Below are 72089 nucleotides of genomic sequence, written 5' to 3'. Positions count from 1 at the left end.
AGTGGGGTGGTTGCTGCTATTGACCTCATAGGCATCTTGAGGAGAACCAACATCTAAGGTTTGAACATTTGAAGTGTGGGTCTCAAGGTTTGGTTCAGAGGTTTCAACCTGAGGGTGTGGTGATCTAACCGAAGAGTGGTTAGACACTGAGTTTTCTGGTTCTGGTTGAATGGGTTCTTGTTGAATTTGTTCTGGTTGGATTTGTTGAGCTAAAGGGTCTGCTTCATTCAGAGGGACAACAAGTATAGGATGATCTGGGTCAACTAGACGATCTGGTCTAGGTCCAGGGTATTTCCTTGGGCTAGGTACAGTGTGGTAGTACTCAGGAATGGCAGACTCTTTTTCCTTTGCAATTGCAACGAATTTGCGAACAGATTCAGAGTTGTTTGAGGGTGAGGAGTCAGCAACAATGATAGGAAAAGATACAGAGGTATAGGGAGTTGAGGAATCTGTATTAGTTGTTCTGCGAACAGGACGTTTTGAAGCTCTGGGGACAGAGTGATCAGAATGTCTGGGTTCAGGTTCTGATTGTTCAAGAATAATGGGTTCAGAGGTATGTGGATTGTATTGAATGGTTATGGGTGAGGTAGGTTCAGAGGGTCTTGAGGTCTGAAGCATATTCCAAAGAGGAGCTTCTTGTTGAGAAGGTTGGAAAAATGAAGATCTAGGTGAAGTGGGTGGAGAAGTGGTTTGGTCAGATGGTTGAGACTCTGGAATAGGAGTGAGTTGGGAGGCAGTGCGGTTAAGGAGTGCAGAGATGGGGAGTGCATCAAGTGAATTTAAATCATCATCAGTATCAATAACAGCAGACTTACTTGATGATCGCACTGTAGACCGAGTAACTCTGGGAGAAGTCTCCATTCTGATTACTGCAGCAGCTGGTTCCACACGGGTTGGCTTCTCCACAATCCTGACTTGCTTCTTTTTCTTCTTGGAGGAGGAGCATCACCATCATCACCATCAAATGGAACATCTGGCTTGGTGGGTTCCTCATGCTTTCTTAGACTTGTCAGCCTTCTTCTTCTTCTTCTGATGATCATCAGACTCTTCAGAGGATTCCTCCAAGACAATTTTTCTCTGAGTCTTCTTCTTGGGAGGAGAGTCAAACTCTGGAGCTGGTGGCAGGTTTCTGAAGAACTCGTCCACATCTATCTCATACCCTTGTTGCTTCAAATCATCAATGTAACACAAGATTGCAGTCGGATCATTTGCTTGAGACCACAGAGGGTAATCAGTCAGAGGCACCCTTCTTTGTTTCACTTCATCAGAAGTATCTTCATGAGCAGGATCCACCTTGGTCTTGATTAATCCCATCTTCTTCAAGGATGTGGATGTGAAGGCATCACTAGCAATGGTTGACAGATCCTATATGCATCCTGCTGTGATCAAATCTTCTATCAACTTGCTCTCAATGAAGAGGTCTGATAGCAGTCTTCCAAAAGGAATGTACTTGATGGCGGACTTGATAGAAGCAGTGGTTCTGGATTTCCTGATACACTCTTTGAGGTAAGAGAACAGGAAGAAGGGAAGACAGATCTTCTGATGATCCTGAATGAAGAATAGCATCGCCTTTTGACTGAAGTTGATGTAGTCTGGAGAGCTTCCCTTAGGTCTCTGATTGATGCAGTGAAGCAGAATCTTGTGCCAGATCCTTAGCTTTGGATGAAGATCCACCACCTTGTAGTCACTCTTGCCAGGTTTATAGTTGGTGTAGAGAGCCTGGTTGGTTTGGTCCTTTGTTCTGGGTTTCACCTTTGATTCCGTCAGATGGAATCTATAGTCTGTGCCAGTGTGTGCACCCAGAAGATCAACAATTGACTTCTCTGTGATGATTATCCTTCTACCAGCAATGTAAGAAACCACTTGAGTGTCATCGCAGTCGGCATGTTTTCAGAATTCCTTGACCAATTTGACATAAACTTGACCTCGAAGCCTGTTGAAGTATTGTTCCCAGCCTTGAACACGAACTTCAGGACGAAGATCATACCCATTTACAGCTATGTTGTCCAGGTCGAATCTCCATTCAGCAAGAACCTGGAGTTCTTCAGGAGCAAAGACACAATGAACGACACAACCCCGTTCTGCAATAGGGATCATCTGCCCTTGAGCTTGAGCTTGAGCTTCTGGTTGATTTCTTTGATTTGCAGGACCAGATTGACCGGTAGGTTGGCCTACTACCATGACTGGAAAACGTCTTTCATCCGCAGTTTCACCTCTGTTAGATCTCACCATCTTTGAGCGGTTGAAGGCTTGGGTAGAAGAGAGGGGATGAATAGAGAAAGAAAGAGAGAGATCGTGGGGATAAGGATTTTTGCAATCGAAGAGAGAGAGAGAGTAAAATTAGAAGTGATGGAGAACGTGTGTGTATAGTGGGTTTTTGAAAATAACCGTTGTTGATTAAAAAGCAAAGTAAAATCAACGGTTAGAAATTAAAGACATCATAGCAACAGTTAATACACATATCACACGCAAGAGAGAAGCACATCAACACTCATTACGACAGATTGTCAGCACGGGCACACGGAACGATGTATCATAGCTATTGACACGCATTTACTGTCTCAGCTTCAGAGTGAGCACCAATGGGTACTTAAACTCTGATAGAGTTACCTTCTGAACTAGACATCTTCTGATAAAGAACCATCATAGTCAGAGGTTCTGATCCATCTTCATGCTGGACAAAAATCCATATTCAGATTTTTCAGAATGAAATTAAATCTATCCTCTGCTAAGGGCTTTGTAAAGATATCTGCCCATTGATGGTCAGTATCAACAAACTTCAGAAGAAGTACGCCCTTTTGAACATAATCTCTAATAAAATGATACTTTACCTCAATGTGCTTTGCCCTTGAATGTAAGATAGAATTCTTACTCAGTGAGATTGCAGCAGTATTGTCACAATAAATTGGAATGTTACTCTCAAGGATTTGATAATCCTCCAGCTGATGTTTCATCCAGAGCATCTGAGTGCTGCATATTGCTGCTGAGATGTATTCTGCCTCTACGGTAGATAGTGCAATGGTTGATTGCCTTTTGCTTGCCCATGAGACTAAGTTACTTCCCAGAAATTGACAATTTCCAGAAGTGCTTTTTCTCTCTGTTCTATCTCCAGCATAATCAGCATCGCAATAACCTGAAAGCTTATACTCTGATGTTTTCTTATACATCAAGCCAAGGTTAGTGGTACCTTTCAGATATCTCAGGATCCTCTTAACCGCAGTTAAGTGGGTTTCCCTTGGATCTGATTGGAAACGAGCACATAAGTGAACACTAAACAAAATATCTGGCCTAGATGCAGTTAAGTATAGAAGTGATCATATCATACCACGATAGAGCTTCTGACAAACTTTACCACTTGCATCTTCTTTCTCCAGGATGCATGTAGGATGCATTAGAGTTTTGACAACTGTAGATTCCAGCATGTTGAACTTCTTCAGAAGTTCTTTAGTGTACTTGCTCTGATGGATATATGTTCCTTCTGGTGTTTGATCAACTTGTATTCCCAGAAAGTACTTGAGTTCTCCCATCATACTCATCTCAAATTCAGCCTGCATAATCTCAGAAAATTCTTTGCATAGAGATTGATTAGCAGAACCAAATATAATATCATCAACATAAATTTGCACAATTAAGATATCATCTTGTAAATTTTGCAAAAGAGAGTTGTATCTACTTTACCCCTTACAAACTCATTTTCCAGAAGGAATGAGCTGAGTCTCTCATACCATGCTCTAGGAGCTTGCTTCAGACCATAGAGAGATTTCTTCAATTTGAAAACATGGTCTGGGTTCTTCTCATCTTCAAAACCTGGGGGTTGATGAACATAAACTTCCTCTGAGATGTAACCGTTTAGGAAGGCACTCTTGACATCCATCTGATGAAGAATTATGTTGTGATTCACTGAGAAGGAGATCAGCAGTCTGATTGCTTCTAGTCTTGCTACTGGAGCAAATGTTTCAGTATAATCTATTCCTTCCTGCTGACTGTAGCCTTGAGCAACTAGCCTTGCCTTGTTTCTGACTACATCACCTTTCTCATTCAACTTGTTTCTGAACACCCATTTGGTTCCAATCACATGAACACTTTGAGGTTTCTTCACTAAGCTCCAAACATCATTCTTTGAAAACTGATTCAGTTCTTCTTCCATAGCCAGGATCCAGTCCTTGTCTTGAAGAGCTTCATCAATTGACTTGGGTTCAATTAAGGACACCAATCCTTTCAGACTTAGCAGGGTCTCTTCAGAGGGTCTGAAGGTTGATCTAGTTCTGACTGGTTCATCTTTGTTGCCCAGAATCAGTTCCTTAGGATGAGCCGCAGTGATTCTACTCTTCTTCTGAGATTGTGAATCAGAGGGACCAGCTTCTTCTGGTTCATCTTCCTCTGCCTCAGCTTCCTCTGGAGCTTTGCCTTTGTCAGAAACATTTATGCTTAAATCTGCAAATTTCTCAACTAGCTTTGACTGATCAGAGTCAAGCTTATCATCAAATCTAACATGAATAGATTCTTCAATTGTTTTAGCATCAGTATTATAGAATCTGAAACCTTTAGAACGATCAGAATAACCAAGTAATAGACATTTAGAAGACTTAGCATCAAATTTATGCAATCTATCATTAGTATTAAGAACATAACAAACACAACCAAAAGGATGAAAATAAGAAATGTTGGGTTTTATATTCTTCCACAATTCATAGGGAGTATTATTCAGAATTGGTCTCACAGAGATTCTGTTCTGAATGTAACATGCTATGTTTACTGCCTCTGCCCAAAAGTGCTTAGCCATGCCAGTTTCTTGGAGCATGGTTCTAGCCATCTCCTGAAGAGTTCTGTTCTTCATCTCAACAACACCATTTTGTTGTGGAGTTCTAGGACAAGAGAAATCATGTGCAATTCCATAGGAATCAAACAGACTCTCAAACTTGTCATTCTCAAACTCTCCACCATGGTCACTTCTGACACACACAATCCTACAAGCCTTCTCGTTTTGCACTTGGGCTATGAAGGTAGAGAACACAGAATGAGACTCATCCTTGAGGGTTAGAAATTTTACCCATGTCCAGCGGCTATAGTCGTCAACAATGACCATCCCATATCTCTTGCCACCTATAGATTCAGTTTTCACTGGTCCAAACAGGTCGATATGCAGAAGTTCCAACGGCCTTGAGGTTGAGACAACATTCTTTGCCTTGAAAGGGACTTTTGTGAATTTGCCTTTCTGACATGCTTCACAAAGAGCGTCTGAAGAGAACTTCCCCTGACAAGGTTGAGCTTACTCAGCTGAGAAATCTTTCTCATGCTGGCATGCCCTAACCGTCTATGCCATACTCATTGCTCCTTATTAACAGAAAGAAGGCACTTCACATTCTGAGATTCCAACTCAGATAATCTGATCTTATAAATGTTGTTCTTCCTCTTGCTGTTAAACAGAACAGAGCCATCGATCTGACTTACAGCCCAGCAAGACTTTTGATTGAAAATAACATCATAACCCTTCTCAGCTAATTGACTTATAGACAATAAGTTATGTGTTAAGCCGTCTACCAATAACACATTATCAATGCATGGACTACTATCTACACAAATAGTACCAGTACCAACAATTTTACCCTTTTCGTTGCCACCAAAGCCAACTTCGCCTCCAGGCTTAAGTTTTAGCTCTTGGAACATACGCCTTTCTCCCGTCATGTGACGCGAGCATCCACTGTCCAGATACCATGATTGGTGTTTCAGTGGAGCCATCAAGGATATCTGCAACATAGATAATCTTGTCCTTAGGTACCCACTTTCTGGGTCCTCTCTTGTTAGTTACCCCAGAGGTTCTGATCACCTTGGGTTTCTCAACATGATAGTGTAAATGAATTTTTGCATGATACTTAGACATGGAGAAGGTTCCCTTTTTGAGAGGGGGGTTAGCAACTTTAACAGGTAATGGTTCAGGCAATATAGTACCAGAGGGTACAAAACATTCATACAAAGATTTAGCCTTAGGCATAGAAGGCTCATTTCTATTAGGTTTAGAATAGCCAATGCCATGCATTCCATTTCTGCTTACGCCATAGATCATTGAAGCCATTAAACTTCTGTCTATGCTTTTAGCTAGGAATCTTTGAAAAGATTTTTCATACTTAGATTCATGTTTACTATCAGAGGCATCACAAGCAATTACTTCTTCTAACTTAGCAATTTGGTTCTTAAGCACAGAGTTAGAATTCACCAAAGCATGATTATCATTTTTCAAATCAGAAATAATTTTCTCATGTTCAGAAGGAGTCTTAGAAGCAGCAGAGAAATCCTTTTTCAACTTTTTATGCTTAGTCAATAAAGAGTTATACCTATCCATAATATCAGACAAAGAATGTTTCAGTTCAGAGGTTGAGAAAGAAGCGAATACCTCATTTTCATCGTCTGAGTTAGGATCTTCTTCTGATGCTGAGTCAGAGTCAGTTGCTTCTTTTGACTCTGCTCCTTTGTCCTTGACAATAGCCATAAGACCTTGAACTTCACCATCAGAGTCACCATCCTCTGACTCTGATTCGTCAAAAGTCACCATCAGACTTTTCTTTGTCTTGAAGTGCTTCTTTGGCTTCTTGTCCTTTTTCAGCTTTGGACAGTCACTTTTGTAGTGCCCTGATTCCTTGCACTCGAAACATGTGACTTCTCAGATTCTTCATCAGAATCTTCTGATGCTTCTTCAGATTCTACTGCTTCAACTTGGAGAGCCTTTGACTTCTCAGATTTAGCCTTCTCAGATTTGGATTTCAAGGCTATTGATTTCTTCCTCAGATCTTGCATCTCTGAGCGCTTCAGCTCATGACATTTCAGTATGCTGATGAGTTCTTCCAAACTCATATGCTCAACATCTCTTGTAAGCTCTATTGAAGTCACTAAAGGCATCCAGCTTTCAGGAAGACTTCTGATGACCCTTATGACATGATCTTTTGTAGTGTAGCTTTTGTTGAGAGGTCTTATTCCAGCTACAAGCAACTGAAATCTGGAAAACATGTCCTCAATGGACTCGTTGGGTTCCATGATGAAGGATTCATACTTCTGGATCAAAGACAGCGCCTTTGATTCTTTCACTTTCTTGTTTCCTTCATGAGACATCTTCAAGGATTCAAAGATGCCCTTTGCAAACTCACGATCTGTAATCTTCTGGTACTCTTCATAGGAAATAGCACTAAGAAGAATAGCTCTAGCTTTGTGGTGCTGTGAGTAGAGCTTCTTTTGCTCAGCAGTCATCTCTGATCTGGAAATCTTCTTGCCATCTGCATCAACTGGACGCTCATAGCCATCCACAATGATATCCCAGAGATCTGCATCGAAACCCAGAAAGAAACTTTCTATTCTGTCCTTCCAATATTCGAACCTTTGACCATCGAACATGGGAGGCTTTGCATTGTAACCATCTTTTTGAGTTTCACTGGTGGTAGCCATTTGTTTTTCACACCGGCCCGGATCACTGAACACTATTAGGTGTGGTAATCAGAACTTGCGCTCTGATACCAATTGAAGGTATGAAAAACGGTAGAAAGGGGGGGTTTGAATAACGTTTTCAAAATAAAACTTCCACCTTAAGATTTTATCAAATCTTTCGTGAACAAATAAAGTGCTTGAGATAAGAGATAGGAAAGCACACAAGGATTTTATCCTGGTTCACTTGATGAATCACTCAAGCTAATCCAGTCCACCCGTTAAGGTGATTTCTTCCTTCTTAGAATGAAGGCAATCCACTAATCAGGTATATGTTACAACTGCACTTGAAACCTACAAGTGACTAACAATACACTGACTTAGCTCACACTAAGATTCACTCTCTTAGTCTTCTCTAGGATCCGATCAACCTTGATCTCCTAAAGGTAAACTAAACAACTGTTTAAGAAAGATTGTTTACTAAGAATATGCTTCTGAAAAGCTTGTAGTAAACACAATAAATTCAAGATGAAAGAATGCTTAGAAAGTTTGAATATAGCTTGCGCGTATGAGATTCTTCCAACCGCATCTTTCAATCTTCAGCCTCTATATATACTCCAAGGATTAGGGTTTGAACGCTGCATGGGAATGCTACCGTTGGAGGGCAGTTCTGGAAATTCCAGCTTCTGTTGTGGCTGAGAATGTTAGGTAGGTCGTCAGGATAGTACATTTGCTTTTGTACTTGGATAGTGACTTGACCTTTAACCTAGTAGACTTCTGATCAGAGGAAAGCTTTGTGTTGGAACTTGTGAAGCTCGTTGATCAGAGTCAGAGGGAAGCATGGATCTTCTGACCGTTGTATCTTCTGATTCTGAACTCAGAGCGAAGTACTTGGTCTTCAGAGCCATCTTGCTTCTGGACTTCAGAGTCTCCACTTTTCAGCTTCTGGATCTTCAGAGTCTTCTACACCATCAGAACATCTGAACCTTCAGAGTGTCTGGGTTGTCAGAACGTATGGATCTTCATAACTTCAAGTGAGCTGAGTCCTTATCAGAGCTTGATATACTTCAGATCTTCTGAAGCTTTTCTACTGTTCAGACTGAACATAGAGATTGCGAAAGCGTTGCTTGGGACACTCCATAAGCACAGTGCTTCTGATTTGTGTGAGATTGGATATAAGTCAGAGCCTGTAAAAGCACACTCAGAAAAACACGTTAGAGTATCAAAATTGTTCATACTAAAATGTTAACTTGTAATCATCAAAACACAGAGTTGTACTACTCGATCAAAACTTGATCTTACATTAACAACCCTACCAAATTGAGTAAACAACCCACGAATCTGGTAATAGTCGGTGCAGTCTGGAATTCCATCGACAAATAGAGTGAAGATGGAGGGAAGATTCGAGTTCTTCCAGTCTGCGATGTAACATCCCGACTTGACGACTGGCCTCACGGTAACAACACGAGTCTTTTCAGTGCGCTTTGTCCTCACTCGCGCACTTCCCGGGAAAACTTCCCAGGAGGTCACCCATCACGATATTGCTCCAAGGCAAGTACACTTAACCATGGAGTTCTTATCAGTTGGGCTCCCGAAAAGAAGTTGCAACTTGTTGTTATGAGTAGTACCAATCAAATCTTTTATGCCCTCCTCAACTGTATAGTCCATCCCTATACAGTCTTGGAATACCTCTTGTTCGGGTGTGAGATCGGTTCATTCATGTGCCCCTCCGCCTAGAAGCCTGATCCTTGTCCGTGCCTCACTGCACCGGCGATCACTCCCCGCCCTCGTCGGCCCCGGGCGTCACAAGCCCACCAACTTCCGCTTGGTTCGTCCCCGAACCACACCGTACTGGGAGAGGTCGGCTCTGATAACTTCCTGGGAAGCGTGCGAGTGAGGACAAAGGGCGCTGAAAAGACTCGATTTGTTACCGTGAGGCCAGTCGTCAGATCAGGATGTTACATGCGACCCCTCCTCTGCTAGTCGCTGGGTCCTTGAGCGGTCCGATCGTCTTTCTCCAGTTCGAATCACCGTCGGGATTCCCTGTAATGCCACCGTCTTGAGAGCCTTCCTCCTTCCTCCATTCTGGGTCGCGATTTCTATTTGCCTTGAACGGAGGTTCTGTCGACCTCCTCCGGTACGAATCGCCTTTGGGATGAGAGCCTTTCGATTTCAAGGGCGTCGAACCATCTTCGTCCGTCACCGCTCCCCCGCCTTCGCCGTCGCCGTCCTCGGAAGTAGCAGCAGGGAGAGAAGCGCGACCACCAGCAGCAGGGCATGAAACCCTAGCAGAGAACATTGTGGGTTTTTAAAACAATCCTATTTAAGTTTTTTTTTCTAATCCTAGTTACATTCTAATTTTGTTTTTTTCTAATTTTTTATGCTTTGAATCAATATACCAAAACCATTTTAATCTTCCATATGTATATACGAAAACATAAATACAAAATTTTGAGTGAATTTCCAAATCAATTCTTTAAAACAATTTGACATCAAATTTTTATGGCATATTTGATATCATTTTGAACATAAGCGTTCAATTTTTTATTTTATTTTTCAATATAAAAAATAATCATCATAATTAAAAAAAGATTTTGAAAGCATACATCTTAAAGGTAGAAAATTCACGATTGACTTTTATTAATTATTCTAATGTCATTTAAAACCATTAAATAAAATTAATACAATATTTGTTTTCGAAAAAATTTACAATTGACTTTTATTAATTATTAATTACTATTAAATGCAATATTATTTTTTTCGATAGATGAATGAATATTATTAAAAATAACCTGAGTATAAAACCAACTCAAGGCAAGAAACAAATACAATCTGAGGTTCGCAAAGACATAAACATCGGATACAAACTGAGCTGACATTATTACATTGTTTACTTTTGAAAATATGAAATTATTTAATATTTAAATTACAAAAAAATCAGAAAATATAAATATGACACTATCTACCTACTAATTATAGTATGAAAGAGAAAATTTATGAAAAAAATGCATAGAATGAAGGGGTGACACTTGTCCGAGTTGCCACTTTTTGGTTTCAAAAATAGTATATTGTATAGGATATGATGCACAATCCGTCATGTTCTAATTTTTTTTCCAATATCAATTTGAGAGTATTTTTTAATTAAAATAATCATAATAATTTTTTGAAATGTGACTTTAAGATTTTTAGTGCTAGGACTAGGAGGAAGATAAATCTTATCAAGTCAAAACAGCTCAAAATTTACCTCGAAATACTATTTTTTTTTAATTTCTTGTCAGAAATGTTATCAAAACTCACTTTTTTTAACACTAACTTAAACCCTAACACTATTTTTTAATATTTTTTTAATTGGTTTAAATTCCTGACAAATATAATTTATCTTTCCGATATAAAAAAACCCTAAATTAACCAAACCCTAGACTTAAACCTAAATCGAAAGTTAATCCCTAAATTAGAAACTCCATTACACTCTGCCCAATTTTACAAATCCAATACAAATCAAATGAAACCAAATTTTAATTCTCTATTTCTTTCTCATTCCACATGCATGAGCCCGCAGTGCACAGAATGAAGAGTAATGGAATATGGGTAAATGGTCATATTGGTCCCTGGATGTTCGCACCGACTTCAGAATCGTCCCTGGATGAATTTTATTAGGCTCGCGGTCCCCAGATGTGGCAAAAAATAGTCATATTAGTCACTGACGTTAAAATCCCCTAACGTCCGTTAACCCAATTAATAAAAGTCAACATTATCTTTCTAATTTTCTTTCACTTTGGTCCCTTTCTTCTTTCTTCCACCCTCTTCACCCCCTCCTTCCATCATTTTCACCAAAACCCACCCCCCATCATGCTTCAGAAACCCAGAACGTAAACCCACAAACCCAACTCAGATTTAACACCAAATCAACCCCCTTCACCACCAATCTGAAGCTTGTATGGATCCCAGGGTCAAAAAATTTCTGAATTAAACCAAGTATTTGAAGCTTAGCCAGTGAGAAAATAAACCTTGCAACAAGAATTCCAGGATCAAACAATTGTATAACAAATCCATGTAGGCCAGATAGTGCAGATTCAGAGCCTATAAACTGTGAACGAAATGTGAACTAGCAATTGCCAATGTTAAAAATACATTATCAAAATTGTGAGCATTGTGTTCAAAGTTTTGCTTGGCATGCATTTTATCAAACATGTACTGTGTAGTCATCAAATCCAAGACAGTTTTATAGAAAATTGATTCACAGTGCAGATCATTGATAATACCATTGTTTATCTTGTCAGATAGAGGACACTCCTGGGTAGAAATTTGTATTGATAGACCATCAGACAAAACTTCTGATACATCTTCAAAGCATAATTCATCCAGATGGTTAGGATCTTCCAGATTCTGAACCTGTTCTGCATTCTCCAATAGGTTGTCCTCCTCGTGGCTGGAACTGTCATCAGATTCATCAAATTCAGCTTCTGTTAGGTTTGTAGATGGTTGCGGAAAATGATGCTTCGATTGACCAGAAGACACAACCACTGTTGTGCTGTCAAGAACAGGCGCACTTGACTCCTCCCAATGTTCAGATATGGGGTTTCCAAACCGAAATGTGAACACTTCTCTGAATTTATCCCATGGATGTTGGGTTTTCAGTGTTTGGTGAGAAAAGCTTCAGATTGGTGGTGAAGGGGGTTGATTTGGTGTTAAATCTGAGTTGGGTTTGTGGGTTTACGTTCTGGGTTTCTGAAGCATGATGAGGGGTGGGTTTTGGTGAAAATGATGGAAGGAGGGGGTGAAGAGGGTGGAAGAAAGAAGAAAGGGACCAAAGTGAAAGAAAATTAGAAAGATATATAATGTTGACTTTTATTAATTGGGTTAACGGACGTTTGGGGATTTTAACGTCAGGGACTAATATGACTATTTTTTGCTACATCTGGGGACCGCGAGCCTAATAAAATTCATCCAGGGACGATTCTGAAGTCGGTGCAAACATTCAGGGACCAATGTGACCATTTACCCAATGGAATATTGATGCCGTAAGAAAAGAGTATTGGTTTAATAAAAAATACAAGTCTGGATCAAAAGATACCAAATAAATAATTGTATTAATTAATAAAAATCAATATTCTACATTTGAAATGTCCTAATATATATAACATTTCAGACTTTGTTGAGTACAAAGTAGAGTTTGGTTTTGACCTTAAAAGACCAAATTTGGAGTTTATGGTCTTGTTTGAACTTATTCTCAGACACAACCTTGTTCCAATTCTTGATCAAATTGTAGACGAAGACACTGTTCATCTTCCACTTCTTCAAGACCAAAGGGTGTTCTCTGAGACATGGGTCCAACACAGTCACATCCACACCTTGCTGTTCAACAGTGCATTTTTTCTCTGCTTCAGTGAGGAACTCACACTTGATACTATTTTCCGGCATAGACAGACGATTGTTATTCGCCTTGACGTCGGTGTTGTAGAGTTTCTTGCTCATGAGAAATTGTATATTGGTACCATTCAGCTCTGCAATCCGGTTCCTGATTTCTACAGGCAACTCTTGCACATTCTCTGAAGCAATCTTCTTTCTTAATTTTTTCTTTGCGGGTTTGGTGAGTACTGCTTCGTCCTCTTCATCATCAAGAAGCATTTCTTGATTTGGAATTCTGGGCCTTTTTCTATTCACCCTCTGAGTCTGATAATTCTCTCACTGTCTTTGTCGCTTCAACATGTGAATGTGAATGTGAATGCATTTCTTCATCATCACTTTCTCTGATCACCCTCTGATTTTTATTTTTCTCTGTAGTCTCTGAAGTTCTTTCTCCTAATCCAACCTCTGATTTCAGTTTCTTGATCTGAGTCAATTGCTCTTCACTATAAAACTGTTGTGCATGCTCTGAATCCTCTGATAATACCATGTCAAGAAAGCCAGGCTTGAAGGGTTTAGAAGAGAATTTCTGAAGCGTCTCCCAGTTTGTGATGTTGTTCACCAGTTTCCATAGTTCTTTCTTGTCCCTCATGATGATGAAGCAAGGGAAGAAAAAGAGGTAGCAAATTAAATAGATGAGAGTTGAAAGAAAATTAGGAGTGTGTGTATGTGAGAGTGAACAAGTTGCGGCTGGCTCATACTCCCTCCGTTCCTATATATAAGTCACAAATAACTAATTCTCTTAGAATAAGAAAAGTAGTTACTAGTAATAAATTTGTAAAAAAAAATGATTTACTTTCCTAGATTACCCTTATTTACTTTCATATGATTTTCTCTCTCCAAGTTAATACTTCTAAAGTTTATCATCTCTTTCATATTAAATATGAGGGTGAACATGGAAAAAATTATTTAATGCTTCATAGATATTAGAAAGTGACTTATATTTTGTAACAAATTTTTTTCAAAAAATGTGACTTATAATAGGGAACGGAGGGAGTAATATATAGTATAGGCAGTATCTAATGTGAAGGTTAGTTGGAGCGAAATTAAGATAGAGATATTTTTTGACAGTTAGCAGAAAGATAAAGTTAAATTGATGGTAAAAGATATCTGTAAGATTCATTCTAGAATTAAAACAGTTGATAGATTGCAATCTTTAAGTAAGTTAAGATGGAATTAATGAGTTCAAATTTAATGTATACAAAAAATTATCTCAATTAGATAAAATGGATCCGATCAAAATATCACACGGGTAAAATATGGAGTAATCAAGCAGGTGATATTCTTGCTTCTCGGGATATTTTTATTATCTTACATAATGCAATAGCTTACTTTCATATATCTCAGTTTCAAAAAAAAAAATACTTCCATATATCTCTTTTTTTTAATCTATTTTATGTATTTAATTGTGTTTGAATTTGTCACCGTGTGATAGTTCAAGGGGTATAAGTTGTGTGATATATGAGTTGGGTAAGATGAGGTCAAGAGATCGATTTTCGGTAAGAGTGCAATTTATGATCTTTCTGATATACTAAAAAAAAATTGTGTTAAAATTAAAGAGATTTAACTCAATTTAAAAGTTAATTTAAGATGAGTTTGACACGAGAAATCAGTGCACGAGCGAGCACAAGAGGCCTTGATTTTTATATTATTTTAATTCTTAAAATCTGCAATTAATATAATCTTCTCTTTCTCTCTCATTAACTTTCCCTCTATCTTATCTTTCTCCGATCCCCCACCGGAATCACAACGATCTCAACGATGAAGCTGTGGGCAGCGAGAGCGAGACGGTGGTGGGCCACGGGGATGGTTCCGCCGGCGGAATGGTTAGTTTGAAGTGGAGATACATTTGCTTGTGGAACTTCTCTTCTAACTGATGCATTTTGGATGAATTTAATCGGAAAGCTTAAACTAGATGGCAATGGCAATGGCCACAACCCTTCATCCATCTTCTACTCTGTTAGTCCCCTCATGCCAAAAAGAACCTAAACCCATGGCCACAAACCCATCACCCAAGCTTCCCTCGATGAATTATAATTGAAAAAATTCATTGCATCTAGAAAGCCGACCCATATTGCAATTTGTGGCAAGAAGAATAAGGAAGAAGTTGGGGCATCAAAAGCTCTACTTGGAGGCAGTACCTATTGCAGAGATGTAGAAGAAAATAAGGGCATGGCCAGCGGTGGAAGATGGATGGGGCAAAGGGGAGAAAGGAGAGAAAACCTTTTTTTTTATTGTCGTGCCATGTCGTGCTTAATGGCCTCGTGCCATAAATCATTTTCCATTTAAGATTGAGAGGTGTTCTACATATTTGTAAATAGTAAATACTATATATGTCATTGAGACTTCTAACAAATTATTACTTTTCACAATTTTTTTTTTGAACTTTTTACTTTCACAATTATAATTTAGGCTTATAGCTCTTTTGGTCCCTCACTTATCACGATTTTGCACTTTTAATATCTCTAAAAAAAATTAATAAAATTAGTTCATCACGTTTACACACTTTTTCCGTTTTGAAAAAATTAATCAATGAGGAGAACCAAAAGTGCTAATATTTTTATTAGGAACCAAAAGTGCAAAATCGTAATAAGTGATGAAACAAAATAACTATTATAACTTTTATATATATATATATATATATATATAGGACTATTATGATTTATGAGCAGTACAGCTCTCCAAGTATTTAACCTAGGAACTCAAATCTGATATCTCTTTTAATGCAATTAGCTTTAATGCAATGATCTAATTAAATAGAATCAAAACGACATCAGGTAAAAATGTAAAATAATGTTTAGGTTTTGTTTTAAACGAGGTCCATCCACCATATACTAATATTTAATACTAGTATTACTTTTTGGAATTTAGAAAATTAAAGTTAACTTTGGCTGAATAACTAGTTTATTTAGTTACATAATTTTTTAAAATTTAAAATAATATTTTTCTGACGGGAAAATTTAAAGTAATATTAAAAGAGAAGTATATAATTTTTTTAAGAGTTAATCCTCTACTTGGTCCCTGTGGTTGTGTCGCCGTCTGAAATTAGTCCCTCCCTAGAAAATTTGCAAATCTGGGTCCTCGCGTTTGGAAAGTGTGTGGAGCAGGTCCTCGCCGGAGTTGGGAGCTCCGATGAGTGATGATTAAGCTTGCTGACTAGATAAATTTTTCTGAAGTGGCATTAAAAATAATAAAAATAAAAAATAAATACAAATAAGAAATTTCAATTAAATTAAAAGGTTAATCCTCCAAAAAAGAATCATGGTTAAGTTAAGCCCCAAAAATCAAAACATTTTCAATCATCTTTATCATAATCAATCATCTTCATCATCTCACAAACATCTTCATCTTCATAATCTCACATACAAAATAAGATCATCAGCATCTTTCTCTTTTTTCTTCACATAGCAATTCCTGATTACAAGCAATATATAGCTATCCCTATGAAATTATCCCCCCCCCCAAATCAAAATCAACCCCCAAAATCCCCAGATCAGAACCAACCATCGAGATTCATCTTCCTGTTCTAGCTTCTTCTTCCTCATCACCTCCTTCGACTTCAGCTTCTTCTTCCTGTTCCAGCTTCTTCGACTTGCAGCCTCTTCTTTAACAAAGAGGATTTGCAGCAGCAAGGTTCACAGTGGGACACGTACCTTGTGGCTTCGCCACGGCCAACATCGTTGGCCTCAAGTGCTACTACGACACCATCAGCGGCCGCAAGTTCTTCGGCCTCATCCAGGAGCCGCTCAACGCCTACGACCCAAACGCCAGCCACGTAGCCACCACAACCCAGAAACCCACCCCCACCTCCAGCAAGCTCAACAACCCAGCAAGCCCACCCATACCCAGCAACCAAAACCAAACCCATTTCTTAAATCAAGTCCAACCACACCAGCGACGAAGCTGTTCAAAGAGAAAGGTAGGAGAGGAAGAAACCCACGTGAATTAGAGCAGTAAAGAGAAAGGCATACAACTTTAGGGTTCTTCAGTTCAGAGCATGAATCAGGGCATCGATTTGAGCTTGAGAGGGAGGAAGTCTTCGTCTGTTGATTTCGATTCGGTCCCTCTTCCCTCTCTCTCTCTGTTTGGGAGCAGTTGGTGAGAAACAAAACAAATCCTTCTTTCTTCTTCCTTCTTCTTCTGTTGTGGCTCTGTTTCTGGAAATTCTTCAATTCACGTTTAGGGTTATGCGGTTGTGCTGGTTGTTTGGGTTCTTGTGTGAAATTTGCTAACTATGGTTGTGGGAATTTGGAATTTGAGGCGAGGTATTGCTTCAATTTAATACACTGTGCGACATCTCCTCCTCCTACTACCATTGGGACAGTGTTGATGCTAGGAAAGAAGGAGAAGAAGAACCCTAATTTGATTGAAATTTGGGGGAATTTGTTTTTTTGTTAATTAAATTATGGTTGTATTTGTTAATTGGTTTTATTTTCTTTAATTAAAATACAATTTATGATGTGTTATTTTTTTTAAAATTCCACATAGGCTTTATTGCCCCAGTCAGCGTGACACTTCATCACTCGTCGGAGCTCCGGGCTCCGGCGAGGACCTGCTCCAGACTTATTGCAAACGAGAGGACCCAAATTTGCAAATTTTCCGGGGAGGGACTAATTTCAGACGGCGACACAATCACACGGACCAAGTAGAGGATTAACCCTTTATTTAAAGCAAAACTTTATTAATGAACTAGTGTAAAAAAATGTACAAAAGAAAGACAACCCCTAGCACTTACGCCTAGCTTATTTTTTTTTTGAAATTCACTTACGCCTTATATTAATTCAATTTAAGGACGTTAAAAAAATCAATTTAAGGCATACGAAGTTATACACAATCTGTCATGTTCTAATTTTTTCCTATATTTCTGTAAAAATGTTTTTTAATTAAAATAATAATAATTTTTTGAAATGTGACTTGATCAGTTTTTCAGTGCTAAGGCTTAGGAGGAAGATAATCTTAATCTAATTATCAAGTTAAAACTGATTAAAATTTATCTCGTAAATAATATTTTCTTTTATATTTTATTTGAGCGCTATCAAGACTCACTTTAACACCACTTTTTTAATTGATTGAAAATTATGTGGGATCCATTAAAAAATATGAGTCTCACTTCCAATTTATTGGAATCTACATCAACTTTAACTAATTAAAGATAAAGTATGGGAATGTAATGTTTGATAGAAAATTGAGAACAAAACAAAACCGGACATATGAGTTACATTCTGTGCTTATTATGTTTTTAAGATAGAACAAAACATGACATAAAGCTCATCGAACAAGACATTTTAATTTATATCATTTCTTTGATAATCATTAACTTCATATACTCTTCTTCATCTCTCAAATCCACTCAGGAACTTCTCCTGATAAAGCCTGATTGGCGGAGGGGTAGACGGTGCACTGTTTGAAAACATGAGGGGTAGAAACATCGACAAAAATAGTGTAGAGGCATAATTTCCACAAACTTGAAACATCAGGGGCCAAAAGTGCTTTTTAGCCTATAAATTTATAAATTATCTATATATCATTTTTTTTTTGCCTCGGAAAGAAATTATCTATAAATTATTCGTTGTATCCATAGTATATATATTCAGGAAAAGATCTCAGCCCAGTCATCGCTGACATGGCAACTCCTGATTGGTTAATATAAGAAAAAATCCTACGTGGCCATTCCTTCATTCCTATTATCCTACACTCTTTTTCTTAACCTACACTCATATCTCTTTAATACCAATTATTAAAACGCTTTTTTCTTCCCTCTCTCATCTCTTTTCCTTCTCTACCGTTTCATTCATCAGCATCTCTTCCAGTTTTTCTTCACCTACGCCCTCCTCCTCTAAAATTTCTCATTCTGCGATCATTCTTCTCTCAGGCCGCCGCCCCTGACTGCCATCACCGCTTCTCCGTTCCGTGAATGAGCTCCTCTCAGTCTGCGCCCTCCTCCTTTGAAATTTTCTCCCTCCTCTCTGGAAGATCCAAGGCTACGAGTTTCTTTTTTTTTTTTTTTTTTTTTTTCTGATATCACTTCTCACCTGAATTCATCTTCACTCACACTCTGTTCTTCTCACCCTCTATCTACAACGAGTTCTTCTCAGTAACTTATCATAATCTCCTCCCTCCGTTTCGTCACCTCTATTACCGTTGTTCGCGAGCAGTGTCGTTATCAGTCGCAGTTTTCCATTCTCAAACCATGAAATCTGAATCTTCATACTCATGGCCACTCCGAGCATCATCTCTCACGGTCTCCCTACTCTCCACGGCGCACAGCGATGACTCAGGTATTTTCATGTTGATTTCTTGATTTAGGACTTAATTGATTTGTGGTTTTTTTGTTTTCATTGCTTTAGGGTTTTCTGTTTCTTAATTTTCAGATATCGTCTTCACGGCCTATGTTCCCTAATTTCATCTTCACATCCGGTTAGGTCTGAATCCTCGGCTGCCATTATTCCCTCATCACCATCTCAGGTATGTTCAAGCATGATTTTTATTTTATTCGTTTTCAAAAAAATTAGGTGATTGATTCGTTGCCTTATTAGATGCTGAAATTGTTGATTAGTTGTCTTATCTGGATCAATTAAGTGATTAGTTGTCTTACTGTAATTATTATTTTTCTCAATAATTAGTGTTTTTTAATTTGAATTTTTTCTTGACCTGAAATTACTCCCCTTATCAAGCCTTAAAATTATACTCTCGCCCTAAATAACCTCCTTGCCTTATTAATTAGTGATTTTGAATTCAAATTTTCCCTTTACCTTAAATTACTCCCCCTGTCAAGCTTCAATTTATTGAATTTTTATAGAGATGAAAATTCAGGTTGAGGATTATATTTTAGGCTATATATTTAAGCTGAAAGTCTCTTTTGGATTTCAATTTTTTAGGCCACGCTACATTCATATTTCAAAGAAACATTCAAAGAATCAAGGATGTGGAGGGTGTGAGCATTTCCTTTATGCATGTGTGTGCTCCTGCCATTGCAGGTAACCAGGTCAGCACTACTCCTAGCAAAATTAAGGTCAGCTGCTTCTACACAATTAAAAGGTCAACAAATATAATATGGCTTATTAATATGAATCCATTCAATTCCTGTAGCTTGGACTGAGGTTGTATATTGTTGCTCAGTATTACTTAGAGAATGAAGATGAGGCAGAAAATTAGCAATAAAGGGGTGGTTCCTTTAGTTTTGACATTAAAGCCATCTTATGGTGAAAGGGAAAGGAACACTATAAATCATTGTAGGTGTGTTTCTCCCTTCTTTTTTAGTTTCCCTCATCAGTTTCTCTATTTTCCCCTTTCTTTATCCATCCAAGATTGTGGTGATGAACTATTTTTCTCTTTCTTATCACTAATTTTTGCTTTTCTTATATCTTTGCAATTGAAGGTTTTATATCATGGTTCACTTTGATATGGGGAGTTACCTTATGTGCTCATATGTCAAGACTTCAGTATTCAATGCTACCCCAATATTTATATATCTTATTATATTTAAACTTTTATTTTGTTGGTTGTGTGGTGGTGTGGTATATTTGGTTTAAACCGTTATATGTTATATATGCAACTGGCTGGGTTTGTGGCTCTATGCCACTCTTTAATGACTTAAGTCCTTGAAATTTCATACTGATTTTGATGTTTTCCTTAGTTAATTTTTTCCTATGTTGCTTTAAGGTATGAATAATTTTCTGAAGTGAAAAGGAAAACGGATAAAAAAGAAATGCTCAGTTGCTTCAAACATTTGAAGATTGTGGTGATGAAGATGACATCAACTTTGATAAACAGGTACCTTTTTCTACACATCCATCCATACTATATACATTCAAGAAAAGATCTCAGTACAGTCATCGCATACGTGGCATCTACTGATTGGTTAATATCATGAAAAATTCTACATGGCACTCAATTCTTCATTCCTCTTATCCTACACCTTTCTCCTTATCCTTCACTCATCTCTCCTTAATCCAATTTATTCTAAACGCGTTTTCCCCTCTCTCATCAGCGTAACATCATCTGCCGTTTCAACCCTGTAGTTCATCTATTCCAGAATTTCATCACCGTCTTTGATTTTCATATTCATAAGCCCTTGAATCGAAACCTCAACTAAACCAGTTATCCCTTTTTTCCCCTCTCATCCAGATTCTAACCATTCTTCGCTTCAATCGCAGTCGACCTTCAATTGCATCTCTCACGGCCCCTTCCAATTGCATCTTGAAGCCCCACAACTCAATGCATTATTAGCACAATTTTACCATCTGGGTTTTCTTTTTGCTTGCTACTTTTGGTCTCTCTGCATAATCTCATTCCAGGTTGGTGTTCAGCCACTAAAGTTATAATCTTTAAGTATTTTTTTCTCAAATTTCAAATAAAGTTTCATAATGATGGACTAGATTCCCCTTATACTATTTAAAGGGTACTGATATGCACTGATGAGTTTCTCCTTTGAACTCTTGCAACCCTTGATGATTTTCCAGTTTTTCCAATTTTAACTCTTGTGCTGCTTGAGATTGTAACATATTAGAATAAATTGGAATCTCATGCTTGCTGATCTTAGTGAGTGGGTAGCTTTTCAAAAGTGCAAATTTCTGTTGAAAATAATTTGATCTTATTAAAGCCACAAAATCAAAGTCAATTTCAATTTCAATCATCTTATTCTCAATGTCATTTTTTGCAGGATGCTTGGGTATTGGAGGAAGTGCAGAATGGTTGGTGAAAATCATGTAGACAAACAAGAGGATTAAAATGCTGACATGACATGCAGTAGCAATGAGACAGAACAGTTCATTCTCAGACTGATTTGCTAACCGCCAAAGACCAAGGTGAGTATTGTGTGATTCTTTTCTTTGTAAGAAGTAAACATTTAATATATCTTTGTATCTTTTTCTTTGAGGATACTGAAGATCAGACCAATGGGATGGCTCATGGAAGTGTTAAATTTCTATATGAATATACTATGGATAATATCATTTCTTTGATGATTTTGGAACATTTTTCTGGACTTCTGAAACTGAAATGATTAAGTGTACAAGGCAAATTTTTGTAAAATCTTATTAGTCAATAGAAGAAATTAGAATTGTGTGCTCATCTTCTTTTACTTTTTTATGTCTTTTAAATAAAAATAATTGCTCTATGGAACGGGTAGAATATTGAGTGTGAAGTTATGTGTTATTAAGTAACATTTCCTGGGATTAGTTAGATGTCCTTTTCTTCAATTATGGATAGTTTGAACTGTACAATATGATCAACTAATGGACCATGGTATTTGTTTTGAGGTTGTCTTCTCATTTGAAGAAAGGCTTATTATTTTTAGTCACCCTTGAGTTTGTTTTGTAGGTTGCAGAAATGAAAAGCAAGGGGCTCGATCCATATGCTTATGGATGGAACAACACTCACTACGGATGATAAGTTCATTTACAACAACCTATTCCCTTCTCTGTGACCAATTTTGCTGATATGAAAAATAACCATTGCAGCTGAAACTGGCACAAATGCATTCTTGATTGATACAGATAGCTGAGGAATTCAGTGTATCAGTTTACATGACAAATCCAGGTATTGTATGAAACTTCCCTGTTAACTTTTCCCTGTCAAATCCCGAAACCCATAGTCTAAATGGTTTTGTTTAAAAACATTAAGCATAATTATTTAATTTTTGGTAAACGGCTTTTATGATACTAATGCTTCCAAATATGCCTTTTGCAAACTCAAAATTTGATTCTATTAATCAGTGATTTGACTGTTATGTTTCTTTCACTTTTTTCAGAAATTAATTTAAAAAACATAATGACCCATTATATTAAGGAGTGAAGTTTGATGTGAAGGTAAGTCATTTATTAAAAAATGAATGTAAGAATTATCTTGTCCTCTGTCCTATATATCCTTCACTAATTCCTGTTTGTTCATCCAATATGTTTATCAGCCATGCATGAGAATGAAGATTACCCATGGATGAATTACAAGTGTTGGTTCCTATACTCGGTTACGAATGGAAGGTAAGTTTATAATGCCATTTATATTTATTCTCAAGTGATAATCCTAGCTCCATATTTATCTAACCTTGCTGTTATCTTCATGCAGCATGAAAGAGAAATTCCGAGCTGTTTTATCAGGCAGAGTAAGACAAAGCTCAATACTCAATGGACGTTGATCGACCCAGTGGTCAATGCTCATGTTGTTCACTACAACATGAGCGATTCAGATCCAAAACTCACAGAGGGTTGGTATGCGCTCTGTGGTTTCTACAACATCCAAAATGATTGCATTTTCTCTCTTCGATATGTTGGTGAGTGTCTTTTTCATTTCAAAGTTTATGAATATGACAAGGAGGAATATGACAAGGAGGAGGTACTATATCGTGTATTGCATCCTGATGTGAACATTCCTCGGTTGGATGTTCAATATAATTGTGTTTGGACTCACACAATTTCTGTCTCAAGCTACTTGATATAAGCTGGTATGTTTATTGCTAGATGCATATCTATTTATATGAGTTTTTTTATATATAAAATAGCTTAAACCAGTTTTCGTAGTAGAATAACAATGATGTTTTTTTTTCCCTTCCTTCCGTGTAGCATGTTCCTAACAGGGTTTCTCAATACCTTATACAATGAAAGGGAAATATAGTTCAAGCAGCCGGAATACAGATTCCAGGTTTACAGAGTTCTTAAATGATATTACATGCTTCGGAATACCAAATCATAAAATAACATTGAAGGAAGGAGCTCCGATAATGCTTTTAAGAAATATATATCAAGCAGTCGGTTTTTGCAATGGAACACGACTAATAGTGGCTGATCTTGGAACAAATGTAATAAAAGCCACTGTAATAACTTGAACCAACATTGGAGATGACATTTTCATTCCAAGAATGGACATGGTTCCCTCTGACTCAGGATACCCGTTTAAGTTTGAAAGACGTCAGTTTCCGATCAGTTTGTGCTCTGCAATGACTATAAATAAAAGTCAAGGTCAGTCACTATCCCACGTTGGCCTATATCTTTCTCGCCATGTATTCACACATGGTCAGTTGTACGTTGCTCTCCATGCTAAGATCAAGAAAAGGACTCAAATTATTAGTGCTGGATGAGGAAGAAAAAGTGACAAACACTACAAAGAATGTAGTTTACCAAAGAAGTATTTGAAAATATATGTAATGTGTATTTAATTTTTTAAAAGTATGTAGTCAATATTTTTATTTATTTCAGCAGCATAATAAATTACAGGTCGGTGCTACTCAATTTTATTTCACCGTTTGTTCCGTGATATACACTTACGAAAATACATAATAGCAAAATAAATGAACCATTATTAATCCTATCTCCAACTAACTCAAATAGGAAAAAAATGATAAATTTTGCATTTTTTTTTGGGTAAACTCACGTAAAACAAAGACAATGAAAAGAAAAAGGTTTTTATAAAAACTAAAATGTAACAATCAAATATTTTTTTTGATACATCGGAAAATAACAATCAAATTTTATTCAAAGATAAAAACATTAATTTCACTAGCCTTATTAATAAAAAAACTTTTTTTCATACACATAATTGTTGTTTTACACCCTAATTGTTCAAAAAATGCCTAAAATAATCCGTATAATATTAAATGAATGGGTAACAAATTAACTTTAAAATAAATTAGCCTTTAATTGTGTATACGAAATTAACCTAACATTAATACTAATAAAGTCTTCATTCTATAAATATTGAAATAATTTAAATTTTCAAAAAATAAAATCAATGCATAATTAATGACAAATTAGGTATTAATTACAATTAGAAGATAAATTACTACTCCTATATTGTAAAAAAAAATTAATGCATAAAATTAATGCATATAATGTGCAGCCAATTTAATGGGACAAAAGAAGTTTAATGCATTAATGGCATTCATTAAAATTTTCATAAAAATGCATAATATCAGACTTCTAATTTGGAATAATCAAACAATTTAATCACATAATAAATGAAATTTTGAATTTAGAAAACAAAAAATAATGATAATTTAATTATTCTAAATAAAACCTAAATATTAATGTCAAACAAAACATTTACACATTTTAAATTAGATCATAATTGCAATTTCAAAAAAATAAAATATATAGTTTTTTTAGGAAATAAACAAAAATATTTCCTCAGAAATTAATCTCCATTTTTTATCAAACATTTAAAAAGAGATCTAATTGAAAAAACAAATTTTCAAACAACTTTTGTTCAAAAAAATTAGTTAAAATACAAATTCTTTTTAAATTATTTGATTACAAATTTAAATTAAAAAGATGTTAAATTTTAGGAATACTATATACTATATTATTATACTAGACAAATATAATCGTCATAATATTATGATATTACATCACTGACTTTAATGCCTAATCATTAGCAGGGTGACGCCAATTTAAAGTCTCTTCTCATAAAGCTTTATAAAGCCACACAATGTTTGTAACATTCACAAATTAGTTCTTTGCGCCTTAAACTTTTCTCTCACGGAAAATGTTCCTGTCTAGCCCCTAATGAATTCCTCTGTTAGTGCTGGTCCATCTACAACAACGTTTGGAGATCAATAATACATTAATGCAATCAAAGAAGTTAGTGAAATCAGTACAGATGAACATCATTCTAGAATTGAATTAAGAAGGCTATTTGCTTCATTGTTAATTACAAATACTATGGACAACCCATATCACGTATGAAATATCACTTGGAAATTGTTGGCTAACGACATTCAACATGAAAATCGCAGAACTCTTACGCAACCAGCAACCATGTGTGATTCCAACTTTCACTCTTTCATCTAACACATTTTCAAATTAATTTAATCTATTGTCATCATTTCCATATTTAATTATAGAAGATTCTGCATTGAAGAAACTGTGTCTTCTAAAAATTGACAACCATCTGCAGTCTAATGGAAAGTCTCTGAAGGAATTTACATGTTTCTCGGATGTTGATTTTATCGAAGTAATTCAATTCACTCCCTAAATAATTCTGCAGTCAAAGAAATTCAGGATGACAGCAATATTTATGAGACATTACAAATAGACAGAAATAATCAAAATGTACTCCAGATTTTAGCATTGACACTCTTAATAAATATGTGTTGGCGTTCTATTTTCTGTTATTGTTATTATTGATTTTATTTGAACGTTTTACTACTTCATTTATTCTTCGTGTAACAGATGATGTTTTGTCTGTTAATAAATTATTATCTTCCAAAACATCAATACAATCATATACCCATTTTAAAACTTCATCATATTTTAAGAATGTCACTAAAAAATAAATTTCACATATTACTAAATGTTAAATTATATAATTTAACAATATAATTAAATTATTCCAAATTTCATTAATTACGTATATTAACCATATAAATATTCCAAAAAAATTAAATAATATTTTTAAAAACTGTTTTTTTAAATTTCTAAAAAAAACTGGTGTTTTTATTTTCTAAAACAAACTGGCGTATTTAGTAGGTTGCAAATAAACCCACCTTTTTTAAACAAAAAAGCATTTTAATACACCTATTTACACGGTTTTTAATGCAAAATTATTAATACACAATAAATGATGTTCTCAACAACTTTCCAAAATATACTTTCCTATTTGATTGTCGTATAATGTTATTAAAAATTATACCTTCTCACATCACAAAATAGTTGAACTGCATTATTTACATTCAATTATTTTCCAAATTAATCCTTAAAAATATATTTCATTAGCTCTGTTGACTGGTGTTTAAAAATTCATAAAACAATTTATTTTATTTCCTTAATTACAATGATTTAATTACATAATTTAATTATACCAAATCATCCGCGTTAATTACGTTAAGTAAACATCAAAAAAAGGAGAAAAGTAACAATATGAGTATTAAAAAGTCATTAATTGATATTTCAAAAATATATGATACCTCAAATGAAAACTTTTAAATCATCAATTAAATGGTTTTTAAATAAATAAATGATTCTCAAATAATAAAAAAATTAAATAGCACATCTCATGCAATTTTTTATAAAATATTCAATCAATATTACAAATTAATTTATTGCTACAATAAATTTTAGTCATATAATAATAATAAAACGCATTTAATGTTTTTTAATATACTGTTGTCAACTAAACGTATTTTAAAATCATTGATTAATAGTGAAATAAAATACCTTCCATTCTTGACCTACAAAGAAATTAGTTTTAAAGTTGTATTATTGAATAAAAAAAATTAATTCCGGTCATTTAATATAAATAATCATAATTTCCCCCATTACTTAAATAGTTTAAATACAATAATTGTCATAATTACCGTCATTTAATTAATTTTTTTTAATCATTCACAAATTAATACATTTAATTCGTTGACTTAATTTAAACAAATATGTGAGATAAAATTTAATTCAATAATAATTAGTTTTAAAAAATATCAAACACGTTTTTTTTTTTTTTTGCATTTTACAGCATACATTTAAGTCAAATGAATTAAAATAAATTTATTACCACTTAATTCTAAATCAAACAATTCACATATTAATACATTTAATTCGTTGACTTAATTTAAAAAATTGCGTCATACAACATTTAATTCAATAACATTTACTATTAAAAAAAATTAATCACCTTTTTCTGCCTTTTACAGCATTTATTTAATTCAAATAAATTAAAATAAATATACTACTAATTAATTCTAAGTCAAACAATCCAAACATTATTAAAATTTAATTCATTAACTTAATTTCAAAAAATCGTGATACAACATTTAATTCAATAATAATTACGATTAAAAAAAATCAATAACGTCTTTTTTTGCCTTTTACAGCATACAATTAAATCAAATGAATTAAAATAAATTTATTACTAATTAATTATAAGTCAAACATTTCAACTATTAATAAAATTAATTCTCACCCAACATTACATTCATCATTTTATTTAAAATTAAAAGTAACAAAATTAATGCAAAACATACGGTTATGAATTTTTTAAAAGTAAATACTCGAATTTAATTCCCTAATTTCCTCCTTATACTTTTAAAAAAATAAAAATAACGGAAAATTAATTACATGTCATAATATTCAAAAAAGTAACAGGTTTAATATGTAAATAACATTTGATCAATAAAAAAATTGACAGCGGAATATCAGTTAACTACTGGGTTAAAATGCACAAAAGTCATGTTCAATCCTAATATTAATGAAGCGCAGTGCTACAGAGACAGGTTTGTCCGTGCAAGATATTAAATAATCGTTTCAACAACTATTAATTATAATTCCAACAATTAATCTTTATTTACAGGTTATTTGAGTGTGACGCAGTTCTTACACAAGTTATGACTGTCCTGTTTGAAAGCTTAAAAGTTATTGAAGAAGACGAGTTTCCAAAACTATTTCCACGCACAAACATTGGAAATTTAGTTGCGTGCAGATCGGTATATTTTCTCACATAAGTCATTAAATAATTTTAGTTGTATTTATAAAATATAAATTTAAGAAAAACAAAACGTATATTTTTTGTGATTATTAAAGGGAAAACGTTTTTTTTTTGTTACATTTACTGGTTTTTAAATACACTAAATGTTAATCAATTTAAAAAATGCTATATTCCTCTCCTATTTAACGGAAAAATAATGAAGATTTGCTAATTAATAGTTCTATTATACATATATTAATAATAATTTTATAAAAACATTTACTTATGTATTACCTGTTTTTTTAAAACAATATAATTGGTAGAGTTAATTGCGTATTTAACTCATGATATTTTTATTAAATGATAACAACATTAAGTATAAAATTCCAGTACTTTTATGAATTTTTTTTTACCAGTAAACATATTTAATGTTTTTTATACACATAGAATTTTAGCTAAATAATAGCAACAAATACTACTGTAATATATACATATTTCAAAAAAACATGTCATTAGGTAGGTACATTCAAATGTATTAAATATACATATCTTATTATCACTATTAATTTTACAAGCAGTTGTTACGACAACAAAATTCTAAATCAACTATTCATTACTACAACGCATAATATTCATTGTGTATGCTGTGATTGAGAAAATTGTGAGCACAGATAATTAGTATTATCATGATTGCAAATGTCACAAAGCAGCATACTCTGATGGAGTACTATATTTTTGTCCAAAGTGTAACAAGCACGTCACTCCTACCATACAGTAGACTCCACTTTGAATAAATAAATTATTTTGCTCAATAAACAATACATTTAGTTTAATTATTGATGTTTACCTAAGGTACAAGCTGTTGATAAATGTTGCTGATAATACTCGATCTGCAACTTTAACAATTTTTGATAGCGATGGTTGTTATCTCCTCAACAAAAAGAGCAACGAAATTTTGGATGAAATGGAAAAGGTAAACATATACAACTCAAATTAAGCACTTTTACATTGAAAATGTAATTCATAATATATTATTTTATTTTAAATAAATTCTAGAACGGCTGCATGGAACACTCACCAAAAGAAATTGTTGATTTAGTGCACAAGGAATTTCTTTTCAAGATCGAAGGGAACGATAGATTCGGAAGAAGGTTTAAATCAGCATTTAATGTCCTGAAAATTTGCATGGCTCAAGAAATAATTTCTAAATTCAAATTAAATTTACAATTGCACATATGATGAAGAAGATCAAGGTGGAGAAGATGTAGTACCATTCCCTTAATGTTGCTTACGCATAAATATCCTTTGTGCTAAACTTTGCTTTGTATTTCTTTATCCGCATACCGCATTGAGAATTTCTATTTTTTTTTGGGTATATTGACCTTGTGGTCAAATTGAATCATTTTGACACTTTTTAATATTTCATATATTTACCACGGTTGTCAATTTTTCAATAAATTGTTGTATGTTTGAAAATCTTCGTGCAGAGTAATATATATGTGGTATTTACCCACAAACAAATTGCTATGAAACAACCACATAACAATTGCCCATTTTTTGGTACATTAAACCTATACACTAAACCAACAAAATAACACCCAATATTCTTTAAAAAAACTTAAAAAAAAAAGAACAAAACTGTATTTATTAAATAAATATTAAAAAATTGTTCAACAAATTAAAAAAAACATTAATCAAGAATAAATTCCCCCGTGCAAGGCACGGGTATAAAACTAGTATACTATTTAAAAATCATTTTTGTTCAACGAATTGACATGTGGCATGTTGACGCGTATAATGACTCTACATGGAATTTTTTTAAAGCCATTACACCTCAGTTTAAATTATCCATTAAAAAAACACTAAATTATTAATCCCTAAATCCTTTTAAAACTATGATGCACGGGTACTCAAAAAATCGCATTGTACCCGTACCGGGTACGTACCCGGTACGGGTACGCCATGGGTACGCCGTGGGTACGTACCCAAGTCCACCAAAAAAAAAAATTGGGGTATGTTTTTTGGTACGCCACGTGTAGGTTTAGGTACGCCCGTGGATACTCCGGATACTTTTTTTTTTTTAAAAAAAAATTTGTTCAAAACTACCTCGTTTTTGTTCACTAATGATGGAGAAGGGAATGATGACATCATTACTGTTTGAGAGAGCTTTGATTTTGTATTGTTGGTTGTTGAACAATCTATCGTTTAATTGTTTTGTTGTGTTGAACAATCGTATTGTCTCTTTTGCACTATTTTAATTTGTGTTACTGTCTATGTTGAACAATCTTATGTTATGTCTCTTCAATGTTACTCAATCTTATGTTATGTTTCTTCAATCTTAAGATTATCTATGACGGTATGTGTTTGAAGATATATGTTAAGGTATTACATATTCTTTTGATGATTTTCATTAGGTTGTGATGGTTTTTATGTTGGTCTTTCATATAAGTATTGACCATTAGGAGATTTGATATTTTTAATTAATAATATTGTGGTAGAAAACATTTTATTTCTATTTATATATATATATATAACTGGCGTACCCTACCCAGGTTTTTCAAAAAATGTCGTACCCCGTACCCGTACCCGGTACCGGTACCGTACCCGTATCCATGCAACATAGAAAAAAAGTAAAAAACCCTAAATTAACAAAATCCCTAAATTTAAACCTAAATCAAAAGTTGAACCCTAAACGGCTAAATCAATTATACACTCTGCCCAATTTTACAAATCCAATAAAATAAAATCAAACCAAATTTTAATTCTCCACTTCTTTCTCATTCAAGCCGCAAACACATGAACCGTGCACAGAATGAAGAGTAGCGGAATATTGATGCAGTAAGAAAAGAGTATTGGATTAATAAAGAATACAAGTTTGGATCAAAATTTAATAATAAAAATTGGATTAATAATAAAAATCAATATTCAACATTTGAAATGTCCTAATTTACCTTCAAAAAAAAAGAAAAAAAGAAATGTCCTAATCCTAATCCAACATTTCAGACTTTGTTGAGTACAAAGTAGAGTTTGGTATTGACCCTAAAAGACCAAATTTGGAGTTCATGGTCTTTTTGGAAATGATTCTCAGATACAACCTTGTTCCAATTCTTGATCAGATTGTAGACGAAGACACTGTTCATCTTCCACTTCTTCAAGACCAAAGAGTGTTCTCTGAGACCTGGGTCCAACACAGTCACATCCACACCTTGCTGTTCAGCAGTGCTTTTTTTCTCAGCTTCAGTGAGGAACTCACACTTGATACTATTTTCCGGCATAGACAGACGATTGTTATTCGCCTTGACGTCAGTGTTGTAGAGTTTCTTGCTCATGAGAAATTGAGTATTGGTACCATTCAGCTCTTCAATCCGGTTCCTGATTTCTATAGGCAACTCTTGCACATTCTCTGAAGCAATCTTCTTCCTTGATTTTTTCTTGGCAGGTTTGGGTGGTATTTCTTGAATTAGTTTTTCACAGTAGAATTTGTGAGATAATCTCTTTTTCCAACAGAAGTGTGGTGCTTGCTCTGATAGTATCATGTCCAAACCGCAAGGCTTTGTCGTCTCTGAATGCAATTTGAAAAATTTGTTGATTTTGGCTAACTCTTTTTCACAGTAGAATTTGTGACATAATCTCTTTTTCCAACAGAAGTATTGTGGTGCTTGCTTTGATAATATTATGTCCAAACCACAAGGCTTGAAGGGTTTGGAAGAGAACCTCATGATGATCGATCAAACAGGGGAAGAGGTAGCAAATGAAATGGATGAGAGTTGAATGAAAATTAGGATTTTGTGTATGGGACTTGGGAGAGTGAACAAGTTGCGGCTCGTAATATATAGTATAGGCAGTAACTAATAATGTGAAGGTTACTTGAAGCCAAATTAATTAAGAAGGATAGAGATATTTTTTGACAGTTAGCAGAAAGATAAAGTTAAATTGATGGTAAAAGATATCTGTAAGATTCATTCTAAAATTAAAACAGTTGATATATTGCAATCTTTAAGTAAGTTAAGATGGAATCAATATCAATATCAATATCAATATCAATATATATTAGAAAAGAAGAACTCCTATCAGGTTGATTTAGTGGCGTGTCATTCTCACGTTAATTCTTAGTGACGTGTCATTCTCACGTTAATTCTCATAAAACAAATTCCACGTGTCATTCTAAGGTTAATTATAATAAAAAAAATACATTTTTAAATTTTAGATTTGATTAGGATTTAGGTTGTTTATTTCTTGATTTTATCTTAATTTATTTTTGATTTATTTTTAGAGTATTAATTAATTTTTTATTATTGGATTTTTTTAAATAGAGATAGGTTTAGATAGATTTAGTTTCTTTTTATTTAGATTAATAATAAACCAAATCTTAACAGATATTCAACAGAGTCCTTATATATCTTTGGCTTCTATACATTGGCTTCTATACATTTTCAGGACTTTTGGGTTAAATAACATTTGTGATTTTTTCTCCTTGATTTGTAGGTTGAAGAAAGTATTCGTAATGACGGGGTTAATCTCATGGCAGAGCGGTGTGATTACCTTTGAGACTCACCATATTGCTCAGGTTGGTGCTATGATCTATGATGGAAAATTGATGTATGGATTCTCATCATTTATTACTTTTTCCCTTTTTTTTAGATTTATGGTTCTGGAAAGATATCATTTTCTCTTCCTATTTTTAAATTTTTTTGATGGCCCAAAGATAGGTCAAGGTTGATGGGGATATCTAGAAGAAGGAGCATGGGATGTTATCATTGAAAGGTTTGGACTTTACATGACATTTACTATTTAGTTTTTAGATTCATGTCATGCCTTAAAAGTAGTAATCTCCTTAGCACATGTGAGAGAGAATTTAATTTGAGTTTCTAGCCAGTTATATTTGATTGATTGTTTGGTCCTTTATATGCATCTTCTATAAACAGTCTGCAAAGTGTTTAGTTAGTAATTATGGGTGCTAAGGTAACATATGTCCTACTATATGATGAGTGTCTAATTCAGATTGTAGGCTTAGACTTAATGTAGAACACAGATGTTGTTATTTGGTATAACATAGATGAAATACCTACCATATTGTTGTGTTTTTGGATGATTTTATGATATTTTTCTTGCAATCTTACAAAGTTTTCTTCAACACATTGAATGCACTATTTCCCTATGAACAATAATTTTAAATTCAAAAAAAAATTAACTTTCAATTTTTTTTAATTCAAACAAAAAATTAAAGTTAATTTTTCATCAAACAATTTTGTATTGAATCTAAAGGAAAAATTTATGTTTGTTTTTCTCTTCTATTGTGAGTTTTTTATTTTATTTTTAGAGTATTAATTAATTTTTATTGAATTTTCATATTTTTATTTAATTCAGGATTTTATAAATTTTTATTTTTGATTTGTGAGGTTTTGGTAGTTTTTATCTATCCTTAATTAGCACATTTTTAAATTTTAGATTTGATTAGGATTTAGTTTGTTTATTTTTTGATTTTATCTGTGGGTCTTTTATTTTATTTTGGATTTATTTTTATAGTATTAATTAATTTTTTATCGTATTTTTATTAAATTTTTGGATTTTTATTAAATTCAGGATTTTATGAGTTTTTTTTGTGATTTGCTAGATTTTGGTAGTTTTAATCTATCTTTAATTAGTTCCTTTTTAAATTTTAGATTTGATTAGGATTTAGGTTGTTTATTTCTTGATTTTATCTTAGGTCTTTTATTTTATTTTGAGAGTATTAATTTTTTATGGTGTCTTTATTGAATTTTTGGATTTTTATTTAACTTATGATTTTATAAGTTTTTATTGTGATTTACTAGATTTTGATAGTTTTTATCTATCTTTAATTAGTACCTTTTTAAATTTTAGATTTGATTGGGATTGAAGTTGTTTATTTCTTGATTTTTTCTTAATTTGTCTTATTTTTATTTAATGTTGATTCCAGGAAAAATGGAGCTGATCTGGTGCTGAGGGTCCACAAAGCTACCATGGACACATAGAGATTTGATGGTTGCTAGGTGAATTTGGCAGAGTTTCTCATTAGCTGCGGACTGCGATTATTTCCACATTGTTTCCACTTATCACCTAAGAGAAATGTGTTTAATTAAATTTTCAAACTCATGTAAGGATGTAACAGAAGGGGAAATTAATCCGGGACTACTAGGTTAGTTAGATGTTATTATAGTAGTTACTTAGTACTAGGATGAGATGAACTATAATTAGAGGGAAATTTTATGAGTTTTTATTGTGATTTGCTAGATTTTGGTAGTTTTTATTTATCTTTAATTAGTACTTTATTAAATTTTTTATTTGATTAGAATTTAGATTGTTTATTTCTTGATTTAATCTTAATTAAAAAAATATTTTCTAAAATTCGACCTAGAAATACTGGGATGCTCACTCCTTTAATTCATATTTTAATTTCATTCAATAAATATATCACACACTCATGAATTAAAAATAAACATGAAATATCAATGTTTTTTTGACTAGAAATTACATAAAATCAAAGTAAAAACTAGCAAAAATCACTAAAAAAAAATCAGCCACCATGTAACATTATATTTAATGTAAATGAAAATTTTTAATTCTTCATCTCTTGATTGTAGAGCCATGCTATTTTAGGTGATAAACTAGGTAATTTATTATTTTTTGTTTATAAAAAATTTCATGTGTTATTCCATTAGAAAGTTTCTCTTCTGTTGACACGTGTCATTCCATATTTCGAAAGATTTGCTCTAATTATCTAAGATTTACCTAGGTTACTCATTACTAAATTTATTTTCAAAATAAATTTTGAAACCGTTTTCATTATCTCTTCAAATTAGGAAAATTCTCTAGCCTAATTTACTGCATATTTACCGGAATCCCCTGATTTCTCCTTTTATTTTTTTCATTGTCTACAATATAAAAATAAAATATGTAGTGCTGAGATTATAAAATATAAAAATTTTAAAATATTTTTCCTAATTAACTAAGATACTGCATCAACCATCTCATCTCTTATATGTACCTGCAACTCGACTTAAAATTCAAAAAAGCAAACATATAACTATCATATCTTATTTCTAACAAACTCAATCTCCTAATATCATAAATTAATTATTCCATTATAATTTTAATAACCAATAAAAGAAAGCAATAACCGACTCAAAATATATTAAAATACACACTCAACCAAGATACATGGACAATTGAACATATACACGAAGCATGAGTTTTCCAGAAACATGGACTCAAATACAACTAGATTTTTAAACAAATATGACTAACAATGTATCATAGCCATTATTGGAGAAGGATTTTGATGTTGGATGCAAACAGATTGGATATGAATGTAGTTTGTGGTGATTTAGGCATTTGATGTTGGATACATTCTTCAACTATATTCTTTGGATTGGAGGATGCATCTTGCTTGCTCCCAGCAAGGTCCTAAAAGGTGTGTGTGGATTCTTTGTTTCAGCACGATTAGAAGAGGGATAGATGATTGGAGGATTTTTAAAGCTTCTAACAACTATGTTTGTACCTAAGGTATGTTATTTCAAACTGATTTTTTGCACTTTTTTTTATGGGATGACGAGAAATAATGATCATCCAAGTTTATTTTGGTTTTTTTTTAAATTCTATCTCTCACGATCAATAACTGTTAGTTAATTTAATTTTAACAAGTGACTATGCTACCTTTGTCAGTTTTATAATTGTACAATTGTTGATTATGCATCTGATTTCTTATACAAAGGTATGTTCTTTTCATATAAAACTTTCTATTGTTGTATTTGGAGTACTATTTTTGTGTAATTGAAGGAGTGATCGCATTCAGAAATTATGCACCTTTTGAAGAAATTTTCTTTTCCACTCTTAAGATGGGAAAACAATTTGATGTTTAGTATTTTGGTCAAGTTTATGGAACTCTATTCCCTGATTAACCATTGTTTCAATGGAGGTTTGGGAATTAGATTTCCCGTTTAAGAAATAAGTTAATAGAAGCAACTTGAGAGGTAATTCTTGAATGGTTAAAATTAAAACCATACATGCTCGCAATTGATGTCAAGTTTGTGTTCCGTCCTGATTCAAGTCTACTCCTTTTTCCAAGTATGCTTACATTGCTTTTCTCCTTCTCTAAGAAGGTGGTTTAGGGCAGCAAAGATTCATTTTTACTGCTTTTATGTCAGTTGTGTGTCACTTTGAGACTAGCCTTCTAACCAAACATTTTACTTTGAGGCTAACCTAGCTTTTAGCCACTGTTTATGCCCTTTATTAACTTTTAGAAGAATCAATCAAATTTTTGTTTAAGATAAAATCAAATCACCGAATCATGTATTTGATCCCAATATAATATATAGATGATTTGAACTGATTGATTATTTCTATTGTCTTAGGACTTAGGAGCAAAGCTCCAATTGTGGAAGTGAGGCTCAAGAATTTGACTATTAAGGTTGATTCCTATGTTGTTAGCAGAGCGTTGCCAAATATACCAACCTCTGCATTGAACATTGTAGTAATACTTCTTGGTACCTGTGGGATAAGTATTGCTATGAGAACAAAGCTTTACTAAGGTTGATCCTTTGTTTCTCATATAGAAGCGCTTTTACGTGGTCAAAAAAGCATCTCATGCAGTAGCACTTCAAGGGGATCAAAGAAGTAGGTGAAATGTGAATTTTTAGATGATATGATGTCATATCCAATTAGTACTTATGGAATATATTTGATGATTCACTAATGATGTGTCGAATATTAATGAGTGAGTTTTAGAGCTTGGAGCCATCCAATATTATTAGAGGGAAGAGGTGGAAGAAGAAGAATAGTTAAAAGTTGAACCGTTCAGATTAGGTAAAGAAAAGTTAAGAGTAATTATATTTATATATGTATATAACTATAATAATTTGATAGTAAGAATAGTATGAGGAATAAAAAATATTAATACATATGTACTATAAATTTATTAGTGCTAACATATTTGAGTTACGAGATCTCACGGGAAGGAACATTTTGCATGAAAATGAAAATTTGTACGAGTGAAAAAAAAAACATTTTTATATAACTTAAGTGTACTTTTAATAATTAAACAATAATTATATATTTATGTATTGTTACATATCTAAAACACAAAAGCAATATCTTTTATGTAACACGGGTATACATCTTCGCAAACAAAATTCAGTTATACCTCATACATGCAAAACTTTACAAAATACTAGAATTGAGTATCTGAATTTATGCTATTTAAATATCTACATCTTTATTATGATTATTCTTACCTTCTTAGTATCTTAAATTTTTTATAATTTAAAATATCGATCGATTTATCAAATACAATAGACAAATTCCTCGTGCAACGCGCGGATAAAAAACACTAGTTAATGTTGAAAGTATTTCAAATTCAATGAAATTGGGCGTACAATATGGATCCGATCAAAATATATATCACACGGTTATTAAAATATGGAGTAATGGAACAGGTGATATTCTTGCTTCTCGGGATATTTTTATTATCTTACAGAATGCAATATATAGCTTACTTTCATATCTCTTTATCTTTTTCATTTTTTTTATCTATATTATGTATTTAATTGTATTGGAATTATAGAGACACAACTAAACACATCAGATCCCCTCCCAACTCAATGAACTGATGTGTTTAGTGAATTAGGGATTTGATTTTGGGTTTTAGTTTGATTTGGGGTAGGATTTAGTATTCAGGGTTTTTTTTGGGTAAAAAAAAAGAAGTTTTTTGAATTAAAAAAAAATTAAATGTCACGTATTTACTCATTAATCCAGTCATGAGTCCACGTCAGCACCAGGGAGCCGGTCATCAAACTCGTCGGAGCTCCGAGCTCCAACGAGGACTATACACAAACATGGTGCAATCAGAGGGATCATATACACAACTTTTTCCGGGGAGGGACCAATCTCAAACGACCTTACAAAGACAGGGACCAATTTGATGATTAACCCTTTTGAGATATAATATATTGTGAGCGATTGTCCTTATTTTGCTGGTTTTTTCCCATTCTTTTTAATTTACTTCAAATTCGTACATAGGGTAATTTAGTTGTAGATTTTCTGGCTAATCTGACACATTTTGTTTGGACTAATGACGCCTAATCGTAGATGTTCATGTTCCTCAAGTGGTGTGGGAGGATAATCCCCCTCCTAGTATTGCTTTGTGTATTCGGTCGGACTTTTTGTCCATTCTATTTGAATGAAGTTCAGTTTGACCGTCAATTTTTTATTTGTTTGGACTCATGACGTCTAGCGGGGTTGTAGTTTATTCCGACTGACTTTATTGGTTGATTAATACGTGATGGTGGATCGGATTAAAAAAAACATGAAAAATAATATTAATGCTCTTGTTTTTTATTTAAAATATCATTTAATTTCAAAAATATTAATTTTTTAAAGTTGTTCTTGTAATTCCGATCTAAGTACGGTGAAGACCAATATCTCCCCAAAAGTCCGGCTTCTAAAAATTGAATTCTCGACCTAGTGGTTCCAACAACCACTTTTTACAACTGCGACCGAACCTGTTAACTTCCTACTATATATTCTTTATCTCTCATTTATTTGATTCTTTAATTTTCTTATCACTATTGAGAATTATTTTAACTTAAAGGATATAATGGGTAAAACACAACTAGTACTCTTAACCTTTTAAAAGTAATAAATTTTTTTCTCATTAGCAATATATATATATATATATATATATATTATTATTACAATTTACTTTTAGAAAAAATGAACAATTCAATACATAAGTCTAAAAAATCATCATATAATACATGAACTACCGCACTGCACAGAGAGTATATCAAAATATTTGATTAAGATAGAGTATTGGATTAATGCCGTGAAATAAAAGAGTCTTGGATTAATAAGAAACACAAGTATATAACAACTGAAAACAAATATAGAATTATAGAATTGGTTACTAAAAAAAATTCAATAATCGACATATGAATTTCCTAATCTAACATTTCAGACTTTGTTCAGAACAAAGTAGAGTTTGTTATTGACCCCCCTGAAAGACCAAATTTGGAGTTGATGGTCTTTTTGGAAATGATTCTCAGATACAACCTTGTTCCAATTCTTGATCAAATTGTAGACGAAGACACTGTTCATCTTCCACTTCTTCAAGACCAAAGAGTGTTCTCTGAGACATGGATCCAACACAGTCACATCCACACCTTGCTGTTCAGCAGTGCTTTTTTTCTCAGCTTCAGTGAGGAACTCACACTTGATACTATTTTCCGGCATAGACAGACGGTTGTTATTCGCCTTGACGTCGGTGTTGTAGAGTTTCTTGCTCATGAGAAATTGTATATTGATACCATTCAGCTCTGCAATCCGGTTCCTGATTTCTATAGGCAACTCTTGCACATTCTCTGAAGCAATCTTCTTCCTTGATTTTTTCTTGGCAGGTTTGGGTGGTATTTCTTGAATTAGTTTTTCACAGTAGAATTTGTGAGATAATCTCTTTTTCCAACAGAAGTGTGGTGGTGCTTTCTCTGATAGTATCATGTCCAAACCGCAAGGCTCTGTCGTCTCTGAATGCAATTTAAAAACTTTTTTGATTTTGGCTAACTCTTTTTCACAGTAGAATCTGTGACATAATCTCTTTTTCCAACAGAAGTATTGTGGTGCTTGCTTTGATAATATCATGTCCAAACCACAAGGCTTGAAGGGTTTGGAAGAGAACCTCATGATGATCGATCAAACAGGGGAAGAGGTAGCAAATGAAATGGATGAGAGTTGAATGAAAATTAGGATTTTGTGTATGGGAGAGTGAACAAGTTGCGGCTCGTAATATATAGTATAGGCAGTAACTAATAATGTGAAGGTTACTTGAAGCCAAATTAATTAAGAAGGATATATATATATATATTTTTTTTGACAGTTAGCAGAAAGATAAAGTTAAATTGATGGTAAAAGATATCTGTAAGATTCATTCTAAAATTAAAACAGTTGATATATTGCAATCTTTAAGTAAGTTAAGATGGAATTAATGTTCAAGGATATTTCAAATTCAATGAAAACAAAAAATGATCTCAAGATAAAATGAAATTGCGCGTACAATATGGATCCGATCAAAATATCAGACGGTTAAAATATGGATTAATCGAACAGGTGATATTCTTGCTTCTCGGGATATTTTTATTATCTTACAGAATGCAATAGCTTACTTTCATATCTCTTTATCTTTTTTATTTATTTATCTATTTTATGTATTTAATTGTACGTATTAGAATTATAGAGACCTAGCGCAATTTAAAAGTTAGTTCAAGATTTGAAAGTTGCTTTATCTTTTAAATACTATATATATATAGCCAAATGAGATTTCTAACAAATTGTTGCTTTTACAATTATAAGTTTATAACTCAAATTAAATAGGACTATTATATGATATTTATGAGCAATACAGGTCTCCAAGTATTTAACATAGGAACTCGAATCTGATATCTCTTTCAATGCAATTAGCTTTCATATTTTTGAGTAGTTGTCTCGATTTTTTTATTTGATTTTGATGATTCAATTGCACAATGTGATCTAATTAAATAGTTAATCAAAATGACACCAGGTAAAATAATGCTTAGGAATATTAGGTTTAAACCAGGTCCACCATATACTTAATATTTAATACTATTACTTTTGGGAGTTTAGAAAATTAAAGTGAACTTTGGCTGAATAACTAATTTACTCAGTTACATAATTTTTTAAATTTTAAATAATTTAAAAAATGTTTCCGATCATAATATCACACAGAATAAATCGAAAAAATAAAGTCATGGTTCTATAACTCTAATAATACAGATACAGGCATAAACTTCCGTATGCAATTGAATCTAACTGCAAACTGCAATCTTTATGGCAAAACTTGTTGCTGCATTACCACATGCTCAGCTTTATTTGGATGAAGAAGCTTTAAATAAATGTTTTGGTCTGTGACCATAATTTCTATCAGGGCAAAATAGCATTAGTTGTGGATTAGAATGCTTGTACCACACAGATTAAGGATAAAAGCATCACCAAAGTAAGGAAATAAAACAGAAAATTTACACAAAGTAGAGAGCACTCGTAAGTATATAGAGAAAAAGGAAATTAACAATCTAGACTAGTTGTTATAGCACAAACGCCCAACGTATGAGGTAATATAATATGAGCTGGGATTCTGATGGAAATTCAAATGAGTTTGAAATCTCACATTGGTTAAAAATATGATCAATATCTAGAGAACATACCCATGTATCGAATGACTTGAAGGTTTTAGGTGAAGAGATAGTTTCAATGTGTCACGTTGACTCTTTTGGTCCAAAGCCATGACCATTTGGAGCAAGTGTAGTATGAACTATATGCTGATGTTCAGGATGAGAAAGGTGGAACTTATCTTCGACAACAAGCTGAAAATAGACAAGCACAGTAAGAAATATGATTAAAAGTTTAAAACCCCACAGAAAAGTGTCACATGAAAAATGATAAGACTGATAAGAAGAGAGTTGCTGATAGAAATTTACTATGACAATCCTAGTCATTTTCCTTGATAAAGCATTGAGCACTTTTCTAACAGTTTGTTTGGACACCAGAGTTGTGCAGAAATGTCCTGAGTTTCATGCGACCATTTTCAAACAAAACACACTTGAACAAATTCAGAAGCACTAGAAAGTGCTGAACTTTTCTTCTTCTCTTCTCAAAGGGGCTTGGTTACTTGAAAAATTTCTTAAATGTAGAGTCTTTTTTTAACTTGCATTATTAGTCATTACTTGATAAACTGGAAATATTAACAGGGGCTATCTAACTTACCCCATATGATTAAATAACCTCATCCTAGGTGAACCAAAAGTGTCTAAAATAAGTGAGCTCAGGATTTTAACAATTTTGGTTCACCTAGCTAAAATGGGGTTATAACCTCAGGGACTAACTTAGACAACCCCTTATCAACTATGCAAACTATAATAAAGAAGAATTAAAAGGATGCAATCTGACCTCGAATGCAATATAGTGCAGTTTACATTAATTAGTGCCGCAATTGTAATGCTTTATAATTTCACAATTTCTGGATGTTCTAGACTGCCAGAAAAGTGTGATACAAAAAGACATTTACGGTTCACACACTTGTAAGAATGGTAAATTAATCAAAATACACTATTAATAAACAAAATGGAAATACAGATATGATCCACAATACCAATGGCAATTGGGATAAATTCAATGTTAATCACTAAGAACAACTAAAAAAGACAGACATAGCATTAACACTCTCACAATGGAATCATATCATCACATCATTGAGTTCCCTCCTTTAGCATTATAATGAATAAATTGATCAGTACAACAAATACCTGAGAAGTTGATCATCAAAACCAAATAGCAGCTGAGGTAGTGAGATTAAAAGATCACGAGACTCACCTAGAAACAAAGACACTTGAAGGAGTAACTAAATGATCCTTCGTGGCCCTATCTTGAGCCGAAGAAGCATTAACTGAGTCAAAACTCCAGCCCCAATACACGCAGATATAAAAAAAAAAGGCAAAGTCTGAAAATTGCTAGCAACACTCTTTTTCTATATGGATTTTGATAATGAACTTCATGATGTAGTGTGGTGATATAGTGCGGACTACTTTTGGATGAGAATTGCTAGCAACACCCTCTTTCTACATGGATTTTAACCGATTCAAAAGAGTGTTAGAAAGAGTGTTTATAGCATTCCTCTTCCAATGCATTGTATTATAAATCCCAACATATAAAATGAATACAAGCCATATGATTTGGTGCTCACACGAAAGCAACTCTGTGCATACCAGAACATTGGAGAGCAAACAGTCAAAGCAATATGACACAAGCCAGCAGGACAAGTTAACCTAGAAAAGCACAAAATCTACATGGTCACATAATATTTATATCCTTGTAGATGAATTTTTGAATTTTGGTTCTGTAACTTGAACTCCTGAGACTGATGGTGTAAAGTTTCTCTACTATAATTTCAAACCAAATCAAGGAGAGAGATAGCAAAGCATATGAAGAATTCCATGACTTATGTAATTGCTAGGCTTTTCTAGTCATGTAATGGCTATAATATTGTTGATGAACAAGACTAACGCAAACGTAACACATGCTCTCTGAAACTCATACTATCAAGTATCCAGACGTTTAAGATACGGGACAGTGACACATTAATCATGAAAATTACCTACTAAAATAGGGTAGGTAATGGAGCCAATCATATTGTGCAGACTAATCTAATCATATATTTATGTAACAGCTCACATAGTGTTTTGTAGACAAATAAGCATATTGATCATCTGATAAATGCATGCAATCTCACCATGTTTTCAATCTGCCCCGTTTGTGATTCATTGAATTTGTGGTAAGTTAATTATCTGAATAGTTGAGGAGAAATCTTAGAAAGCAAGCAGATATGGTAATGAGAATTCATATTGAGAAAGAAGAAACAGTGATTAGCCAAACAGGAAGTAATTAATCAGTGAAGGAATGTGCACAGGCATATGATTCCGATGCAAGAGCGAGAATGTGCACAGGCAAGTAGGCAACACCACCACTTACTGAAAAACTGTCACGCCAGAGCTAAGAGTAGTATGCTGTATGCACTTGAACAAGATTTGAGGAAAATAGATAGGGCTGCAAACGACCGGGTTGAGTGGATTTTTAGCCTAATTAGGATTTTTAACGATGTACGAGAACACAATTAATTACCAACCCAATCCTGAAGTTTAAGCAAGTCCCTCGCAGGCATGGGACCCGCCACAAGCACTAGAAGTACGAGAGATAAAGACTTTAGAATGGATCGTGGGCGGGCTCTCAGACAAGAACAAGACCGCCTATAAAGGACGGTCTCGGCAAGGCAGGGAGAGTTACGCGCCCATGAGCCAGATTTGGGCTTATTTACCTTCTTGTATCGAGAATTGGACCTTGAATTTGTTATGGATCCACCACTATAAAAGGGGGTCTATTATTGTACTGAGCAATTTTTTACTCATTTAATGATATAATACACTTTTATTTCATCATCTTTTCTTATTTGTTCTCTGCTAGAGTTTGCTAGAATATTCTCTTAGATTTGGTACGCCTTAGCACGAAACACATAGGAACATGTTTCTTCCTTAAATTTAAATTGAACTTTTCCTTTATCCCTTCTTTTCGTTAGTCTCTTCAATCTAATTTTCTTCTTTGTAACTTTTTTTTATGCATAAAAAATTGATAAGATACTTTTGATTTTTCTCTTCCTTCCAAATTCTGATCCTTTTGAACAAGTCTTTCGTCAAAAAAAAATTGAGTCATCCTTTAATGACCCAAATTCTTCCACAGGCCATTCAATAAACTCACTACTGGTCTCTTGTGCAATCTTCAACACAATTCATTATGAGCATATTTGGTGTTCATGATAGAATAAAAGTAGGATATGATAGAGAGTTTAATTTAGGGTTAGGGTACTAATAAAGAATGAAAAACTGTTATCCTATCCTGTTAGGATAACTCAATTTGAGCTCTTCCCTCGATATAAGTTTTTGACATGATGGACAAGATAGAATAATGATTAAGATTGTGTTATCCTATCCTACTAGTGCAACAAACGACAAATCCATAATATATACATTAAGGGGTTTTTCTAGGTCCAATCATCGCCTGCGTGACACCTCATGATTGGCTAAATTCAATAAAAATCCTACATGGCATTCATTCATTCTTTCCTCTTAATGTACACCATTTTCCTTAACCTACACTCCTCTCACTTTAAAAGCTTATATAAGACTCTTATTCTTCATTCATCTCTCCATTATTTAAATTTCTCCATCATCTTATTTGCACAACTCTCAACCTTTCTTGGTCTCCGGAACTTTCAGCCATTTCTTGCGTGTTGTGATTTTTTAAGTCTTTCTACATGGCTTTAAGATCTCCTTTTGTGGTTCTTCATGACTATACAAAGGTATGTCATTATTCTCCTCTGGAATCAATTTTTCATGTATTTGGTGTGCTTTATTGTAATCCAATATCATTTCTTCAAAATTCATGTATTACTGACCCTGATATGCGTTTCTCCTCATTCCCTTTCAAAATTTTTTTTACAGGATTATGGTGTCATTAGACCTATAGATGCAAAAATAACAATTTCATGGATATGGATCAAGGGTATTTTTTTTATTATTGATCTCGTGAGTGTTCACAACGCAATTGATTTCGTGGTTTTTTTTTCTCCAGGTATTACCTTCTCAAATCGTTCCATTTTTTTAAGTTTTGGAACATCTCCCGTTCAACTTTGTACTGGTGTGATAGACGACATCCCCTACAACGTGGTTTCGTCAAAACATACTGATGCGCGTATAGGATCTGGTTGGCGAAAATTCTGCAAGAGAATGGAAATTAGAGCCGGTGACATGGTTTGTTTTAGGTTTGAAAAAATAGCAAATAGAATTACTGAAGTTAAGATGGTTTATGGAAATATTTAATCAGTTGTTGTTTTGTCTTAGGTCACTTTTCGTTATTTTTTTTTCTCAATCTACATGAGAGGATTGTTCTCATGATTTACTTTATTTATCAATAAAATTCATTTCAACAATAAAGTACAAGATTAATTGTTATATGCAACTACACATTCCTTTGTTGTATTAATTTTTTTTTCAGTAATATAAACTGGAATTTTTTTTCAAATTTATATATAAAAAAAACTTTAGTCAAATACCAAAAACACATTTTTATCTTACCTTTTTTAAAATAAAAACCATTTTTAATTACCTATTTAAAGTTAGTCTAATATCAATAACATTAACTGCTAAATAATTATCTTTTATAACTTGAAAAAAAAAAGTTTTTATAGTGAGCAATTATATGCATAATTAGTCAATGTTAAAAGCAATTAATTACATTTCCCGTTTTTTTTCTTTATAAAATTTACGTGATTTGTGCAATTATTAAATAGTTTTTTCATTCATTATAAAATGCTTTAAATTATTGACGTAATTTGTATTCAAATCATAAAAGACATTAAATGCTTTGAACAATAAATGATATAGTCAAATTTTTAGAAAAAAACATACCGAATTAATTACTTTCTTATTTAATTTTTTTTGTTACAAGAGGAAATCAATTAATTACTTCTTTCCTTTAATTTCCTCATCTAATTATTTATTTAAAACATTAAAATTCGAACTGAAAAAATTATTTCCTTTAATTTCCTTATATAAAAAATTAATAACATTTTCTCGTTTTGTTTTTTTTTTAAAATTTACACGATTTGTGCACTTATTAAATAGTTTTTTCATTCATTAAAAAATATTTAAATTAACAATAACATTAACTATGAAATAATTACCTTTTATAAATTGAAAAAAAATGTTTTTTATAGTCAACAATTAAATGCATAATTAATCAATGGTAAAAGCAATTAATGACATTGTCCCGTTTTGTTTCTTTTTAAAATTTACGTGATTTGTACACTAATTAAATAGGTTTATCATGCATTATATAATGCTTTAAATTATTGACGTAATTTGTAATTAAATCATAAAAGACATTAAATGATATATGTAATAAATTCTAAAGTCAATTAAAAAAAACATGCCGAATAAATGACTAACTTAATTATTTTTTGGTTATAAGAGTATATCAGTTAATTACTCGTTTAATTCATTTAATTATTTATTTAAAAAACTAAAATTTTAAATTAATTAATAATTCCGTTAATTTCCTTATATAAAAAGCTAATGACATTTTCTCGTTTTGTTTCTTTTTAAAATTTACGTGATTTGTGCACTTAGTAAATACTTTTTCATTAATTAAAAAATGCTTTAAATTAGCAATAACATTAACTGCTAAATCATTTCCTTTTATAAATTGAAAAAAAAAAGTTTTTTATAGTTAGCAATTAAATGCATAATTAGCCTATGGTAAAATCAATTAATGACATTTTCTTTTTAAAAATTACGTGATTTCTACACTTATTAAATAGTTTTTCATTAAATAGTTTTTTATTCATTACATAATGCTTTAAATTATTGACATAATTTGTAATTAAATCATAAAAGACATTAAATGTTATATGCAATAAATGCTAAAGTCAATTTTTGTTAAAAAAAACCTGCCAAATTAATGACTAACTTAATTATTTTTTGGTATGTCTGGGATATGCATTTATCAAGAATAGCTTGGTGGATTAAAGCATGGAGAAAAGACTGCCCTTATGCTATGACTGATTTCATCTTGAACTTTGAAGCAATCTCTCTCAAGGCTGCCGGGTCAAATCCGCGTACTGCTGTTTGGTTTCCCCCTCCGGAAAACACTGTGAAATTCAATGTAGACGGCTCTTCTTTGGGAAATCCGGGTAAAAGTGGCATTGGTGGGGTGTTGAGAAATTCTTCAAGGCAGATCCTGGGTGTGTTCTCTGAGGCTGCTGGAATTCTGTGGGCCTACGAGGCCGAAGTGAAAGCGATCCGCAAGGCTTTAGAATTCTGCAAACATTTCAAGTTTATAGACATTCTTATTGAATCTGATTCCTCTCTTGCGGTGGGATGGATTGAATCAAAAGAAAATAGACCATGAAAACTATGTCAAGATTTATTGCAGATTGATCTCTTATGCAAGGAAGTGAATTGTCTAAGTGTGTCCCACATCTACAGAGAAGCGAACGGTCATGCGGATCACTTAGCAAAAACGGGATGCCATAGATTAATCCCTCTTTGGGGTAAATTTTGAGCTGCGTTTTTATTTCCATGTCACTGACCTTCCCCATCATGTTTCGGTATTTGCTGCTGTGTGTGCTGTACTTGCAGGTTGGCTACCCTTCGTGAGCGCTTTTGGTTTTTGCCCATTGCTATCCCAGATTTCTGTCCCTTCTACTCTCTTGCTGGGGCTCTCGCCGCACCTTGGTTTTTCTTTGAGTCTGGCTACCCATGCTGGTGCTGCTACTTCGTGCTGGACCTGTGTTTTTTATGCTCTGTTCCTATTTTGCTTGCATTTCTTTTCTTTGTAGTGTCTCTTGTCTTGTTCCTACTGTGTTGTACTATTGAACTCACAAGGGAGAGTTGTGTTCCCTTGCTTTTATCCTTTAATATCAGATTTCTATTTTCTAAAAAATAAGAGTAAATCATTTAATTACTCATTTAATTCATCAAATAATTTATTTAAAAAATTAAAAATTCTAAATTAATTAATTATTTCCATTAATTTCCTTATATAAAAAATTAATGACATTCTCCCATTTTGTTTCTTTTTAAAATTTACGTGATTTGTGCACTTAGTAAATACTTATTCATTAATTAAAAAATGCTTTAAATTAACAATAGCATTAACTGCTAAATCATTTCCTTTTATAAATTGAAAAAAAAGTTTTGTATAGTCAGCAATTAAATGCATAATTAGCCTATGGTAAAAGCAATTAATGACATTTTTCCGTTTTGTTCCTTTTTCAAAATTACGTAATTTGTACACTAATTAAATAGGTTTTTCATTCATTAAAATTGCTTTAAATTATTGACGAAATTTGTAATCAAATCATAAAAGACATTAAATGCTATATACAAAAAATGTTATAGTCAATTTTTTAAAAAAAATACCTGCCAAATTTATTAATTACTTTTTTTTTGTTACAAGAGGAAATCAATTAATTACTTATTTAAGTCAACTAATTATTTACTTAAAAAATAATATTGAAATTAATTAATTAACTCCTTTAATTTCCTTATATAAAAAATTAATGACATTTTCCCGTTTTGTTTCTTTTTAAAATTTACGTGATTTGTGCACTTATTAAATAGTTTTTTCATTCACTAAAAAATGCTTTAAATTAGCAATAGCATTAACTGCTAAATAATTTCCTTTTATAAATAGAAAAAAAAAATTTTATAGTCAGCAATTAAATGCATAATTGATTAGTGGTAAAAGCAATTAATGACATTTTCCCGTTTTATTTCTTTTTAAAATTTACTTGATTTGTGCACTTATTAAATATGTTTTTCATTCATTAAAAATTCCTTTAAATTAATGACAAAATTTGTAATCAAATCATAAAAGACATTAAATGCTATATACAAAAAATGTTATAGTCAATTTTTTAAAAAATACCTTCCGAATTTATTAATTACTTTTTTTTGTTACAAGAGGAAATCAATTAATTACTTATTTAATTCAACTAATTATTTATTTAAAAAAATAAAATTGAAATTAATTAATTACCTCCTTTAATTTCCATATATAAAAAATTAATGACATTTTCCCGTTTTGTTTCTTTTTAAAATTTACGTGATTTGTGCACTTATTAAATAGTTTTTTCATTCACAAAAAAATGTTTTAAATCAGCAATAACATTAACTGCTAAATAATTTCCTTTTATAAATTGAAAAAAAAAATTATAGTCAGCAATTAAATGCATAATTGATCTATGGTAAAACTTATTAATGACATTTTCCTATTTTGTTTCTTTTTAAAATTTACTTGATTTGTGCACTTATTAAATATGTTTTTCATTCATTAAAAATTGCTTTAAATTAATGACCAAATTTGTTATCAAATAATAAAAGAAATTAAATGTTATATACAATAAATGCTATAGTCAAATTTTTTAAAAAAACCTGCCGAATTTATTAATTACTTTTTTTTTACAATAGGAAATTAATTAATTACTTATTTAATTCAACTAATTATTTACTTAAAAAATTAAAATTCGAAATTAATTAATTATATCCTTTAATTTCATTATATTAAAATTAATGACATTTTCCCTTTTGTTTTTTTTTTTTAGAAAGCTCAATAATATATATTAAAATAGTAGAAAGCTTGAGACTCTCAAGCAAAGAAAAAACAGCATAGGACAAATAAACACCGCAAAAGAGAAAAAAAGCCCCAAACACCCACACAAACAAACCCAAAAAAGAACCACGGCAAAACCAATAACACCCCATGGCAAAAACAAGAGCCCAATAGAAAAAACAACCGCAAAGCACTCCTAAAAGCCCGACCAAAACCCCACTAGATACAAGCAGCGGAAAAAGAGGAGAGCCACGCTAGGGAACACCGTATAACCTCGGGTGGTTCGCAAAGAGGTGATCCGCATAGTCTTGAATGAAATCCTCATCAGTACCTAAGGGAACAACGCCAATCTGCTTTCCAAGGAGGAAATCCCTTCGAGCTCTCGTCATAGCACCGACGTGACCGCGGGCCTCAGGAAGGATCAGGGATGAGCCCTTGTCTGGCGAGGCCTCGACCACCGACAAATCTGCAACCTCTTTATTTGAAGTGCCAACAACCCCCTTCTTCTTACCTGTTACCTCACCTTTCTTCGGTCGGCCTCTCCTCCTACGCACTGCCCCGGCGTCCTCCTCTGCAACAACCCGACCCTCGCCCAACCCAATGCTTGACACCACTGGGGAAAGGCACAACATCCCCTCACGACTACCTGCAACAGAAGAAGAAAAACCAGAGGGCACAATGCCCAAACCAGGAGAAAGAATAGCAGTTGAGGCAACCAAAGGGGTAGCACCAATGCTGAGACCAGCGACAACTATCTCCGGGAAAAGAAGTGATGGTGGGCAGCTCCGGCATGGCGACGTCTGAGACGTCCCAGCAAGCATCAGCAATTCATCATCAGAGAAAGGAACAGAGCACCGAGCAATCCCAACCTCGATCAAAGGCACAGAAAGGGGAGCATCACCATCGGGAATCGTCGAAGGCAGAGAGCAGCCCGCTCCCCCTCTAAGACCTGGACTCTCCGCTCTTGGAAACCTCGCAAGACCCACCGTCAGGATCGAGCCTCCCATCGCTACGCCGTTGAAGAGGCTGATTGCAAGGGATGCCGTTTCCAACGAAGAGTATCTAGCGAAGCCAAAGCGAAAAGCTCTTCCTAACCTCCTCTGTTTCTGCACGAAAACACTCACTAGTTTTCCAATCTGGCCGAACAACCCGCGGATGTGGTAATAGGAAACAAACTCAGGAATCCCATCCACGAAGAGAGTAAAAGCCGGCTTAGACGGAGCTTCACCCCCATCCTCGCTACCATCGCTCTCACAAGGCTGGTCCCCGTCAGCAGAGATGGCATCCTCAGGACCAGGACCTCCGGTAGGAGAAGGCCGCCGAAGAGCATGAGAAACAAGGGGGGAGGCCCTTTTGTTTCTTTTTAATATTTACGTGATTTGTGCACTTATTAAATTGTTTTTTCATTCGTCGAAAAATTCATTAAATTTGCGATAACATTAACTGCTAAATAATTTCATTTTATAAATTGGAAAAAAATATTTTGTATGGTCAGCAATTAAATGCTTAATTAGTCAATGGTAAAAGCAATTAATGACATTTTTCTGTTTTGTTTCATTTAAAAATTACGTGATTTCTGCACTTATTATATAGTTTTTTCATTCCTTAAAAATTGCTTTAAATTATTGACGAAATTTGTAATCACATTATAAAAGACATTAAATACTATATACAATAAATGCTATAGTTTTTTTTTGAGAGCAACAATAAATGCTCTAGTCAATTAGAAAAAAAAACATGCCAAATTTATTAATTACTTATTTTTTTTGTTACAAGAGGAAACAATTAATTACTTATTTAATTAACTAATTATTTACTTAAAAAATTAAAATTCGAAATTAATTAATTATGTCCTTTAATTTTCTTATATAAAAAATTAATGACATTTTCCCGTTTTGTTTCTTTTTAAAATTTACGTGATTTGTGTACTTAATAAATACTTTTTTCATTCATTAAAAAATGCTTTAAATTATCAATAACATTAACTACTAGAAAAGACATTAAATACTAAGTATAATAAATGCTATTTTCGATGGTAAAAGCAATTAATGACATTTTCCCGATTTTAAATGCATTAATTTGTAGTCAATTCATAAAAGAAATTAAATACTAATTATATTAAATGTTATATTCGATTAAAAACCCCTTTTAAATTATTAATTACTTAATTAATTAATTAATTATTTAAGGAAATTAATACATTAATTTGGAGTTAATTAATAAAAGACATTAAATGCTAATTATAATAAATGCAATATTCGATTTATATAAAAAAAACCATTTTTTAAATTATTAATTACTTATTTAATTCATTTATTATTTATTAAAGGAAATTAATTACTTATTTAATTCATTTTATTTTATGAATTATAGAAAAAAGTTTTTAATATGTGTTTTAGTCATTATTTCCAAAATTAATGTGAGTTAAATATCAATAACATTAACTGCTGAAATCATTTCCTTTTATAAATATAAAGAAAAAGCGTTTTAAAATAAATTCATAATTAGTCAATGGTAGAAACAATGACTACTATTTATTTAATGATTTTTTGATTCATTTTAAAATTGCTAAATTTTAATTACTTATTTAGAAAAAAATACGACACGTATTAAATGCTGATTAATGAATTATCGTTGTATTAAATTAATTTCATTATTTATAGTAAATTATTAAAAATATTAATAACTTTATTTGATTAAGATATATTTTAGTCAATTACTAGATATCATTAAATAATATTAAAAATTATTTCAATATCATTTATTATTTAAAAAATTAAAGTTTGTCAAATTTCATTAAAAGTTAGTCAAATATCAATAAAATTAATTGTTGAACTCATTTCCTTTTACATTAATTGTCAGCAAATACAAAAATATAACGGCTTGTGTTTCTTTTACTTTTTAAAAAAATGTTTTCAATAAACCAAATTAAGGTATCTAAAATAAATTAATTTCGTGTCAATGATCAAAACATTAAGTATTATATTCTTTTACTTTTTAACAACTTTTTTGCAATACACCTATTTAATGGTTTTAAAATTCATTAATTATTGGTCAATTAATAATAAAAACCATTAAAAAGAAAACGTTTTTTGCACACCAATTTAATGTATTTTAAATAGCTTAATTTTTGTCAATGATGACAAAATTAACTATGACATATCCTCTCAGTTTATTAAAAATATCGGTTTTTGTTATAAAAAAAATATATATCGGTTCAAATATACAAATTTAGAAAAAGTGATTAAATAAACTTATTTAATTGTTTTCTAATAAATGAATGTCAATCAATCAATATTAACATTAACTACCATAGTCATTTCCCTTTTTATAAATAAAACTCATATTTAATATACATGTTCAACGGTTTTTCAAATAATTTGATTTTTAGTCATTGATTTTCAGACAATGAAAAAAACATTAATTACTATATCTCATTCATTCAAACAAAATTTTAATATACAAATTTAAGGATTTTTTGCTACAATACTTTTTAGTGAATTGATAATTGATAATTACCCGCATATTATAATTTTTTATAAATTAATGATAAATGGTTTCAAATTAAAGTTTAACTTTGTCAATTTTTTCAGATCTATAACCAGTTGCAAAATTTGTGTTTGGCTGAGATAGAAAAAACACTACAACGAAATGACAAATCTCTAAAGGTTCATAGTTGCCTGCCCTACCCGATATTTGATGATGTGGAACAGTTTCAAAACAAGTTCATAGTAGATGAGCTTAACTACAACAAACAAGAAATGACAGCTAAACAGGCATCCTACCTAACAATGATGACACCAGGACATAATGGTGTATATGACAACATAATGCAGCCGGTGTTGTCTAACAGTGGCAGACTTTTCTTTTTGTATGGATATGGAAGAACTAGCAAAACTTTTGTCTAGAATACTTTATCTGCAGCCATTCGTTCATTGAGTATGACTGTTCTGAATGTTGCTTCAAGTGGTATTGCTTCTTTGTTGTTGCCCGGTGGTAGAACAACACATTCCAGATTTTGCATTACATTGCAGACTGATGAAACAACTACTTGCAACATCAAACAAGGTAGTTTAAGAGCAATTTGACTGATGTGTGCCAAATTGATCATTTGGGATGAAGCTCCAATGTTAAATATGAATTGTTTCGATGTACATGATAGGACTTTGTGCGATATCATGAGACAGGAAGATGAAAGCAGCATGGATAAGCCATTTGGCGGTAAGGTAGTAGTTCTTGGTGGTGATTTCAGACAAATTATTCCTGTCATTCCAAAAGGTGGAAGGCAAATTCTTTACTTTAATTCACGAATATACATTGATATGAAACTTCTTCATTTATAGGGACAAACAATCCATGCACAGTGTAGGTGTAACACCCTCTAAACCCCACGTAAATAATATAGCATACATCAGAGTAAAATGCATAACACAGAGGGTGTCACACTTATTCTCCCGAAACATAAATTAAAACACCTGTCATGCTCATAATAAATATATAAATAAATTTCCAACTTTAATGTCATAACATCATATGCATAGCACAACGGATTTATTTTTCAACTCCAAGATAAAACATAACCCAAAAATAAATAAGAGAGTTCATAAAATAACTCTTAACATCAAGGTACAAAACTAAGCGATTCCCCGGTGTTACATAATAGAGCATGACTCCCCTAACTAAACCATAAATGAAAGACTAGCTCCTCCAACTAACCCTCGCGAGAAGCTCCACTATCCTCGGTACCTGAGCGATGTGTCATAGAACATCATTCCAACAGAAGGGTGAGAACTCATATCATATGGATAAACGTAATAATAAGTAATGTAAAAGCTTATATGTGTTCCACCTAAATTCCTCACACTTCACTAACGAATAATAAATTATGTAATTTTATATAATAAATCTACTTCACAGATATGACAATAATCCATAATTTTTTTTTTTCGAAAGTAAAAATTATTAGTATTAATGAGGAAAAAGTCAGAGATATACAATCCGCCTCAAGAGGATGCAAAAGACCACCAAAAAAATACATCCTAAACCAACCCAAAAAATAAACAACAGCCAACCCTGCTAAATCCCTAAGAAGAAACAACCAACCCCAAGCCTAAAGACAGCCACCTGAAAAATCAGGGAAAAAAAAAAACCTTAAGCCCACCAAGGTCCCCAAGAACAATTATTAATAATCCATAATTAATAGTTCAGATAAAGCAAATATAAATATCTCCAATTACCACAACAATAAATTCTCCAAAAATACCGTAGTTATCATTATTTAACATCATAGTTCCCTACAATACCATATATGACTCAAGTGTGACTCCGTGCAAATGCCTTTGGTACCAAAGTTGTTATCCTTAGCGGTATCACCGCGTCCACTCCAGACAGATAACCACCAATAAAGCCCTCGCTCTAGGCTTCAAAACCACTCCAGTTTTGGGACAAGTCACTAGCCTCCACAAGAACTAGCAAACATTGCCTCTTGACAACTATGCAGTGTATTGTGCAAAACTCAACTAACATATGCATATTCAGACCATCTCCAAGTCTTAATTATTTTAGCATAGTCATCACCTCATCACCAGCTCAACAATTCAAATTATCTCCAATTTCACAAAACACACACTTACATGTTATCAATGACACAACTTGCAATTACAGTAACTTAACAACTTAACACATAACATCAATTCATAAATAACATTATATAATCAATTATTAAACAGACGTAAATTAAATATAATTCATATATAACAGGTTCTACAACTATTATACAAAAACAGGATTTTTCCTAATTTTCCCAAAAAACTCGTCATCTCCCCGCACCATCCCCCTCATGCGCGCGCTACCGCGCGCACCACTACCTACATGCAGCACCTCCCTCGCGCGCAACCCTCGCCCTGACCGCGCGCCACCGCGCCTTGCGCATCACCACACGCGCGCACCACATCTTTTTTTCGAAAACAACATTTGCACCTAAAATGACTAATTTTATTCAAAACGGTTATAAACTGTACAGCAACCTAGGCGAATTTTCAAATACCTCAAATACACAATAAAAAATCCAATATTTTTATCATGGTTCCCCATACACGTTTTGTAAATCCATGTAAATTTTCAAGTCCCAATTCGAAGTAGAAAATTCAGGAAAAATCTAACACTAACAGCAGTTCGTGAGAAACGAGACAGCTTAACCTATCCTCACTAAAACGCATATAACTCGAGCTACAGATGTCGGAATGATGTGAAACTAGAGGTAAAAGTTTTATAACGTAAAGGGCTACAACTGTTATGAAGACTACTTCTTCAAATTCAGTCATTAACACAGCTCTAAATAGGGTTTAAGAGCTCGTAAATTTCCCGCGCGCAACTCGCGCATCATGGACGCCTATCTTCTACCCCAAAATTCATCTTAAAATCAAGGCTTAATTGCACTTTTGGTCCCCCAACTATTGCCTTCCTGCGAAAATCGTCCCCAAACTTCAAAATTAGCAAAACACGACCCTGAAGTTTACACCCGGTTGCAAAATTGGTTTTCCGTTAACTTCCATCTAAAAACTAACAGAATATTCCGTTAAAAATGAATTAAAAATAAAGAAAAATTAAAATTGAGAAAAAAATAGTATTTTAATTGAAATCCAGAAATACCAACCTAACATCTCACCTTCATCGTTCTCTTCCCTTTCTCAGCCCCACTCTCTTCTTCTTCTTATTCTTCTTCTTCCCACTCAACCACCACACTACCACCACTCAACCACTACACCACCACAACTTTCACGCCACCACACTCTGTTCTTCTTCATCCCTTCTCAACCCCACCGATCCCAACATTCAAATCAACTACGAAATCCAAATTTCTCCTAGCAAACACTCCCAAAAGAGAATCAAACCCAAAATTCACAAAGATCCCTTCCATCTCCAAACCAACATTCACAGCAAAACCAGGAACTAAAATGACCAAGACTTCAAACCAGGAACCTCAAACACCAAACCCTAAACCATAGCCACAGGCCCCAAATTCCAACTCCATGTTCTACTGCCGTGAGAAGCGACGTCGATTTGGGTTTTGTGGGGGATGGGCGATTTGGGTTGATGATTTCATCAAATAGAGGTGGGGGTGAGGGAAGGAGTGGGTCTCGATGATGGTTCACGGCTTGGCAGAGGCTTCAATGATGGTTCACGGTGTGGGTTTGGTTGATGATACAGGAAGTGGGTCTCTTGCACAGAAACAACGATGGAGAAAGGAAAAAGCTTGGGAAGGATGAAGAAAATAGAAGCGGTGGTTGAAAACAAGTGAGGAATGAGGAGGGGAGGAGGAGTGGTGGTTATAGATTGGGGGACTAAAAATGCAACTCACTAAATTATGCAGGAAGGGAGGTGGGTGAGGAAAGGTGAGGGAGCAAGAAGAGGATGTGGTGGTGAAGAGAGAAGGGGAAGAGGGATTTTTGAAGTAGGGGAACATGGATTTGTAGATTTTTTTATAAAAAAAAAATTAAGGATTTTGTTTTATGAAGATGAAGATTCTGGGTTTTATAAGATTTTTACCAATTTACATGAGAGGATTGTTCTCATGATTTTTATGTTATATCAATATAAGCATTTTGTTCTCAAAAAAAAAAAAATGATGAAGAAGTTTGAAAAAGATGAAGAACCAATCAATACTTGGGTTTTTTGAATTTTTTATTTTATTTTCCAGCAATCTGTTAAGTTTTGGACGGAAGTTGGACGGAAAACCAAAAGTGCAACGACAGGTATAGTTGGAGGACGTGTTTTGCTAATTTTGAAGTTTGGGGACGATTTTCGCAGGAAGGCAATAGTTGGGGGACCAAAGGTGCAATTAAGCCTAAAATCAAACACTAACTATTTCAATTTGGGAATTTATGCATCCTAGGGTTCCTAAATCAAGCTTACTATCATTACCCACTATCATACTAATCCATAAAACATGAATCCAAACCCTTACCTCTTGAAGATCAAATTCTAGGTTTTTCTTCTCTTTTCTCCCTTTCTCTCTTTCACGCTTCTTTTCTTCTGCTCTGCTAACTTCTCCAATTCTCAAATTCTGATTTCTCCCTTTCTAATTCACTCCTAACCCTTAAATAGTCTTACAATGGTCCCCACTCCCAACTACTCACTATAAAACCTAAAACCCTTATTTATCTATATCACACAATCACTTAATTATCTAATAAAACCACTTAATCACCTTATCACCTAATTAAATCATATAATTCACCAAATTACCATATAGCATAATAATAATTAAAATGAAATAGTAAATAACCTAATAACGAAAAATGAGGTGTTACAGTAGGCGCAACCTTTCCGAACGCTTTGTAAAAAGAATCAGCGAAGGTTTGGTATACCGTTTTGCATATTTCTGGGTATGGCATAATTACCGAGGTCTTAGTGCATCTAGGCATATCTACAAGATACACTTGCAAAATCGAACAAGGATGGTTCAATATAATGAAAATTTGATTCCTATGCGTGATAGAATGTTTGACAACGTGCATGATGTTTGACGAGCAGTTCTTGGTTGACAAGTAAAGACCTTCATTTAAATAATTTCACATACATCAACACTTCCAGGTATTTACATCACCATTAAAACAGATGTTATGGGTGAAGTTACTCACGTCGGAAATTACAGCGGATATGAGTGGAACGGGGTGCTGATGAAAAGCAAAGAGATTGAAATCGAATCTCAAGGGTAACTTTGCTATTAGCATTAACAAATTAAAAATATTACTTTCTCTAAATAGCGAGGAAAAAATTTAATCACTATTATTAAATTTCTTTTTTTCCAGCAAAAAATTAAAATATTTTTTATACAGTAACTTCATCGACAAATTGGATGCAATTCTAAATTGAGAAGACAACAAGCATGTTGTTATTATCGTATTATTGGGAGTAGTAACAAAGCATCAAGGTACATTTAATTATTTTGGTCAACAACCAAACACAAACTTTTATACAATAAACCAACATGTACAAACTCTGAATAACAATCGACGACTAAATTTTTTTCCAGGGGAATATAAGCTAACTGTTGGGTTAAACTGCACTACAGTAATGTTCAATCCTAACATTCCACAAGCAATGTGTTATAAACACAGGTATGTATGTAGTGAGGATTTCATATTACTTTGAACAAGTTTAGTGGACAATAACAACATAATTTTTGTTTGTGATTATTTGAGTGTGAAGCAGTTCCTACTCAAGTAATGAATGTTTTGATTGAAAGATTAAAAGTTGTTGAAGAAGGTGAGTTCCTAAAGCTTTTTCCAGCACAAAGATTAAAAATTTGGTTTCTTGCAAATCAGTATGTTTTCCTCACTTTTAATTTAATTTATTAGACATTGATTTTTATTCAACAATTGAATTAATTAAACCATTACCTATTATATTATTTAATTAGTATTAATGATACGTTTAGTAAAAAACTTATAATGTTAGCATTACACTACCCCAAACGTGTATTAAATAAAAAAAATGGGGATATAAATTTAGATACACTAACTACAAAATTAAATAATTATTGAATAAAATTAATAATGAGTTGTTTTTATTTTTTTTAACGTATAATCACCTATTCAATACTTTTAAAAATGCATTAAATTGATAATTTATTATAGGAAAGTAATCACACATTAAAATTGAGATAAAATACGAATAATTTATATCATAAACTCTTATAATCTTTCATTATTTTTAATTGCTTTAAAATCATAACATTATAGTAGGAATAAAAAGATTTTGATACACGTCTTGAACGGATTTAAAATAGATTAATTTTTACTCAATGGGAAAAATAATTAACTACTATATTTATTTCTTAAAATAAAGTTTCTAAAACGGGTATTTAATGGTTTTTTAGACATTAAATTATTACCAATTTGAAAAAAAGGATAAAAAAAGGTTTTTAGAAATAAATAACGTATTTAAAAAATTGAAATTCTGCTATTTAACGGTTATTAAACACTTATATTTAAACCATTATTTTATTACTACAACGTACAATATCTATTGTACATGCCGCAATTAAGGAAATTGTGAGCACAGATGATTGATATTATCATGATTGCGAATGTCACACATCAACATACTCCGACGGAGCACAATATTATTGTCCAAAATGCAACAAGCACATAACTTCTACCACACGGGAAACTCCAAATTGCATAAATTAATTAATTTGATCAATATTCAGTCTATTTTATTATTTCTGTTTACATTATGTACAAGTTGTTGATAAATGGTGCTGATAATACTGGCTCTGCAACTTTGACCATTTTTTTTATCGCGAAGGTTGTTATTTGATCAACAAAAAAAGCAATGATATAGTGGAAAAAAGGGAAAAGGTGAACGAACATATTCATTTAAAAATAAATACTTTTTTTTGGAAAACCAAAAGAGAAGGCTAACCCAAAATTATGAAAAAAAAATACTTTTACATTGCTCAATTAATTCATAATATATTTATTTTTTCATTTTATATAAACTACAATCTAGAACGGCAACATGGAACACCCCCCAAGAGAAATTGTTGATTTAGTCCACAAGGAATTTATTTTCAAAGTAGAAGGGAAGGATAGATGCGGATGATGGTTTAAATCAACATTTAACGTCCTGGAAATTTGCAATGACCCGCAAATAATTTCAAAATTCAAATCAAAGGTATGATTTTAAAACTTTTATTGCTAAATCATAGTTGTTTATATCTACTTCATGATTTCTGATATTTTTGTTTCACATGTGAAATCTCTGAGTGAGGTGTTGGTTATAATTATTGTAAGGCTTAATTGTACTTTTCGTCCCTGATCTATACTCTTTGTGCAATTTTAATCCCCTTTGTTCAAAATGAGCAATTTTAGTACACCAAATATCAAAATGTGACAATTGGGTCCTTCCGTTAGTCTCCGTTAAATTTCAAACGGAATATTCTTATTTAGATTCTTTTTTACTATTTACACCACCATGGATATGACACATCAGAAAATAAAAAAAATAAAAAATTATCCCAAAATCACTCTCCTTTAATCTTCACGTTTAAAAAAAAAACCTTCACCTATCATCTTCATTATCCATCTTCTATCATCTTCACCCAAATTCAGAACCCTTCATCTTCACCTCCCCGCCCCCCTCATCCCTTTCCTCTAACAACCCACAAAACCCAGGGGTCATGATTTGAAACCCACAAAACCCAGGGAACCACCGCGATGTCCTCCTCATTTTCTCCTGTTGCCACCGCGTATTCGCCTCTTTGTAACCACCACCATCCAAACTCAAGCCAGGAACCACAGATCTGCGCCACCCCCTTGCCTCTACAGATCCAGTACAAAAGATAGGTGTGGTGATGGGTTCAATGGAGATGAGTTTTGTTTTACCTCCACAGATCTAAAAGAAGTGGGGTTTTGCTATTGCCTCCATTCTCTCTGCTTAGGGTCTTCATCTGGATAGTAAAGCTGCAATATTGCTTCAATCACATATTTGTTCTGGGTTCATATCACAGAAAAGGGGACCTCCACAATTCACATTTTTGTTCTGGGTTCATATCACAGATCTCAATCTTTTGGGTTCTGGGTAGTGAGAGGGTGAATGTTGAAGAAGAAGAGGAAAGAAATGGTCAGATGGATGAGGTTCAAGAAGAAGAGAGTGGTGGTGGTGCCATGAAAGAGGAAGAAGAAGAATAATGGAGAATGGTAGTGGTGGGTTTGTGGTGCTGCTAACGGAGTTAATGAATTGTTTATGAATTGTTGAAGAAGATAAAAAATTTAAAAGAAAAAAGAAAATTAAAAGAAAATGAATTAGAAAATATATGACATGGCATCCTAGTGGCATACACTGTCATATCCACGTCATTAATGAGGTCCATGTAAACAAAGTCTGTTAACAATTTTACGGAAGGACCCAATTGTCACATCTTGATCTTAGGTGTACTAAAATTGCTCATTTTAAACAAAGGGGATTAAAATTGCACGAGTGGTATTGATCAGGGAGGAAAAGTGCAATTAAGCCTTATTGTAATATAGGTTTGTTTAAGTAAGTGGACTACTCATTGAATCTTACTATAACTGATTGAATGCAAATACCAAAAATTAAAAGGAATATCAATGCATACAAATATTTGCATTTGAATTAATACCAACAAATAATTATCTTTTAAGAATAATTAACATTATGCATATTTAAAAAAAACTTTGCATGTCATAAATGTGATATAAAAAAATTAAAGTCTTTAATGAAACATTATAAATTAGATACTACCAATTGTAGTAATAAATTAATACTGAAAATGCTCAAATTTAAATTTTTGAATGAAGTCGTTGAACATATCCAAAGAGATGGTCACACTGACGTTGACTCAATTGTTGATATACCACTCAAGATTGCCTCAGATTCCTGGAACCAAAAACTCGCGAGGGATGCTATTGCAAACAACGTTTTTGATTCCAACAAAGCCAATAACCGTCGCTCCGACGAAGGTTCCATACCAGAAGATGTTGGAAATACAGATGCAAAAATGTAATGTTGAAGAGGATGAAGGTGGAGAAGATTTAGTATCATTTCCTTAAGATTGCTTACAAATAAATAGCCTCTGTGCTAAACTTTTCCTTATTCGTCTTTAGCAACAATGACAATTTGTTTTTTTTTTTTTGAATATTTACCTCTGTGGTCAATTTCAATAACTTAACCATTTTTTCTTATTTCGTATATTGACCGTGATTATCAAATATTCAATAAATTGTTCCATGTTTGCAAATCTACGTGCATAAATCTATTTATATGTCCTTTACACCCTAAACTATATTGCTTTGCAAAAAAAAAAACACCGACAATGGCCTATTTTTTGGAACAATCTATCTATCTATCTATATATATATATGTAAAGCACACTTGAGTTTTTGCATTAAATACATAAGCAAAACTCAAGTGTTGCATATTAAAAGCATCCAAAAAAATTGTAATAAATATATTAAACCATAATTAAATTAAAATTGAAAAAATTTATATTGTCAAAAACTGTTAAACTATTTACATTAAATAATAACATTCATAAACTTAAAAAATACTTGAGTTTTTTATTTCACAAATATTGTTTTTTCGTAAACAAAATATATTATTGAATGATAAAAAAACATGAGAACAAGCCATCTCATGATATGGGTCAAAACCAAACCAAATACAAAAAAAAAACATGTCATATCTCAACATCTGATATATTAAATTTCACAAATATTAAAAATTAAATTCAATAAAAAATAATATTTATTAACAAAAATTTAGATAAAATAGTTTTAAAATTAAAAAACTATTTAATGAGTTTTACATTAAATCATAAAACTCTCATACCTTTGTAATAAGATATTAAAAAATAATAAAAAACTGAAAAAAATTGTATTGTCAAAAAATATTCAACCACTTACATTAATTAACAACATTCATCAACTTAAAATTTACTTTCAAAAAACACTTAAATTATCTTAAGTTTTGCATTTGAAAAATTTTAAAAATTAAAATTATTAAATAACAAATAATATAGATCAAATATTTTAAAATTGAAAAATGCCGCTAAAAGGTATTTAATTACTCGATGAAGCATAATAAGAAAAATAATAATAGCCAAAGTTGAATAAATGTTTGTTGTGAGAGATATGACCTATCCACTTAACGTGATCGTAGAGCCTCAAGGGATTAGTCTCATTACTAACGAATGTGAGAAAACATTCGCAAACCAAATAAGTTGAAAAAAACTAAATTCATAAGATAATATTTTATGAATTTTTTTATCATAAGGCTATTTAAGTTATCACTTATTATAATTCAAAAAATTAAAATTAATTTATTCTTTTTGGTCTTGACGTGTCATAGTAAATTACTTTCTAAGTAAAAAGTATAAAGAATAATATCAAAACATATTTCATGACATTAAGCACTTATTACTTAACATTTTTTACATAATTTAAATATTTTAAATAAACTTAATAATTTTTCATATTATTAAATAAATAAAAATTCTAATTTCTAAAATAATTTCTATTCTAATAATTAAATTTGAATAATATTAATTAATTATACAAAAATATTAATTAATTATACAAAAAGAACTATAATAATATTTATTGAAATGTCTTCACACAATTTTTTTATATTTATAATAAATAAAAAAATTATTTAGTTAAACTATAATAATTTTTAAATAATGTTAAAAAATATTGTAAGTAAACCAGTGCAACGCACGGGTATAATATCTAGTATTCTTTAAAACAAACTAAAAAAGAGACACACACAAATGTGCAAAAAAAAATATTAAAAAAAGCACATAACTCTAATTAATAAAAAAAAGTATAAAATATTTATTCAAAAAAATTTAAACAAAAATTCGAAATTAAACTCCCCGTGCAAGGCACGGGTCATAAACTAGTTATAGTATAATTATCTTATCCTCTTATGTCTGCTTATCTTGTCCACCAAACAGACCTAATGATCCGAGTTCAGAGTTCACAAACTCTCACCATTGGCAGCATCACTAACCAAGAAGCCTTCTAGGCAGAATTTTTCAAACCGTCCTCATTGTCATTAAATTCCTCCAAAGCATAGTCAATTTTTCAAAAAACTATTTTATCATAAAAATAAGGATTTTCTAATCACAAGTATATATGAGGTAAAATCATCCTATCCTTAAATGGCTATGTAATAGTTTGACATATATTATGAGTTGGAATCTTCTAAGACGCATGTAAAATGTTATTGGCCCACATAAACTAAAGTGATTATAACTCATATTTAGTTAAGATCATTTAGAAAAGTGAAAGAAAATGTTCTTTTATCATATTTTCTTGGTACTCTTAAAATAGCGAATTATTGATTTTGGTCCCACCATTTAACTCTTTGACTCATCAAATGCATCTACGACACAATAAATTTTAGCTAAGTTACAAACATAATTCAACTCCATCTCAAAGTGGTAAAAAAAATAGAAATAATAACACTTTCAACACTTAACCAATTTTAACACATTTTATGGCCATAATTGATAAAAATAAAACTTGGAATAAAAATAAAACTTGGAGCTTGGTGGAACTGCCTGAGAAGAAGAAGCCAATTTCAGTGAAATGAGTTTATAAGACCAAGCTAAAGCCTGATGGTTCAGTGTCTAGATACAAGGCCAGACTTGTAGCTAGAGGTTTTCAACAGAAAGAGGGTTTGGACTATACTGAGGTTTTTGCTCCTGTAGCAAGAATGGAAACTGTTAGGTTGGTGGTTGGAGCTGCTAGCTTGAAGGGTTGGAAGTTGCATCAGCTGGATGTAAAATCAGCGTTCTTGAATGGTCCTTTGGATGAGGAGGTTTACATACATCAGCCACCTGGCTTTGAGGTGCAGGGCAGTGAGCATATGGTGTACAAGTTGCATAAGGCTTTGTATGGCCTCAAGCAAGCTCTTCGAACTTGGAATAAGAGGATTGATTCATTCTTGAATCAGATGGGGTTCTTAAAATGCACAACTGAGCATGGTGTGTATGTGATCAAGTAAAAGAGTTCAGGTATTCTTATTGTATGCTTGTATGTTGATGATTTGCTTGTGACTGGGAGCGTTGAGGCTGAGGTACACAAGTTTAAAGATAAGATGCAGAAAGAGTTTGAAATGAGTGACATGAGAGAGTTATCCTATTTTCTAGGAATTGAGTTTCTGAAGACTGAGAAAGGTGTGTTCATGAGTCAGAAGAAATATGCTACTGAAGTGTTGAAGAGATTCAATCTTGCTGATTGTAATCCAGCAGCTACACCAGTGGATTGTGGACTGATTCTCACTAAGGCTGATACTGGAAAAGCAGTGAATTCTACTTTGTTTAAGCAGATTGTTGGTTCACTGAGATATTTGTGTTGCAGTAGGCCTGAGATCAGTTATGGTGTGGGATTGGTGAGTAGGTTTATGGAAAATCCTAAGGAGACACACTTCTTAGCTACAAAGAGAATTCTCAGATACATAAAGGGAACAGTTGATCATGGAATCTTGTTTCCTGGCAAAGCTTATAATGTGAGGAATGATGTGATTGGATATGTTGATTCAGACTGGTGTGGAGATAAGGATGATAGGAAAAGCACTACTGGATATGTGTTTTTGTGTGGAGATGCACCAATTTCTTGGTGCTCAAAGAAGCAGCCGATTGTAGCATTATCTTCATGTGAAGCTGAGTATGTTGCAGCTTCTTATGGAGCTTGTGAGGCTGTATGGCTTAGCATGTTGTTAGAAGAGATTGGACTGAAGACATCTAGCACAATGAAGCTTCTGATTGATAATAAGTCAGCGATTGATTTGGCCAAGCATCCAGTAGCACATGGACGTAGCAAACATATTGAAACCAGGTTTCATTTTCTGAGAGACCAAGTGTCTAAGGAGAAGCTGATGCTTGTGCATTGTCCAACTGAAGATCAGCTTGCAGATTTATTCACTAAGCCTCTGAAGGCCGAGAGGTTTTCTTTGCTGTGCAAGAAGCTCAACATTATGTCACTTGATAGTATTATGAATTAGGAGGGAGTATTGGAGTTAATTGTAATTCAGAAATATATGTTTCTTTTATAGTTTGGTCCCTAGGATCTGATGTTAGTGGACTTAGGTCCTCAGACCGAGTAATAAATACTCAGAGTCAACACTATGTGATTTAGTGCAATTCAATAAAAGTTTTCCCTCTGATCATTCTTCCTCTCTCGTTTTCTGCACATTGAATAGCTGATGATTCAGAGTGTGATTTCTTGATTCTCTGTCTTCTCTTACAATTGATTGTTCCTAACCTAGCATTGATTGTGATAATCAATTGCTTCTTGGTGATTTATGAGACTGAAATCCAACATTAATAACCATTTCCAGTTGATTCTCAGATACAACATATAATAGAAGGAAAAAATACTAAAGAATTGGATTAATAAGAATCAATCTTCTTCCTGAATCTGGTTTAACCTCAAATTTATAAAAATTGCAGGAACATATATTAGAAGGAAAAAATGCTAAAGAATTGAAATTAATAAGAATGATTTGAAATTCTTTATCCTAATCTGACTCAGACTCAGACTCTGTTGAGAACAAAGTAGAGTTTGGTCTTGACCCTAAAAGACCAAATATGGAGTTGATGATCTTCTGCAAACTTATTGTGAGATACAACTTTGTGCCAATTTTCCATCAAATTGTAGAAGAAGTCATTGTTTATCTCCCACTTCTTCAAGAATATAGAGTATTCTCTGAGACACGGGTCCAACAAACTCACTTTCATACCAGCTCCTTCACCACTGCATTCTTTCTCTTCTTCAGTGAGGAACTCACACTGGATGCTCTTTTCTGGCAGTGACAGACAATTGTTGTTGGACTTCAATATCTTGCTCATCAGAAATCGAATATCATGACCATTCAGCTCTGCAATCCGGTTCCTGAATTCTACAGGCAATTCTTGCACAGAAATCTTCATTCTTGATTTGGGTGATGCTTCCTCTTCTTCTTCATCAACCATGTCTTCATCACTTTCTCTGATCACCCTTTGATTCTGATTTTCCTCTGTAGTGTTTGAAGTTCCTTCTCCCAATCCAAGCTTTGATTTCAATTCCTTGATCTGAGTCAATTCTTCTTCACTGTAAAACTGTTGTGCATGCTCTGAATTCTCTGATACTACTACCATGTCTAGAAAGCAAGGCTTGAAGGGTTTGGAAGAGAACTTCTGACGAGTTTCCCAGTTTGTGATGCTGTTCACCTTTTCCCATAGAGCTTTGTTGTTCTTGTTTTTGTCCCCCATTGATGATGATCGTACAGGGGAAGAAAGAACCGAATGAAAGAGATGGTATAGCAAATGGAGAATTGTATGATCAATATTGAAATGAAAGAAAACAAGTTAAGTGTGTGCGAGAGAGTAAATTATAGAAACCATGGCTCTTAATATATATAGGCATGCAGTAATGTGAATGTGAACGTTGAACAGTTATAGGAATGAGGAAAAGTTTTCATTCTCTCATTGAACTCTGTATCAGTATTCCAACATGTATATATCAGAAAGTAAAGTAGTTATAACCGTAAGAGGTTAGTCTCTAACTGTCTAATTAAGTAAGTTGCAAATTAGTAACTAACTTAACCCATTCTAATGAACTGCAATCTTGATGGCAAAACTGGTTATTGCAATACCACATGCTCAGCTTTATTTGGATGAACAAGCTTGAAAGAAATATTTTGGTCTGTGGGAACATATTATTCCTGGTAGGAAAAACTAAAAGAATGCTTGAAACACACAGATTAAGGATAAAAGCATAGGCTACGTATGGGACTGATAAACAAGCATAGACTTCACAGTTTTCAGTAGAAAAGCATGCCCATGAGAGAATGAACAAGAAAAAGAGAGATTGCTTTTGCATGTTTTCTAGCCTAAATAGGAAACTTTAATTAAGCAGGAGATGCTGGCAGACACGGTGATATATATGGATGTATGCTCCTGGAATATGCAGCATTGTTCGGCTTAATAGGTTATTGATAAGTCCTTCGGCTTTGACACAGCTGTTGAGGAGGCTCAACGTGCTATAAATGCAGCTCATGTTGAAGCTGAAAGTGTTGAAAATGGCATTGGTGTCGTCAAGCTGATGGGCTGGTAATGCCTCCACTCTTCTCCAGCTTAATCATTTTCAATAGCATGTTTGGATTAGCTTCTGAAACTCAGAATCAGAAGATACTCATAGGACAGGAGCTTCTCCATAGAATTAATTTCGGCTTTAGAATCAATTGTGGAAGGATATCCAAACGCGCACTAAGATGGCAATTAATCTCATGGTATCAGCTAGGGGCAGCAAGAATCCCTTTTGATATCTATAGAGCACGCTTGTTGGAAAATATGGGAATAACATGAGGACTATCTACAAAAGTTTTCTGGTTTCAGGAGAATGTGGATTATTCTTCCATATAACCGTCTCTAAAAGTAAAGGCCATTTGGGAGGGAGAGCTAACTTCATAGCAATAACAATTAACGGTCATAAATTATTATAGCATGTATGGATCAGTTTCCCTTTGATCAAAATCGATTCTGAAACTGAGAAGCTTATTGATTCTGGCTTCAGAATCAATTGTAGAAGGGTTCCCTAACATGCACTTAATGATAATACAAACCACCAAATTTTGTGTTAATCAATTATTTTCTTGATGCAGTTATCAAGCCTAAAATTCCTTCTAATATGCTTTATTTTGGATGCATGATACAGGGTTTATTGTAATGTATGCTACTCTTGTTAGTAGGGACGTGGACTGCTGTTTGATTCCAGAATTACCTTTTTTCCTTGAAGGTCCAGGTGGACTTTTTGATTTTGCAGAGAAAAGAAAAGAAAATGGCCAAATGGTTATTGTGATTGCTGAAGGGGCAGGACAGGATCTTGTTTCTCAAAGCATCCAATCCATGGACAAACAAGATGCTTCCGGAAACAAACTTCTTCAAGATATCGGGCTATGGATATCCCAAAAGTTGAAGGTGTGGATTATTATCTGTTGTGTTTATGCTGGCTATCTCAGTGTGATCTTTCACTGCATTATCCTCTTAACTCCTTTCCTAAATACAGAATGAGATTTGTCTTGTTGGCTTTCTTATTGTCATTCCATGTCCATTTAGACTACCATTACTATCCCTGCCCTACTACAATCACCTACTATCTCTGCCCTACTACTATTTTTTGGAATATTGTACTTTTATTACCTGAAAATACTATTGACTGATCTTTTGTTGCCATCTTTTTGTTCCTAAACTATCTGTAGCCTTTTATGTCCTGATTAATGCTCGAGACTATCTTTAATCTCAATAATATTGAAACTTTGTGTGCTGAAAACTGGATTTATTGTGGTCACCTGAATCCTTGCACCCTATTAAGATTATAGTTGAATCTTTTAATCATTTTTGGGGCTATCCCAGATGATTTCTCGTAACACTACAAAAAAAACCTGTTTTTAGTGGCACTATATTTGTGGCATTTATAAAAGAATGCCCCAAAGTGATATTAATCTGGCATTTAAGTAGAATGCCACAAATTTGAGAACGCAACCCTAGCTAATTAGTAGCTATTTGGCAGCAAATTACTTGTGGCATTTATTTAGAATGCCACTAATTTAGGATCAGATTCGCAGCTAATTAGTAGCTATTTGGAAGCAATTTTTTAAAGTGATGATATCAATCTTTTTTTTGAACGTGATGATATCAATCTATTATTTATAAAATTGATATTGTTAGAATATATATAACAAACCTCACTGTTAGAATATATATATTTTTGAAAGACCGTTAGAATATATATATATATAGATAGATAATTTAACATTCAAGGTTTCTTTTTTTTTCATTTTAAAAAAATGGTTTCTTTTTTTAATTTCAAAAAAGAGGTTACTCTTTCTTAAAAAATATCTTGCTCGAAAATCACTCATTCAACAAAAGTGAACAATATATCTATAGCTAAGTTGAAAATCACCCACTGAACAATCATCGAACACACGCATTCATCTCTCACTCGCACAAACTCTACAACTCTGCACCGATCGGAATTTCAGCGTCGCACATCATCGCCGCGCATCACCGCCGCGCATCGGTTGTCTTCACCACCGTGACAGAGCTTCCGGAACACCACAACCCTCGCCTCACTCTCTTACTGGTTATCTTTCTCACTCATCTATATCTCTAGGGTTTTTCTGTTTGCTTAGATTCCAATGTGTGTGTGTCTTCTCCTCTATAATTTTCCGATTCTGAATTCCGAGTATTCCGATTTTGAATTTTGAGTTTTCCATTGTGCGAAAATGCAGAATCGAAGAACGACAAGGAGGAAGAAGGGAATGGAATTGAGTTGATTGTGTGTGAGAACCGAACATGACATCGTTTGTTGCTCACTGAAGTAGGTAAAATCAAACCAAACCAAACCTTCTTGACCTTAATTTCATGCTTTAATCTCTCACTCGATGTGTTTGCTTTCATTTCTATGCATCGCTACTTGATTGTTGAGGAAATCGTGTAAAACAAGTGAGTCTATGTGCGTTTGCGTTTGCGCCAGCGCATGCATGCCAGGTGTTTGATGAAATTATTGCTTCATATGTATCCCTGTTTTTTAATGTTGAGAGTGTCAGAGATCTGTTTCATGAGTCTAATTCTTGTATCATGAGATCATGTTCTGTTTTAAGGTGATTTTGGTACTATCTTGTATATACTTTTCATTACATTGCTGAATTATGCTACTGAGGATTGGCCTGCTGAAACATGTACTCTTAATCCTAATCCTACTCTAACCATCAGATTGGCCCAAGTAGGATTAGGCCATTAGTTTCCCTGGTGAAAACATTTACAAGTTTGAGTAATTTTATGTTACAACTTCCCCTATTTGTTTTTTCTTTCTAGAATTGAGTCAGTACTATAAAGACCATACTAAATTTTTGTCCTAAATATTTAGTTAATGGCAGTGATCTAATGCTTTAAATTAGAAGAAAAACTAAAGTTAAGATTAATATCCACTCAAATTTTAAGTGGTCTCTGCTGTATTCTCTAAAGTATAGGACTCAACCATAAACCAAACACACTGAGTCCACATTCAACAGAGTGAAAGTCATGTAAAATGGGCAAAAATTAATGTATTAATTCTCTCTCTTCATTGCTCTCATTTCCTATGCAGATTCTGGTCTGGAACGAACTGCTTTCTTTCTTTCTCTTTCGTAAGGATCTCTCTCGGGTTCACAAGGTACCCTCTCTCCCCTACTTGCTTTCAGTTTCAACTTAGTTACACGATCACCAAAATGGATAAATCATGGATTGATATGCCGCGAAACACAGTTGAATATCTTGAGGGGTTAGATAAGTTTCTAAACTTTGCGTTTGAGAAGCGGTCAATTGATGGTGTAATAAGATGTCCATGTCCTATATGTTGCTGTAATAAATGGGAAAGTAGAGATGTAGTGCGTGACCATTTGATTTGCAAGCAGTTTCCAAAAAATTATAAGGTTTGGATATGGCATGGTGAAACATATGAAAGTATGACATCAAGGGACACTGAAGTAATATCGGAGCCACTGCAAAATGAAAATCCAGTACTAGACATGATTAATGATTTGTATGGGATAAATAGAGATTATGTTGCGGAACCCACTACTTC

The 72089-nt window shown here is 33.1% G+C and overlaps 3 protein-coding genes and 2 long non-coding RNA genes across 20 annotated transcripts; 2 read left to right on the top strand and 3 right to left on the bottom strand.

Moving 5' to 3' along the window:
* The first annotated feature begins 18569 nt into the window (after positions 1–18569).
* LOC130713706 (uncharacterized) lies at positions 18570–24051 on the top strand. 16 transcript variants are annotated; one of them, XR_009010984.1, is made up of 11 exons: positions 18570–19094; positions 19188–19281; positions 19695–19801; positions 19906–20052; positions 20479–20589; positions 21479–21623; positions 22115–22356; positions 22568–22625; positions 22724–22796; positions 22882–23257; positions 23376–24051. It is a non-coding gene; the product is annotated as an uncharacterized LOC130713706 (long non-coding RNA). The 16 variants fall into 16 exon arrangements; XR_009010994.1 differs by having other exon boundaries at positions 18571–19094; positions 19794–19828; positions 19936–20052; positions 22138–22356; XR_009010992.1 differs by having other exon boundaries at positions 18571–19094; positions 19794–19828; positions 22138–22356.
* A 7151-nt stretch (positions 24052–31202) lies between these two features.
* Positions 31203–31739, bottom strand: LOC130712451 (B3 domain-containing protein At2g24670-like). The gene has a single exon (XM_057562284.1). It carries the CDS (start codon positions 31737–31739, stop codon positions 31203–31205), a length of 537 nt encoding a protein of 178 aa, XP_057418267.1.
* A 7309-nt stretch (positions 31740–39048) lies between these two features.
* Positions 39049–44041, bottom strand: LOC130713707 (uncharacterized). The gene is made up of 3 exons (XR_009010996.1): positions 43753–44041; positions 43514–43568; positions 39049–43049 (listed from the first exon to the last, which is right to left on the bottom strand). It is a non-coding gene; the product is annotated as an uncharacterized LOC130713707 (long non-coding RNA).
* A 22977-nt stretch (positions 44042–67018) lies between these two features.
* LOC130712450 (B3 domain-containing protein At2g24670-like) lies at positions 67019–67735 on the bottom strand. Its single transcript, XM_057562283.1, has one exon. It carries the CDS (start codon positions 67733–67735, stop codon positions 67019–67021), a length of 717 nt encoding a protein of 238 aa, XP_057418266.1.
* A 130-nt stretch (positions 67736–67865) lies between these two features.
* Positions 67866–69535, top strand: LOC130712449 (ATP-dependent 6-phosphofructokinase 3-like). Its single transcript, XM_057562282.1, has 3 exons — positions 67866–67892; positions 68454–68575; positions 69214–69535. Exons 1-3 carry the CDS (start codon positions 67866–67868, stop codon positions 69533–69535), a joined length of 471 nt encoding a protein of 156 aa, XP_057418265.1.
* The last annotated feature ends 2554 nt before the right edge of the window (positions 69536–72089 follow it).

The sequence above is a fragment of the Lotus japonicus genome, chromosome 4 (genome assembly GCF_012489685.1).
Source record: "Lotus japonicus ecotype B-129 chromosome 4, LjGifu_v1.2".
NCBI lineage: Eukaryota > Viridiplantae > Streptophyta > Magnoliopsida > Fabales > Fabaceae > Lotus > Lotus japonicus.
Note: the sequence above shows the minus strand (reverse complement) of the source record. Positions and strands in the feature narration are given on the sequence as shown.

Bases quoted from the DNA above. Each gene is read 5' to 3' on its own strand.
- LOC130712451 (XM_057562284.1), bottom strand. From the start codon at position 31,739: ATGATACTATCAGAGCAAGCACCACACTTCTGTTGGAAAAAGAGATTA.
- LOC130712450 (XM_057562283.1), bottom strand. From the start codon at position 67,735: ATGGGGGACAAAAACAAGAACAACAAAGCTCTATGGGAAAAGGTGAAC.
- LOC130712449 (XM_057562282.1), top strand. From the start codon at position 67,866: ATGGCTCTTAATATATATAGGCATGCA. The intron at 67,893-68,453 runs GTAATGTGAATG...TCGGCTTAATAG, and splicing joins TTAATATATATAGGCATGCA to GTTATTGATAAGTCCTTCGG. The intron at 68,576-69,213 runs GTAATGCCTCCA...TCTTGTTAGTAG, and splicing joins GTCGTCAAGCTGATGGGCTG to GGACGTGGACTGCTGTTTGA.